Source organism: Cavia porcellus, unplaced genomic scaffold (assembly GCF_034190915.1).
Source record: "Cavia porcellus strain 051 isolate PalLab524CR breed Dunkin Hartley unplaced genomic scaffold, mCavPor4.1 scaffold_6, whole genome shotgun sequence".
NCBI classification, from domain to species: domain Eukaryota; kingdom Metazoa; phylum Chordata; class Mammalia; order Rodentia; family Caviidae; genus Cavia; species Cavia porcellus.
In genome coordinates, this window is record NW_026947489.1 from 92,620,668 (window position 1) to 92,687,849 (window position 67,182).

Below are 67,182 nucleotides of genomic sequence, written 5' to 3' on the forward strand. Positions count from 1 at the left end.
GCCAACCAGACCCTCTGGTGCCCACCAGGCCCAGCTGGGAGCTGCCTAGGCAGGTAGGTGGGATAGTATTTTCCTAGGGAAATCAGTCCACGAGCAGAGGTGTAAGCAGAACCAGTCCAGGTGGATCAAGAGACCTTCTGGATCAGCCTTCAGGGATCCACTGAGCCCTGGAAACTCTACCCAGAGAGCTGTGGGGCAAGAGAGAGCCTCAGGAGCAAGTGCCCATAGGGACTCCACAGAAGGACCCAGGAGGGGAGCGCAGGCAGCAGGGGTGGACACTGGCCCTTCTCATGCCATCGTCTCCCCCTCCAGATCCCATGACCCCCAGGACTATGCCAGTCTGCAGCCATGTTCTTCCCAGCTGCTTACCTACTGTCCCTCCTGCTGGTGATGGGCACAAGGGACACCGTGCTCAGCACGCAGGCTCCTCCCCGAGGCTGCTACATGGCTGAGGAAGCAGGTGAGCGGACCTTCCGCTGCAGCCAGGCGGGCCTGAGTACTGTGCCCCCAGGCATCCCCAACAACACCCGCAAGCTCTACCTGGATGCCAATCAGCTGGCGTCGGTGCCCGCCGGTGCCTTCCGGCACCTGTCCATCCTGGAGGAGCTGGACCTGTCGCACAATGTCCTCGCCCACCTCTCAGGGGCCGCCTTCCAGGGCCTGGCGGGCACACTGCGCCACCTTGACCTCTCTGCCAACCGGCTGGCCTCTGTGCCCGCAGAGGCCTTTGTGGGGCTGCAGATCCAGGTGAACCTGTCCGCCAACCCGTGGCACTGCGACTGTGCCCTGCAGGAAGTCCTCAGGCAGGTGAGGCTGGCGCCAGGCACAGGGACAGGCATTGTGTGTGGCTCCGGAGCCCGACCAGACCTCGTGGGGCAGGAGTTCCTGCTGCTGGCCAGGGAGGAAGAGCTGTGTGGCACGGGGCACGGTGGGGCCCAGCGCAGCACTGATGTGGCCCTGCTGGTCACCATGGGGGGCTGGCTGGCACTGGTGGTAGCCTACCTAGCCCACTACATGTGGCAGAACCGCGACGAGAGCCGACGTCCACTCAAACGGGCACCTGTGCTGCTGCCTGTGCGCTCAGAAGACTCATCCACCCTCAGCACAGTGCTGTAACAGCCGGGGAATCCCAGGACCCCACAGCCCTGAGCCCTTGCCTCCTTTGCCTCCTCCTCTGGCCACCCTAAAAACCCACTCTCTGTCTCTATCTCTCTCTCTCATCTTTGGCATCTGGATTTGGGGGGGCCTCCTCTGTGCCTGGATTGTGCTACACTTGGAGAACATAAAGTGTCCAAGTCCACAGTTGGGGGGAGCAGCTGGTGCAGAAGGGAAGGGCCTGGGACCAAGCTGGAGGTGAGGTTGGAAAGTAGAGGTGCCCCTAGATGGAGAAGCATGCTGCCCCCGCTCCCTGCTCTCTGCCTCTCCTGTGCCCTCTGTGGGGAGCCCTAGCTCAGGCTCCCCTACTTCCTTGGCCTCCACCCCATCCCTCTGCCATTCCCTGTGTACCTTGAGGGGTTTCCCGAGCTCGGTCCTTTGAGGAACAGTGGCCTCCTCTAAGACAGAGCTGGTGATGGGGACAGAGGAGCTGGGACCCCGGAGCACCACCGGGCACCTCAATAAAGTCCGTTTTATGGATGCTCCGATCTCTTTCTTATCTTCCTTCACTTGGACATGTGTGGCCTGGCAGTGGATGTAAACAGTAGGGATGCAGCACTCCCCAGCCTGCACCCAGCTTCCTCTCTTCTGGCCCTGCACCAGACCCTAACTGCTGGGGAAGCCAGGACCCCTGAATTATTGATGGAACTGGAAGATTCGAGCAGAAGGAGCCTGAAGCAGACTCGTGAGAGGTCAGGCCTAGGACCCAGAAGGGGGCTGGTAGTCTTTGGGGGAGCCCACAGGAGCTCAAATTGGAACCCAAGATATGAACCATTGAACCAGGACTACACCCAGCTTGGGGAAAATGGTTGTCACCTCAGGAGGGGCAGAGAGGTCTGCAGGGAGCCACTCATCTGACAGGACACCAACTGGATTCTCAGAGGGCAGAGCAGGGCAGGAAAGATGGCTTTGCTTGGAGCCCAGTTCTGGAGCCCTGGAGCCAAGGACAGATGCTCTGCCAGATCCCAAGGTCAGCAGACACGGTGAAGAGAGTGACTCGGACAGAGGTGGGGGCAGGGGAAGCAGGGCCAACACCTCAGGGACTCACCACCTCTTGACCCACCAGTGGGGACCCAGAGTCAAAACTCAGTGGGAGGAAGATGCCAGAAACTGGATTCCAGCTCAGCTCAGGCCATCACAGGAGACCAGACCAGTCCAGTCCTGGGGCCGCTGGGACCCTCCTGGCTGCCCGTCTTCCCCCACCTCACTGCCAGGAACCGGGTCTTGCAGACTCTGATCCTGAGGTGCCACTGGTCCTGTCAAGTCCGCTGAATGGCCTCCTGGACACTACTTCCTGCTGCCCTTTGGCCTGGCACTGAGGAAGAGGAGTCCCTTGGGGGGAATTCCTGTCAAGACCATCCTTCAGTGGATGCTGTGGAGTTAGGGGCAGGGCTTCCCTTTCCTGTTCTCCCCCTCCATCAGACACCACCATCTGCCTCTAGGGACCCCCTGGCCTGTCTCGCTTAGCAGTAGTCCCTGGTGAAAACGGAGTCCCAGGCCTTCCAACCCTCGCTCAAATGAGAAAGCTTGATGTCTTCCCTCCCTCCGTTTGGGTTCCCCAACACCACCACAACCAGCGGGCGGCCACCTCCCCGGCTGGGACTGTCCCAGCCCCATGCATAGCCCCCTCCGTGTGGCTGCGGGGTAGGGGGGTCCCCGCATCCAGTCCTCGCATGCTGGAAGCCCATGACCTTGCAAGGCCTTAAAAGGTTTAGAGGCATCGGTGCCAGCCAGGACCCCATTTGTGACCTTCCAGGCGCCCCTCCCACTGGGACAGGAAGCTGAAAATGTTCTCTGGGCAAGGGAGGAGACCGAGCAGCCCCCCACACTCCCCTCCTTTCATGCCACGGGACTGGAAGAGCCGGAAGCCCTCCGAAAACGAGAGGAATTCAGGGCTCTTTGTCCTTGACAGGGCCGTGGGGTGACGGTGGGTGGAACGGGGGGGGGGGGACCGAGGCTGAGTGCGTAGCTGCCCGGGCCGCACCGCAAACCGGATCCCAAGGCCCTCGTAAGGACTGGACCCCACACCCGCACCCCCATGCCCGGGCCCGCGCTGCCTCCGGGGGGGCGACTCGGGACACCAAGTGGGCACCCTCCGCATGGAGTCATAACCGGGTGGCGTGGATTGAGTCCTGGTCACCATGGGCCAGTCACCAAGGGCCTGCGGCGGCACCCCGGAAGCAGGTTCCAACCCCGGAGACTGAGGCGGCGGAAGAACTGCGGGGCCGCGGCGTGGGGCCCGGAGCAAAGCAGCCGCGGAGGAGAGGGCGCGGTGGCCGCGGGGCTCCTCGCGTGAGAGGGCGGGCAGAGAGGCGGGGCTATGGGTGGGCGGGGCTGAGGGAGGGCGGGGGCTGCAGAGGGCCCGGCGGAGGGGGTGGGGCGAATAGGCGGGCAGTGGGAGGGGAGAGGGGCGGGGCGGAAGGGCAGAAGGGCGGGGCTTCGGGCGATCCGCGAGGTGCAGACAACAGAGCAGGGCTGGATGATAACTGGCACGGGAGCGTGAGGCGGGGCTTAAAATAGATGGGGCGGGGCAAAGCTACCAAGGGTGGAGTCTTGGTGACTAAAGCAGCGAGAGGCGGAGCTTGGAACGGACGGGTTGTAAATGCCGGTGGTGACGTCAGCGCATGTAGGCGGGGTTTAGTGCAGGTGGGCGGGGTCGTCGTCTGGGGGCGGGAATAAGACCCCTGAGCCTGAAAGGGTGCTGTGTAGGGCTTGCTCCGCCTCGCTCTCACCCTTACTCCCCAGGCTTTAGCCTAGAGACAAAACCGGCCACTGCCCTGAGAAGATGTCCGCTCTTACCCAAGGACGCTTCTGCCCCAGTCTGCACTGTACATAGATAGCTCATCGTGTCCCCTCTCTGCCGGATCACGGGGCCCTGGGTCTTACCCAGCCGCTGATTCTGCTGCTGGTGCGACCTCTAGCCGCCTGCACCGGGCTGGCTGGGACACTCTCCGCCTACCAGGTCGGGTCGGCCTGGCCCAGCGGGTTAGACCCAGTGATACGAAACAGAACCCACCGCATAATTTATGGATCCCGGTGCAAAATGAAAAGCGGAGCTCTTTGTCAAAAAATATTAAACATTATCATTCAAGATACCAGCAGAGGGGACAGAGTCACCCTAAAATCGCGGCTCCTGGAGGGAGACAGCAGCCCCTAGCCTTCAGGTCTCTCTTCACCCTTGCAGAGCTGAGCCAAAAACAGCTGTGGACCTAGGCCCCAGAGATAGGACTGGTGTGGCTTTCGGGGCCACAGGACGGGCCTGGGTGCTAGCAATTCAAACAAAATTTTTTAAAAATTCTAGCAATTTTCATGTATATAATCATTTTATTATCTTTGTGTGTGTGTGTGCGTGTGTGTGTGTGTGTGTGTGTGTGTTTGAGACGGGGTGTCGCTATGCGGTTCAGGCTGCTATGAGGTTCGGGTTGGTCTTAGGCTCACTTTGTAGCCCAGGCTGGTCTCGAACTTGCAACGATCCTCCTGCCTCAGCCTCCTGAGTGCCAGGATTACAGGCGTGCACTATCACGCCTGGTGCAAAACTGCATTTGAACTCATTCAGCCCTCCCTCTCACACATACTCATGAGCCCCTAACATCTTGAGGGATTTCAGGGTCACTCTGCAGGCCCCTAACACAGATCCACAGAACTTACTTTTCCAGATTCTTTTTTTTTTTTTTTTTTTTTTTTTGTCTTTTTCCTTTTTATCGGTACCAGGGATCGAATTCACGACTGCCTGCTTACAAGACAGGTGCTTGTGCTGCTGAGCTAAATCCCCAGCCCTCTTCCAGATTCTTGATCTTTGGCCATTCCTGCTCCACTCTGGCATCAATAGGCCATTAATAGGGTATCACAGATGGAAGCAAGATGATTTTGAAGATTGAACCCAGTGCCCCATGCGTGCTAGGCAAACGCTCTATCATGGAGCTATACGCATGGTCCACTTTTTCTGATATTCTGGGACAGAATTCAGTTCTTGCTAAATTGCCAAACTTGAGATCCTTCCACCTCAGCCTCTCCAGAAGTGGGGATTACAGACATGCCCTATCATACCCAGTTAAAATTTAAATTTTTACTGCACAGGTTGGCAGTTCCCCAAATGCAAAGCATCCTGTGATCATTTTTCCCTACTATGAAGACAGAGGCTGCTGGACCAGAATTCTCCCCAGATGGACAGGCTCTTCTGCCTTCTGTCTAAACCACTCAGTGTTTTTTGGAGCCAGGGGTTGGTGACCCACACCCTGATGGGACTTTGTGGCCCTGATACACAGAAGGATACATCCTGCTGCACCCTGGAACCAAAAACCTTCTCGGGACTCTGTGCACTCTGACCTGTCCACATCTTGGAGTCTTGACCAAGAATCGCTGCCTCTCCTGACATTTTTTCCACCAAGTGTTCCCAGGCCTGGTCCAGCAATGGCTTGGGAAAGCAAGTCTGGGAGAGCAGGTGAAAATAAGAAGGAGCTTTGGCTTCTAGCTTTGCTTAGCTTCGACTGCTGCAGCTGGGATGCAGGCTCGGTATCGAGGATCTAGAGCTGAGTCCCATCGGTCACACGGAGGATAGTTCTATGCCACTGCCCCTGCCAGATCAGCAGGGGTAGGGAAGAGCTGGGTGCAGGAAGACTGGCTGACTGAGGGTCATCCCCGTGTTCCTGCTGGCACTGGCCTTCCTGCCTTGTTGGGAGCCGCGTCTGTGATAGGTCGCCTCACTTGGCGGACGTGCGGCCTGTGGTAAAGAGCAAAGCCTGGGGTAGATTACCCCTCCCATCGAATATGTTAGTTTCCTGCTTACCGCGTAAACAACCCGCTCAACAATATAGTCTGCCTGGCAACTGATGATGTTAGCCAATCAGCTTGCCTTGCTTACTTTAACATGATTGGACACTGTACCCGTATATATACCGGTGCCACCCCTGGGCGGAAGAAGAAGCCCAAAAGGAGCCGCGGAGAGCGGACCGGCAGAGGCTTTGGGGCAGACTGAAGCACAAAAGGAGCCGCGGGGAGCGGACCAGAGGAGGCTTCAGCTGGGAGAACCCAGGGCAGGCTGTACGGAGAAGGAAAATAAAAAGAAAAGGTTGTCCACTACCAGACTTTGTCGTGTGTCCTTCCTGCCGGCCGGGAGCGGACATCGACACTGCCTGGCCTGGCCTCAGGGTTAGGGGGCTGGCATGAGGGACAGTAGCACTTGAGGTCTGAGGCTGAGTTTGGTGCACTTTGAACTGAACCTCGGAGCTTAGGAACAGCTTGGGCTCCAAAGCATGTGAAGAAATTTTTAAGGAAACAACATTTTTAGGGGATTCAAAGAGAGAAAGTACGAGGGCTAGGGGTATAGGTCCATGGTAGGGTACTTGCTTAGCATGTATGAGGGCCTGGGGTTGATTCTCATCACTGGAAAGGAAGGTAGGAAGGAAGGAAAAAGAGTGAGCCAGGCATAATTCCAGCACTCTGGTAGGTGAGACAGGAGGATCTCAAAAGGGTAGTGGGTGCAGCTCAGTGCAAAGATTCTGGCTTTGCTCCTCAGTAACACAAGAAAGAAAGAGCTGAGCATGGTGGCAGACACCTGCAATCCCAGCACTAAGGAGACTGAGGCAGGAGGATCGCTGCCAGTTCAAAGCCAGCTTGGATTACTTATTGAGTTCATGGCCAGCCTGGACTATAAAGTGATGCCCACTCTCAGTAATGATGATGATCAAGGACTGGGGCTATAGCTCAGTGGCATAGCTCCTGCCGGCATGCATGAGGCCCTGAGTCTGATTCCCAGTGCACCCCCAAAAATAATGATGACCACGATGAGGAGGAGGAGGAAAAGAAGGAGCTAATGCTGTGTCCCAGTGTCCGTGTCTGTCTACAGAACAGTGTGTGGGTCAGAGGATCATCAGTGTCCCCAAAGAGCAGGTGGCTGGGCTTCTTCCCCTAATTCAGGTCTCCTCCTGAGCTCTGTCTCCTCGCAACCTGCGCAAAATACAGGCTTGGAGGCCCATCTTGGGTATCTCGTATCACTTACTTTGACTGGCTGCCAGAGGGCGATAGAGAGCAAAATCTACCAGCGCGTCCCCAGCGGGTACCCGACCACTGGCTGTCTCAGGGTTCATTGGCTTGAGTGCTAGCAGATCAGTCAAACGTACAGGTTTCCCGTGCAATCTAAATCCGGTCCCAAACTCCCCTGAACGCAAACCGGCACTCTGGGACCCTGAACCCTCTGAGCCCCGTGCTTAAAGCACCGTCAGGCAGTTTGGGAGCACCGTAAACGGGTTGGAGGCAACTCGTGGCGGCACAGGGAGGCGGACAGGTGCAAAAGTCAGAATGGATGAAGCAAGGAGAGAAAAACAGGAGCAGTTCTTGTCCTGGCCAGCCGTGGTGGCGCACACCTGTGACTCCAGCACTCAGGAGGCTGAGGCAGGAGGATCATAAATTCAAAACCAGCCTGAGAAAAAGAAAAAGTTTCTTTTTTAAAGGGCTGGCGATGTGACCTAATGGTAGAGCACTTGCTCAGATTCCATCCCCACGACCCCAAAAGTAGGTTATGGAATAGGTGGAAAAGAACCCAAGAAAACAGATAAGGGACAGAAACCAAAGAGCAGGGACAAGGTGCTGCCTTTTGTTTTAAAAAAAAATAAGAAAGAGCTACATGGGAAATGTGACCAAGGACAGAAGAGACAGCAGAGACAGTCTGGCTGAGTGGGGCACCGTCTCACCTCCCTGTTCACCGCTGCAGCGTGTGTTCCTCTGCTTTGAATCCCATGCACCCCCGTGCAGGGGCTCACATGTGTCCAGTTCCACATGGTAGCCCCACCCTACCAGGCCTTGCTTGCAAAGCCTTAATTTGTCATGCAGGACCTGCCCCAAGTGTACAAGTCCCCTCTGCCTTTTAAAAAATTTAGTTAGTTATTTAGTTTTTTTTTTGTTTTTTTTTTGTTTTTGTTTTTGTTTTTTTTTGAGACAGGGTCTCACTATGTAGTCAAGGCTGGTCTTGAACTCATCGAGATCCTCCTGCCTCAGCCTCTTGAGTGCTGGGATTACAGATGTGCACCATTGTGCTTAGCAAGCTCCCTTTTACATTCTTTCTAGGAAGAGACTAAAGATGAGCATGGGACCTGTGGGACCTGCAGTGAGACCATGACTTGGATCTTGAGCCCTCTCAAACCTGTCACACTGATCCTCTGCCTCTGTGTCTGGGCATGGGTCCATCCAGTATCCCAGGAAAGGCAGAGGTAGAGGACACTAAACATCAGAAAAAGCTGGGTGTGGTGGCCCACATCTGTAATCTCAGCACTTGGGAGGGTGAGGCAGCAGGATAACCTTGAGTACAAACCCAGTCTAGACTACATAGCAAGGCCCTATCTCGAAAAACCAACAGGCCAAGCATGGTGGCACACACCTGCCATCCCACCACTTGGGAGGCTGAGGCAGGAGGATCACTGTGAATTCAAGGCCAGCCTGGGCTACAAATGAGTCCAAGGCCAGCCTGAACTACATAGTGAGACCTTTTCTCAAAAACAAACCAAGTAAAGGCTGTCTTAGACCCTTAACATGCCCAAGAATCCCAGATGCTTCCTGGTAGATCATGAGGATGTGAGCACACACAAGCACCTGTGTACACGCACCTCAGCTCGAAATGCCTCTCTCTGTATCCCTAAAATACCCACAGGCCGACCTTCAGCCCCATCTCTCTGCGGCCCTGGCTGCTCCCACCCACGCTGCCACCTGCAGCCAGCTCTGCACCCACCCCCTCAGCCAGAAAGAGGCCAGGGCGGGCACAGCACCCTGGAACAGGTTGATGCTGTTCTCCCGGAAGACAGGGGGCAGGGACGGGTCACGGGGATGGGCGGGTCCCTGAAGGCACATCCCTCTCTCCACAGAAGCATAAATAGGCCAGCCAGGCAAAGGACAGTCACTGTGTCAACCTGCAGACAGAGTAAGCCAAGACCCTCATTAGACACCCAGCTGCCAACAGGACCCCGCATCACTCCCTGGTAAGGACTATGAGAGTTGATGAGGCAGGTGGCATTCATGGGGCCTAAGGAGACAGGTGGGGCAGAAAGGTGCGGGCTCCCTAGAATCCAGCAGCAGGCATCCTGGGGGACCCAGGGATAGGGGAAGCAAAACACTGGGCGGTCAGCAGAGCAGGAGGGATCTGTGTCTCTGCCTCCACGGGGCACTCCCGGGCCAGCTGGGGTCATCTTCTGCCCAGGGAGTAACCTGGGTGTGCCCTAGGCACCCAGCTGGAGCATCTCAGCCTGAACTTTTGGAGACAGATCTTGGGTGGTAACCCTGAGCTCCCGAAGAACACAGGACCCTCTCGCCGCACTGTCCCAGGGCTGCCTTTATCCCCTGGGCCCCTTCTGTGCTTATCTGCTGGACTCCACCTGTTTTGGGCACCATGCTTGGTGCTGAGGCTGCAGAGGTGACTAAGCCCCATTTCCTGCCCTCGGGGAAGTCACAGTCGTGGGTGAGAGTCAGGTGCAACAGATCATAGCAATCAGGGATGGCAGGTGGCATCCGGGTGCCGGGAAGAGGCAGGAAGGGTCATCAGAAGTGGCCTGAATTGAGTTGGGTTTTTTTGTTTTTCCTGGTTTTCTGAGATGGGATCTTGATGTGTAGTTTAAGCAGTCTTGGGCTCACCTTGCAGCTCAGGCTGGCCTCAAACTCACAGTGATTCCCCTGCCTCAGCCTCTGAGATTACAGGCCTACATAACCAAGCCCAGTTCATATGAGTTTTTGAGCCCAAGTTTCATCACAAAATGAAGATTTCCCAGCAGCCACTCCGACAGTCTCCATCTCCCTCCCCACAGTGACAATGACCATGTTTGAAAATGTCACCCGGGCCCTGACCAGACAGCTGAACCCCCGAGGGGACCTGACAGCCCTGGACAGCCTCATTGATTTCAAGCGCTTCCACCCGTTCTGCCTGGTGCTGAGGAAGAGGAAGAGCACGCTGTTCTGGGGGGCACGCTATGTGCACACCGACTACACCCTCCTGGACGTGCTGGAGCCCGGCCACTCGCCCTCGGGTCAGCCTGCGTGGGGGCTGGGTTTGGGGCCGGGTGTCATCTGGCCCACTGTGGCCGCCAGGGACTGAGTGGTGAAGGAACCAGGGACACACATGGGTGTGTCCAGCGCCCCAATCTCTTCCTCCTGCAGACCCAACGGACTCGGGCAGCTTCAGCTTTAAGAACATGCTGGACGCACGTGTGGAGGGGGAGGTGGACGTGCCCAGGACGGTAAAGGTCAAGGGCACAGCTGGGCTGTCTCGGAACAGCACACTGGAGGTCCAGACCCTCAGCGTAGCCCCCAAGGCCCTGGAGTCCCTGCACAAGGAGAGGTGAGCTCACACAACACCAAGACCCTGTCCCAAAAAAACACACAAAATCAATCGGTCAAATCCAAGGTGAGAGGTGGTAAGTGGCACAGATACAGTGTGGCTCAGTTGGTGGCAGGTCAGAGGGACTTCGGGCTGAGACAGGGAGGAAAGACCTCACGGGTGGCAGCTGGTGACCTACGCTTGGAGATGAGGAGAAATGGGATGGGAGGGGCTGGGATACAGCTCAGCAGCACAGTGCCTGCCGGCAGGTGCAAATGAGTTCGGTCCCCAGTACCAAAAAAAAAAAAGGCCAAGATCAGAAATGGCACATGGGGAATCAGCGAAGGGCATTAGCAAGGCTCCAAGGAGAGACATGCACCACTGGGCAGTGGGCATTTAACAAGGGGAACCACAGGGTGATGTAGGGCAGGCCTGGTGCACCCTGCAGGGGCCCAGTGCAGGCATAGGGTCACCAATGAGATAACCCTCTGGGACACCTGGGGGAGGTGCACTCAAGGGAAGGGGACCTCAAAACACAGTCCCACACCCTTGGAGATGTACGAAGAGCTGGAAGGACAGCTGGAATAAAAGGGGGACAGATGCAGGGCCCGCTGCCAAGGGCAGCGCAGACTCCATTTAGCTGCTGATGCCTGGAGGGGCGAAGGCTGTGGAAGATGACTTCAGTTTTGACCCAGATGGTGCCACAGGGGAAGGGAAGAGATAGGGTGGTAATGTGAGGGTCAAAGAGAGGCTGGGTCAGGCTCAGGGATGCAAAGAGAGCAAAGAGAAGGAGCCAGTGCTGAGGAACTGGGCAGGAGCAGGGGCAGGGGAGGACCCCCAGAAGAGACAGACATGGAGAGGAGAGGGGAAGCCAGAAGGAAGCAGCTGGGAGGCCCGAGCTGACCAGGGCAGTGCCGGTGATGACCATTTCTCTCCGAGCCCTGGAGGGAGGTGTCTGTGCCCTCGATTTGCCCATGTGGCAACTCAGAAGCTGCCCCCCAGGAAGTCCAGCTCTGGGGAGTGAGGGCCGGGGAGCCAAGGGCCTGGGGGATTCGGGAGCTCTGGACAGCCCCCTGTGGCTCCTATCCCAGGAAGCTGGCCGCAGACCACCCGTTTCTGAAGGAGATGCGGGAGCGCGGCGAGAACCTGTACGTGGTGATGGAGGTGGTGGAGACGGTACAGGAGGTCACGCTGGAGAGAGCGGGCAAGGCAGAGGGCTGCTTCTCCCTACCATTCTTCGCCCCGCTGGGGCTGCAGGTTCGGTTCCCTCGAATCCCCAAGCTACAGCAGAGGGTGCCTGGCTTGCCAAGTTCTCAGGTTCAGAGACTGGACATGGAGGTTAAAGCCCACACCACCAGGCCTTGGAAACTGCTGACTCAGGGTTCCACACCTAAGCCCCGGAAGGGAGGATCTGGAGCCTGGGGAAGGCTGAGTCATGGAGGGCTTCCTGGAGGCGGTGAACTGGGACAGCTGGCCAAGAGAAAGAAGGAGCCTGTCTCTGGGAGATGGGAGCTGGGGCAGAGTGGCCCCAGGCAGGGGAGGAGGAGCAGGTCTGCCCAGTTCTCTTCTCAGGTCCCATGGAGGAAGACCAGTGCCTGAGAGGAGGTCACTGGAAAAGAGTAGCCAGGCTCCAAGCCCAGCAGAAAGTCAATGCAGGGTTTCTCACTTCCTGTTTCCCCAAAGGCACTCAAGCCTGGCCCCTCCCCACCTCTTCCCCCTGAGTCTCATATGAGGGTTTCTACAGATTCGCAAATCCTGGTCATGTCCCCCTAGGGCTCCGTCAACCACTCAGAGGCTGTCACTCTCCCCAAGGGCTGTGTCCTGGCCTTTCGCGTGAGGCAGCTGATGGTCAATGGCAGAGACGAGTGGGGTGAGAGAGACCACTGTGCCCCCCCCCCAATATGGAGGTGTGGAGGGGTGGAGGGGCTACAGGGCACCTGTGGGGGGGGCAGGGCGGGGAGACCAGAGTGGGCAGCCCCAGCCCCTATGGTCAGGTCAGGTGTGGGGTGAGGGGCTTGGCCAGGGCCCCCAGAGGCTGGGCGATGCTAAGTGGGGCTCCTGGTCTCCCTGCCACAGACATCCCGCACCTCTGCAACAGTGACATGCAGACCTTCCAGCCTGGAGGTAAGAGAAGGCCCTTACTGGCTGCCTGGAGTCCCGCCCACTAGCACCAGGGTCTATGGGGACCCCCAAAAAGCCTCTCATTTCTGTTTCCCAAGTCCCTGAGAACGTCTGTCCTCAACTTTAGGAAAGACAGACAGAGATAGAGAAATCCTGCCCGAAAAAGACAGACAGAGAAAGACAGGGACAACGGGAAGCAGAAAGAAGATGAGGGGGCAGGGTGTGTCCCCAAGTCCTGCGGCTGGCCGGGCCAGTGGCAGCCCTGTGTGCCTTTATGATGATCCTCAGGGAAGCTGTCTTAGTCAAAAAGGCAGGGACAACTGGGCATGGGGATGCACCCAGCCCATTATATCAGCACTCAGGAGGCTGAGGCAGGAGGAATGCGCTGATTTCAAGACCAGGCTGAGCTACATAGTGAGACCTTGTCTCCAAAAAAAAACCAAAACTAAACGAAAAGAAAGGGAGCAGAAATCAGTTCCACGCTGACGGATGTGTGTTATTTCTGTCTTCAGAAAAGCTGGGAGAGGAGAAGTTCACGGGTAAGTGTTCCTGTCCTCCCGCTACGACTTTCTCCGCTCCGGTTTAAAACTCCGATCTTCCCTCTCTGGTGTGTGGGACAGACAGGGAAGGTGACAAAGCAGGTCCCTAACGCATGGCTTAGGAGAAAGCAGCTAAGTGGGAGATCCTGGGACAAGATGTCCAGGCGGTCTGACGCCTCAGACCTTTGTCCCCAGGGCCACATCGTCTGCCGCTCTGCCACCCTGCAGCTGGGGTGGGAGCCACTGAATCATGGTGACACCAACTCAGTCTGGGTGCCGCGTTCCCGTCCGATTAGCCCTAACCTCCCTTCATTCCTGCCTCCTGGAAATGGGGCACAAGGAGTGAGATGGCTGTGACCTATCCGGTCCCTGCCCCCAGGATGCCACCACCCTGAAGGCCCTATGCTTATGGTTTCTTCTCTTATTTTCTCAGTTATCCAGGCATCTGAGGTCAGTAAGGAATTTTATGAGTTTCTTCTAAGACTTTGGCACAAAAGTGGCAGAGGTAGAGGAGGTGGAGGGAGGGGACAGAAAGGTCCCAGGCATTGGCATTACTTCTGGGGAGCCAGGAGGATGACCTGGCCTGAGGGCACCACTTCCATAGAAGGCCGCCTCTGGGCCACGCTGACCCTGGGTACAGGCCTGCTGCTCTCGCAGTCACCAAAGTCGTTCTCCTGTGTCAGTGGACTCAGGAAGAGGGACAGAGATCTTCCCTCTCAACCGTCACTGGAGTCTTTGATGTCAAAGCCAGGTGGAGGGGTGCTTGCCTGTCATCTCAGTGCTCGAGAGGCTGCGGCAGTACGATGGGAGGCTGAGGCAGGAGGATCGTAGGGAGTCTGAGACCATGTAATGGAGGCCCTCTCTCAAAAATCAGGAACAACAGAGAAAAGGTCGCGCTCGAAGTGGGCAGGGCATAGGGTTCTGGGGGGCTAAGTAGGGGAGGCTCAGGGGAAGGACTGGCTGCCACATCTCCTGTCCCCATAGGGGAAGTGCATGAGGACTTCATGGCCCTGAAAGAAGAGGTCCAGAGGGAGACCCAGGAGGTGGGCAAGCTGAGCCGGGTGGGCCAGGGCTCCCTGCTCAGTGCCCTCAGCAACCTTCTGGGCAAAAAGAAGGAGCTACAGGACCTGGAGCTCGAGGTGAGTGCCCAAGTCCCCGAGAGAGCCAGAAGGTGGGGGACAAGTGGGGTCCTGCTGGCAGCAGGGCATGGGAGCTGGTGGCCAATGGCCAGGAGAGCAGATAGTGGGCTCCAGCCCAGAGCTGGCCCCACTGTCCCTGTGCCCTGGCAAAGGACATGAAGTACACGTTCCTTGGGGCACCTGCTCCTCTGAAGGGCAGAGGCTGGGTACCCCACCCAGAAGGGGCCTCTGTCAGGAAACAGCTAGAAGGTCTAGCTGTTTGCAGGTCTAAGTGAAGGCCAGGGACCAAGGAACCCAGGAGCCTAAAACTTTCAAAAGAAAGGGGTCGGGCACACTTATAATCCCAGGGCCCGGGAGGCTGAGGCAGAAGGATCACTGGGAGTTTGAGGCCAGCATGGACTCCATAGTGAGTTCGAGGCCAGCCTGAACTTACAGAGTGAGACACTGTCTGAAAAATAAACAAAAGTGAAAGAGTGAAATGGGAAGGAGTCACCACGCGCTAAGGAACTCCGAGGTACCAGGACCATGGCAGCCCTCCACTCAAGGCATTTTAAACACCCACCTTCCTCCACAGCTGGAGGGGGCTCTCGACAAGGGACACAAAGTCACCCTGGAGGCACTCCCGAAAGATGTCCCACTGTCAAAGGAGTCCATGGGCGCCATCCTCTATTTCCTTGGAGCCCTAACAGGTCAGTGGGGCACGGGTCTTTACTCCTCCAGTGATAGGAATGAGTCCCTTGAGTAACTGAGTGGGTGAATGCCAGATAAATTCCACTACAGTGCGGAAGTTTACATTAAAATGCAGGGAGGGCTGCCGCACACCTGTCAGCATGGCGCTCGGGAGGCTGAGGCAGGAGGATCACTGTGGATTCGAGGCCAGCCTAGGCTACATAGGGAGGCCCTGTCTCATAAGGAAAAAATTAAAAATAAAATCTTAGTCGCGCTGGGTGACCTGTGACGCCAGCCTTGCTAAGGGTGGGACAGGACCCTGGATGCAGGGCCACATCTTTGACTCTTCAGCACGCAGCAGAGCTCCTCCGCTCCCCTCGGAGCCCACCTGCCAGCTGTAACGTGGGAGGGCAGCGACTGCTCCCACCCCTGCATCCCCTCCTGCCCTGGTCTGCACGGCCGTTCTCCAACTTGGAACGGTTCATTCCCTGTGAAGGCTGCGCCCCAGGGCCAGGGCGCAGCGCCCCCTCTGCTTTACCCGCTTCACGTCCGGGGCTGTGATTCCATGCAGCTCTCTTCTCCGTCCGGGAGGAGCGCACGGGTTTCACTCAACACTCGGCAGAGCTGCGCGTAGAGCAGGCCTTAAGCCGTGCATGAACGGATGGACGGATGGCAGGACGGATGGACAGACTGATGGATGGATCAGCTGAGTAGCGTGACTAGACTCCGGAAGTGTGCGCTGCTTGGGATCCGGAGTCTCCTCTACACTCGCAACACCCATGTCTTTCTCTGCTTCTTGTCTCCAGTGCTAAGTGAAGCCCAACAGAAGCTTCTGGTAAAATCCATGGAGAAAAAGATCCTCCCGGTGCAGTTGAGGCTGGTGAGAAACACAGCATTTGCCAAGGAGAGTTGGGAGGGAACCAGAAGGTGCCCCTGTGGCCCGGGGACCATGTCCCAGAGCGCCTGTGCCCCATCCAGCTCACAGCCTCTCTCTTTTCTCTCTGTATTTCTTCCTTTACGCTATTTCACAACAGGGGGCGGGAGGGTGGATTTCTGGCTATAATCTGGGTTTATCACCTTGCTCTTGGGAGACAAGACAGAAAACTCTGGCTTTGGGAATCCTTAATGTCTCTGAGTCTGCCTCGATTTATTCCTCGTAATAGAGTTAAAAATAAATGTACTCACATACTATTCCAGCACTTGGGAGGCTGAGGCAGAAGGTTCCCTGCAAGTTCAAGACCAGCTAGGGATACAGAGTGAATTCAAGTCCAGCCTGGACTGTGTAGCAAGACTCTATCTTGATAGATAAATAGATAAGATAGGTAGGTAGATAGATAGATGCCTAACTAGCTGGCTCAATAGCTCTCTTTGTAGGGCAGATGAAATCAAAGCATCAGTAAAACGCCTCTATGAGGGGGCTGTAGCCTGATCTACACCCAGCAGGAAAGAAGAGTCTTTGGAATCTTTTTCATGCTGTCTCGGTTCCTTGCAGGTGGAAAGCACGCTGGAGCAGAATTTCCTGCAGGAGAAAGAGGCTGTTTACCCGCTGTCCCCCGAGCTGCTCTCCTCCCTTGGGGAAGAAGAACTGACCCTCACGGAAGCCCTCGTGGGGCTCAGCGGCCTGGAGGTGCAGAGATGTGGCCCCCAGTACACGTGGGACCCGGACACCCTGCCCCGACTCTGTGCCCTTTATGCCGGCCTCTCCCTCCTTCAGCTCCTGGCCTGTTCCCCTTAGTGTCCCTTTTCTGGCTGCTTCCAGCTTCCCGAGCCAGGACCTTAACATCCCAGGGCGTTTTAGAACCACCAGGTCGAAGACCCCCAAATCCTACCTATCCACCCACCGTAACAACTTCTGCCCCCCCCCCCAGTCCTCCAGCTCCCCACTCCCAAGCCCATGGGCTGAGGTTAAATCCTGTAGAAGTAGAAGTGCTTGGCCTTTATAAATTGTGAGCTCTTTCAGCAAAACTGGAAAAAATGTATTTCCTATCCTAACTCTCTCCACTTACATTTCTAAAACACAAGCATTGGAGGAATTAATGGAAAATATGTCAGTCTTAGAATGCCATGGCTTTGGGTATATTTCTTTGAACAATTTATTATATGGAAATTCTGACTTGGGCCAGAAGAAGAAAGCAACACTCTTAGACCCTATGGATCATCTGAACAGACTGCTACTCTGAAGTCCTCAGACCAGCCAGAAAACACTGAGGAGCTCCCGGGTGTGGGATATGAAGTCCAGATTCTAAAGTGGCAAGATCATCAAAGCCACCACCTTCAAAGAGTCTCTGGCGTCCTCTAGCTCCAGGCTGAAGGCTTGGGGAAGGAAAGATCTAGACAGAGATACAGGGTACAGTCAAAACAAAAAGACTACTTTTAAGAAAACGCAGGTGAGGCTGGGAATTTAGCTCCATGGCACAGTGCCTGCCTGGCAAGAGCGAGGTCTTGAGTTTGATTCCTGGTACAAAATAAAAACAAAATACTGATGAGTCTTTTTTTAAAATGGGATCTAAAGGCTGGGGATATAGCTCAGTGGCATAAGCACTTGCCTGGCAAGTGCAAGGTTGTGAGTTTAATTCCCAGTAACCCCCTCCCCCCCAAAAAAAATCTAAGAATAAGATTAACCCAAAATTTTTTTTTCTTGGAGACAGGGTCTCACTATGCAGCTCAGGCTGCCCTTGATCTCACTATTTATGTAGCCCAGGCTTTCCCAGAACTCACAGCAGTCCTGCTTCAGCCTCCCAAATGCTGAGGTTACAAGCCTGTGCCATCAGGCCTGGTTCCAAAGTTTTTTTGAATTGTCATATTATCTTCTTGTGTTTCTCTGTCTTCTGCCTTCAATTTAGGAAGACAACAGTATCGTGGGCTGCCTGTGAACCTGCTAATCTGTGTGTCGAAAGTCTCCTCAAAGCTCCGTCTGAGTTTGTGGCATACTCTGCCTAGAGCTCAGTTTGAGTATCTTTCTCCAATTTCTTTTAAAGTGTTTTTTTTTTCAAATCCACTTTATTTCAAAGAGATAAAGTGGTTTTCTAGGTAGAAAAATTCTGCAAGTCTTTTGGCTCTGGGCTGCAGCCTCTTCTGAGTCCTGAGGCAGCCCAGACCTGGGCTCACACCCCATGACCACTGCCAAAGGCTTTGGGCTCCATCAGCCTCCTGGAGCCTGGTCACCTTCCAAAGCCTCCCTGCATTGCTGCTGGGCTGCTGACCTGCTTATCCGCCCTTCTGATGTTAAGTTTAAGAGACAATGAGCTAAGCCCCTAAGCATGCAGCCAGATGACTCCAGCCACTGTTAGGTCTGAACAACAAACCTCATCTCACCCGCCTCTGCCACTGCAGACACGGCTGGCAGAGAAGACACTGGAAGTTTATTCCTCGGATGAGTCAAAGGCCTGGGAGCCACCCAGCCCAGGTGGGTGGGCAAGAAGACAGCTGGGGAGGATTTGGTCATGATATGTTCCCCAATGCTGGAGCACACACTCTGCCACTTGGCCCCATTTAAAGCAGGGGATTATTTGCTGCAAGAGGACAAAGAGAAGGGTCTAAAGACACAGGGCACAGCGTGCACCTGTCTCACAGACATACATAAAGGAGAATGCATCAAAACATTTTCTGCCCCTCAAGTCCCTATTCCTTGAAGGTCCAAACCTCAGGACTTCCACCTATGGAAGAATCACATTTCCAAGACAGTGTGAATTTTTGTCTTGTATTTTAAACTTTTAGCTACCTTGTGGAATCACTGGGAAGTTGCTTTTTTTTTTTTTTTTTTTTTTTTTTTGAGACATGGTCGTGCTAAGTTGCCCAGGTTGTACTCAAATTTGCAATCCTCCTGCCTCAGCCTCTCAGACTTGTGTGACAGGCACACTTTCCTATGGCCCAGTTGACAAGTCCTTTGAAAATTGAGCTGGCAGCATTTCTGGTCCCATTTCCTGTCCCTTGTGTAAACTATGTGGTAACCATTACACTGCTCCCCATTTCACAGCGGTTGGTCTGAAGGTATAAAGATTCCCTCAAAGGGTTCCCAGCAGCCTCAGCTAGTAGGGGCTTCCACCCTCTTTCCTTCGACCTCCCACTACCCCGAAGCACTGACTGAATTCAAATGAGTTATGTGGCATCTGTACCCTTGCCAAGAGCTGGCTAGCCCTGGACCATAAATCCCTGGGTTTGTATAGTTGTTTTGTTCTTTTTTTTTATTTTTTGAAACAAGATCTTGCGATGTAGCCCAGGCTGGCCTCAAACTTGTGGCAATCCTCCTGTTTCAGCCTCCAGAGTGCTGGAATTATAGACCTATGCCACACTGGGCCAGAAACCCTTTATTTATTTATTCATTTATTTATTTATTTATTATTTATTTATTTATTTATTTGATTGATTGATTGATTGATTGATTTCAGGTCTTTGAGACCAGAATCTTGCTATGTAGTACAAGCTGATCTGGAACTCACTATGGAGCCCAGGCTGTCCTCAAACTCAGAGCAATCCTCCTGCCTCAACTTCCCCAGTACTGGGATGACAGGCGTGGGACAGCACACCCGGCCCATTTTTATTAAACTGCAGCGATCGTACACAAACGCTGTCTTCCCCATGTTCCCAGCACGGAGAGATACTATGCATTATTCGCGGCACTAAACTCAAACCTAACTTTGAAAGTCCGGGTGGATGCCCCGGGGTTCCTCCCACTGTCCAGCTCCCTTCATTTAAAACCCAATAGCTTGGCTGCACGTCCCTCCTCTTCAGCGCTGTCTTCCCTCGCCCTGGGTGCACCAAGGGGCGAGCCAGGCAGATCTCCAAGGGGACCCAGTCAGGGGCAAATTAGGTACACGTACGTGCAAAAGCTGCCCCACAACTGTTGACGTCAACCTTCCCCGCGCTCCGATAGGTCCTACCCACTCCAAATTCTTTGAGGTGCTGTTACAGTCCGTTGTAGCCCAGGTTGAAGACTAAAGGGACCTCCCGTGCACATTCACAGAAATGTACCCAAGAGAAAGATAAAAGGAAAGCGCCACACTTTTAAGTGCTTCAAAAGAAAGCCCCAGTGGCACAACCAGACTCCTCCCAGCTGAAGATCCGCTTCCATCCTGCATCTCGGCTGTTGATTTGTTTCCCCTTCCCGACTCGGCCGGCGGCCCGCCTGGCCTGGCGTTTCCCAGAAGGCCCCGCGCTGCAAAAGGGTTTGCAGCTGCTCCGTCATCGTGTAGCCCGCCGCGAGCCCGCGCTCGTGTGAAGGCCCGGCTCGGTTTCTGGTCCCCGGTGGGAGGCTTCACGCGAGGCCCCGGCCTCGGTCCGCGGACTAGGCCGCGACTCCGGGCACCATGAAGCAGGAGGGTTCGGCGCGGCGCCGCGGCGCGGACAAGGCGAAGCCGCCGCCCGGCGGAGGAGAACCCGAGCCGCCCCCGCCTCCGGCCCCCCAGGACGTGGAGATGAAAGAGGAGGCGGCGGGCGGTAGCGGGGCCCCCGGGGAGGCCGACGGAAAGGCAGCGGCGACGACAGCTGAGCACTCCCAGCGGGAGCTGGACACCGTCACCTTGGAGGGTACGGGAGCGCAGGGCAGAAGCGCGCCGCGATCTCGGGTGACAGCGACCCCGGGGATGCAGCTTAGCGCGGCCGCACCGGCCCGCTTCCTCGGGCTGGGTCCTAGGCCTGGGTCGCAGGTGTTTGCCCCGTTAGTCCGACACCCGACCCCAGCCCGTGACCGCTCCGACCGCCCCGGCTGGGTTGGACCTTGGGTTCGCTGGGCCCGGGCGCTGCCCCTTCCAAGTCCTCTCCTCCAACCTCGGGCCCATACCTGCGCCTGGCCGGGTCGAGCCTGCGTCTCTTCCTCTGGGCGCCAGTTCCGTTTCCAGGTCCGCTTGTTCCTCTTGGTTTTATTTTTCCCACTTAGAGTAGCCTTCCCCGTGTGGAGTGGGCAAAGCGAGCGCTTTCCGCCCGGGGCTTTGTTCTGGGTTCTCGATCAGTGGGACCAGACTGCGCGCTGGGTTTTCTCCCAGCTGTGAGAAGCCACCCAAACAATATTGAGATAAGCGAAGTTACGCTCCTAGTGGAGCTTTCCAGGCTGCGATAGCTGAGACCAGAGCTGCTACTCTCATGTCGGACGGCAGGAGCGGTGTTAGGGTCCTGTTACCTAAAATAATAATAGTGGCAAAGGTGCATTTCTCGTGTGTGTGTGTGTGTGTGTGTGTGTGTGTGTGTGTGTGCGTGCGTGTGCGTGTGTGTGCACATATATATATTCCCCTTGTCTCTTGGCTATATCTAAAAACCCATGTACAGAAACCATGAATACCGTGCCCCTCTTTTTTGATTCCTTATTCCTTTTCCTTTTATTTCTTTTTTCTTCTGAGATAGAGCTTCATTGTATAGCCCAGGCTGGCCTCAAACCTGGGGCAACCCTCCTGCCTCAGCCTCTTGAGTGCTGGGATTACAGACCAGTGCCACTGCCCCAGCAATAACAGTCTCTCTTCGAACTGCCAGCTAGAAGTGATGAAGGACCAGCAGTGGGAAGTAACAGTGCCTTTTTCCTCTGGGCCCTGCAGACATCAAGGAGCACGTGAAACAGCTGGAGAAAGCCGTTTCCGGCAAGGAGCCGAGATTCGTGCTGCGGGCCCTGCGGATGCTGCCTTCCACGTCACGCCGCCTCAACCACTACGTTCTCTATAAGGCCGTGCATGGCTTCTTCACCTCCAACAACACCACTCGTGACTTCTTGCTGGCCTTCCTAGAAGAGGTGAGTGGCTCCAGTTGCACACTTCAGGGCAGATTGGATTTGTCTAAGTCCTGCTGTCATTTCCCTCCCGTCCCGTGAGTAGAGACACTTGAGCAGTCTGTTCTTTCTCTTGTGCTGTGGCTTGTTTTTGTTTTTTTGAGACAGAGTCTCACTATTTTGTACAGACTAGCCTTGTACTCACTATGTGGCCCAAACTGGCCTTGAACTCTCAGTGATTCTCCTGCCTCAGCCGCCTGATTGCTGGGATAACATGCATGGGCCACCACACCTACCCCTAACAAAGCATTGTAACACCTGGCCAGTAAACGGGACTGGCGGGACCCTCCTGTCCAAGCTCATTTCCCAGTACCCTCACTGCCAGCCTTGTCCTCCAGTTGGTGTAACATTGCCGTTGTCCTAGGAAGAAGCTTCACTATGCAGAAAGATAGAACAGGCTCAGAGTGTGGGTTTTGCAGCTTGAGTTGAACTTCTTGTTTGTTTTCTTTTGTACTAGGAATTGAACTCATAACCTGGTGATTGCCAGGCAGATGCTGTGCCACTGAGCTACATCCCTGCTAGAGCTAAACTTAAATCCACATGCTACCAGGGAGCTCTGTGGGGCCTGGGGAGTGACTTAACTAATGTCCTGTGCTTTGTGTTACTCATTTGTGGGGTGTGGTGAAGGGATGGGAGACGGAGGAGTGTGCCAGCACCCTGGCAGAGTGGGTTGGGTTGCAGTGGTGTCCTTTGTCCTGGGAGATCTCATTCTCCTGCAGTGTGAAACCCGCTCATGCACTGTGTATCTCAGGCCTTGCCTTCCTAGACCACCTTCTGCATGTGCAGGGCAGAGTGGGAAAGCTTGGAAAATCCCGGAGGCCTGACTGGACAGGGAGAGTGGGCCTCCCTGACCTGGCCTTGGATGGTTTCCACCTGCCACATTCCTCAGTTTCCCCCCCAGGCTGCCCTAATGCAGTGTTTGTCCCAGTGTCCTTGAGGAGGTTAAAAAAGTTTAAAAAGGTGTGTGTCCACCTTTTCCCCAGACTTCTTCTGTGTCCATACACACAGAAGTCTCTTTGTCTCCTTCTGGGTTTCATCTTTACAGTGATTTGGTTAAACCTTGTGTGATGGTAATTTACAATGATTCTAGCCAGGCCCAGTGGCACACACCTGTGATTCAAGTGCTTGGGAAGCTGAGGCATGAGGATTGCTGTGAATTTTGGTGTTTTTTTGTTTTGTTTTGTTTTGTTTTGTTTTGTTTGTTTGTTTGGTACCAGGGATGGAACTCACAATTGTGCACTTGCAAGGCAGGCACATATGCCACTGAGCTAAATCCCCAGCCCCTCACTGTGAGTTTGAGGCAAACTGTGTAGCAAGACCCTGTCTTTAAGAAAAAGAAAATGTTGTGGTTTAATCTTGACTTAGGTTATAGACTTCTTGAGAATTTGTTTGGCACCTGGAATTGAACTCAAAACCTTGTACTTGCCCAGGCAGGTGCTGTGTTGCTGAGCTAAATCCTCAGCCTTCTTTGTTGTTTTTAAAATTTTTTTTTGTTTTTTGAGACAAGGTCTCATTACGCATTCAGATAGGCCTTGACCTCACTACGTAGCTCAGGCTGGCCTCCAACCTGTGGCAGTCCTCCTGCCTCAGCTTCCTGAGCAGGGGGAGTGCAGACCAGCACTGTCAAGCCTGTCTGAGGGTCTCTGCTCGAAGTGTTCTGTGAAGGGCCTGTGACACTCCTTTAACCCTGCACTGTGTTTACCTCTTGCCAGCCTCCCTGACTCCTCTGGAAAGAGATCGTCTTTATTTTTTGTATCCCAAGCGCCTGGCACAATTCCAGCACATCAAAGCCCAGAGCAAGTCCAAAGGAAAACCCATGATTTTGGGTCCTCTGTGTGACTTGGTCGCCTGCCCCCGCTCTGCCCTCTCCTAGCCCATGGACACAGAAGCTGACTTGCAATTCCGACCGCGCACGGGCAAAGCCGCGTCGGCCCCATTGCTGCCAGAAGTGGAGGCCTATCTCCAGCTGCTCCTGGTCATCTTCCTGATGAACAGCAAGCGCTACAAAGAGGTACATAGGCACGGCCAAAGCCAGGGGCTCTGGGGTGCGCACATGCCATTGCGGGGGAAGGAGGGGTCCAGTGATGGGCAGGGCAGATGCACTTCTGCCCAAGCAAGAGGTGCAGACCAGGAGGCCCTGATACCTAAAACAGGAACTCAAGGACCCGCACACATGCGCTTTGCGGGGAGTGGGGGGCGGCTTGGGCATCCCTGGACCACATGCCCCCAAACCCAACACTGGACACTGGATCCCTGGCCTGAGCCACAAGGGAGCAGGTCCCACCCACACCGGCCCTGAGGGTGCTGCGTCCAGGACCTGGGGCCCAGTACCCAGGCAGTGTGCAGGGCAGAATTGAATTGGCTTCGGGATGTGAGGCTGTGCGGTGTGTGACTGCTCCAGAATTTAATAAGAAACCCCACCTCTGAGACACTTCTAGTCCTGGTCCCGAGCGTTTCCAGCAAGGGGCAGTTAGCCCCTCCACACTGGGGCAGATCTGTGGTCAACCTGACTCGAGCATGGCTGTGGTGACAGCTATCATGCCTCCATCCCTGTTTTATTTGCTTGGTCTGAGATACAGTTCACCCCTCTGAGGTGCTCCGCCCTGTGGCCTGTGGTTGTGCTGTGATCACAAGGTGCACAGCTGTCACCCCAGAAAGAAAGCACAGCGTCAATGGCGTCCCCATCCCCTGCCGCCTCCTGCTTCTCCCACGCAGGAGGATTTGCTGTCCTTGGGACCTCACGGAAGTGGGCTCGAAGCCTCACCTGCAAGGTGTTTTTCTTGTTCCTTTTTTTTTTTAAATTTTGAGACCTCGTCCCCTGAAGTCACTGAGTTGCCGGGCTGAGCTTGAACTTGAGAGCCTTCTGCCTCCGCCTCACAGAGTGCTGGGATGGCAGGTGTGCTGAAAGGTTTAAAGATTGTTCCATGCCAGAGCATGGCTCAGTCTGGGCTTCCTTCTGTGGCTGAGTAACATTCCAGTGTACGGATGCACCACCTTGGTTTACCCACTTTTCAACTGCCCAGGGTCGCAGCACCCTGGGGCTGGAGAATGAGGTCCAGTCCTGGGTTTCCCTCGGAGGGGCCTTGCTGGCTCATGGGTGGCACCTTGTCCCTAACCCTCTGAGTCACTGCCTCTTGCTCCCTTTTGGCTCCTACCCCAGGCACAGAAAATCTCCGATGACTTGATGCAGCGGATCAGTACCCAGAATCGCCGGGCCCTGGACCTCGTGGCCGCCAAGTGTTACTATTACCATGCCCGTGTCTACGAGTTCCTGGACAAGCTGGACGTGGTGCGCAGGTGTGGGCGGGGCTCAGGGCCCGGCTCTCAGGGCTGCAGGTGCTGCCAGCTGGTGGATGGCAGGTGCTGCAGGGACCATGCAGAGTGTGCAGCTGACCCTGGGGAAGAGGAGGACCTGCTGGGCTATCAGGAACCATCTCTGCAGATCCCCCAGCTCTGCCCTGCTCCACTCCAGGACTGGCTGATGAGCTTGGTGCATCTAGCCCTTGCTCAGAACCTGCAGTGGCCCCCTTTTTTGATTTCTTTTGGGGGGGTGGATACTGGAGATTGAACTCAGGACCTTGTGCTTGCTAAGCAGGCACTTGTGCTGCTGAGCTAAACCCCTGTTCCCTTTTTGATGTTTTGAGACAGGGTCTTACTATATAGTACAAGCTGGCCTTGGACTCACTGTGTAGTCCAGGTTGGCTCTGAATTTGTGGCAATCCTCCTGCCTCAGCCTTCTGACTGCTGGGAACACAGGCATGCATCACCGTGCCCGGCTGCATTTCCATAAGGAAAAACCAGAGTACTAGGCCAGGGATTTAGCTCAGTGGCTCAAGTGCTTGCCTGTTTGAGTTCGAGAGTTTGATCCCCAAAACCAACAAAAAAAAGAAAACAAACCAGAGTGCTCGCCCTGCCTCCGTCTGCTGTGCTTCATGATACTCTTGTCCCTGAGTCCCTCCAGAGCACGATTGTCCTTTTCTGTGCAGCTAGGGTGACACCCCAAAGCTGGGCAAGATAAGAAACATCTGTAAACCCAGCTACCCAGGAAGCTGAGGCGCGAGGGTTGTAAACTCATGACCAGCCTAGGCAGAAAGCAAGACCCATCTCAGAAAAAAACAACATGCGCGCAGTCACCGGTCAGGAGCTGAGTATTCACGTGTGGCCAGCAGAGCGGCTGCCATCCCTATCTCGGGCACTGTGGGATGCAGAGGCCGAGGCAGCTCCACCCGGCCCGGGCCTCTGACGCCTCCTCTCCACCCCAAGCTTCCTGCACGCGCGGCTACGCACAGCCACGCTGCGGCACGACGCAGACGGGCAGGCCACGCTACTGAACCTGCTGTTGCGGAACTACCTGCACTACAGCCTGTACGACCAGGCCGAGAAGCTGGTGTCCAAGTCCGTGTTCCCCGAGCAGGCCAACAACAACGAGTGGGCCCGGTACCTGTACTACACGGGTGAGCAGTGCGGGCCGCGGGAGCCGCTCCCTTGGCCTCACCTGTGGATTTGGGGGCTGCCTCTAGTGTAGGCTGCCTAAATGCCCTGTGGACCTGGCTGGGCTGGAACTCGGGCAACCCTCCTGCCTCAGCCTCGGGCTGGGCCTGCTGGTGACACACCGTCCTGACGTGTTACACTCCCGCAGGGCGAATCAAGGCCATCCAGCTGGAGTACTCGGAGGCCCGGAGGACCATGACCAACACGCTTCGCAAGGCCCCGCAGCATACGGCTGTGGGCTTCAAACAGACGGTGAGCGCCCATTGCTGCCTGCTTTCTGGCTGCTCTGGGAGGCCTGCGAAGACTCCAACCCCCTGCTCCATCTCCCTGGCCCTCCTCAGACTCCCATTCTGTCCTGGGGTCCGGTGCCATCTGTGCCCGAGGAACCCAGAAATTCTGGGTGACAGGCGTGGGAGGTAGGGCTTGGCCAGGGCAGAGCTGTCACATGTCAAGGCACTGCTGCTGCGCGCTGGTCTTGGTCTGGGAACCAGCAAGGACAGAGAAGGGCAGGAAGTGGCATCTCTAGGGTAGAGATGGGGAGTTTGGCCCTGAAAGGGCTTTGGGCCTCGTGAAGTCCCTGAGGCTCGCAGGAGCTGGGGTCAGGACTAAGTCCCTGGACTCCCGTTTCTGCTGGAGACCGGGGTGGCCGATGAGGCTTGGGCCGGCAACTGAGTGGCAGCCTCACACTGGAACTGGTGCTAGAAGCCAGGTGGGCTTTTCACAGGAAGCGGCTTTGCACACAGGGGACACACGTGCAGACCACTTGATCCTTGCAGTAGGTGTCATGCTAAAGTGTTTCTAAAGTGTCTCAGAAATCACTAAAAATACAGCTGAATGAGCGGGGACACAGCTCAGCAGCACAAGTGCCTATCTGGCATGCACAAGGTCCTGAGTTTGATTCCCAGTACCAAAAAAGTAAAATAAAATACAGCTACATATAGTGGCCACACCCTTAGTGCCAGCACCCTGGGAAGCTGAGGCAGGAGGGTCAAAAGTCCCAACCTTGCAAGGTGTATGGTAGCCTGTCCTGGTTTTGATCCCAGTACCAACAGGATCAGAAAAGTTACTTGTCCCCGTTCTGAAGGTTGAAGCCCAGAGTGACCGCACCAGTGTTTTTAAGATCCAGCGAGATCCCTCTGCCCAGCTGCCGGCTTCCGGCGCCATATACCACAGGTGGCTCTTCAGCCATTCTGTCCCTGTTTTTACTGGGGGCCAGCTGTGCTAAGCGGGGGTTCCTGCTGCTGCTGCCCTCAGCAGCCTCCCGTCTCCCAGTCCCCATCGAACCCACCTCTGTCCTGGGCTGTGCAGTTGCAGCCTGGACCCCTGCCCTCCAGGTGGCCTCTGCACATCTGTCCTCACCCTGCCCCGCCCACCAGGCCTGCCCCAAAGTGTTGGGGACTAGGTGTCTTCAGCCACAGGAGTGGTGTCACAGCTCTAAGGGCGCAAGGTGACAGCATCCACAGGGTTCACATGACCCTCGCAAGGTACCTTCCCTCTGGGAGGACGCCAGTCTCTCTGGCCTGCAGTCTGCCCTTGTGTGTCACTTGGCCAAGGCCTTATCCCTAGACATGGTCACGTGCTGAGACCCCAGGGTTTGTCCTCGCCATGTGATTGTGGCTTTGGGGGACTATTGGTCTTGTTTGGCATCTTTGTAGGTGTTTGTGGGTGAGGATTAGCTGAGCATGGAGCCTGGGGCCTTTGCCCTGGGCTGCAGCCTCTGCCCTTTTGTATTTTGTTATTTGGAAATAAGGCTGCATTGAAGTTTCCCGGGCTGGCCTTGAATTTGAAATCCTCTTGCCTCAGCCTTCCAAGTAACTGGGTAACAGGTGTGTACCCCACAGCCAGCTTGGCCGGGTGATGGTCCCCTGTCTGGGGCACCAGCTCCGTAGAGCCAGCTGCTCTGCTCCCTGCGTCTCTGGAGGCCCCAGATACGTGGTCCCTAGTTGGACCCTTACAAACCCCTCAGCCCCGAGCCTTTCACTCTGCATATGCAGTGGGATGCCAGGGCTCTCTCTGATGTTCCCATTTCCTAGTGACTCAGTCCCCTCCTGTGTTGTCTCTGTATCCTCCCAAGTTGCCAGCCCCTTTGTTTGAGCCACTTCTGCTGACTAAGCAGAGCTTCGGGCCAGGCCCCATGAGTCCCTGTCCCCCAACGTGTCCCAACCAGCTGAGGGTTACTGCTGCGCCATTTCTATGTCTCCCCTCACCCATGGATCACTGCGAGGGTGATTCCATGGTGGAAGAAAGGCCCAACAGGCACCTGTAATCCAAGTACTCCAAGAGGCCCGAGGCAGGAGGATTGCAGGTTCGAGCCCACCTGGGCAGTGTAGCAACCTAGCAGACCCTGGCTCAGAATTGAAAGTTCAGAACTGCTGAGGCCAAAGTTCAGGACCAACCTGGGTCCAAGTCCCGGTGCCCCCAGGAATAAACAGGTGCCGGCTTGTCCATATACAGCCTCTGCTCAGTCCCTGGTCCTGCCAGGCCTTCCCTGTCCTCCCCACCAGGGCCAGCCATCCTGTCACCTCCCCAGGCGAAGGCCTTTCGGGGCCTGGGTTGGGCATCCCTGCCCTGGCCCACACACCAAGCTGCGTCCTCCTCCGTGTCTTCAGGTGCACAAGCTGCTGATTGTAGTGGAGCTGCTGCTGGGCGAGATCCCCGACCGCCTGCAGTTCCGCCAGCCCTCGCTCAAGCGCTCACTCATGCCCTACTTCCTGCTCACGCAAGGTAAGGCCACCCGGGCGCCCCACTCGCCCCACGAGTGCCCACACTGACCCCTCCCCCTCGGTCTCCTCTGTGCCGCAGCCGTCAGGACCGGGAACCTGGCCAAGTTCAACCAAGTCCTGGATCAGTTCGGGGAGAAGTTTCAGGCAGATGGGACCTACACCCTCATCATCCGGCTGCGGCACAACGTGATCAAGACAGGTGTGCATGGCCATGGGGCGGGTGGGGACATAGGACATGGGATGGGTGGCTGGGGACTGGGGTTGACCCACACCCACCGGCCCTTCCCCTGCAGGCGTGCGCATGATCAGCCTTTCCTACTCGCGCATCTCGCTGGCCGATATCGCGCAGAAGCTGCAGCTAGACAGCCCTGAGGACGCCGAGTTCATTGTGGCTAAGGTAGGGCTGGGCTGCTGCTGTTACCGAGGGCTGGGGTGGGGCAAGGCGCAGCTGCAGTCTCCTGGGACGCGGTCAGTTGGGGACACAGTGGCCGTGAAGCCCAGAGGTCACCTTGAGCAGGGACGGGGAGGGACGGAGGGGCTGGCATTGTGGTCATGCCACCTGGCTGCAGGCCATCCGCGACGGCGTCATCGAGGCAAGCATCAACCACGAGAAGGGCTACGTGCAGTCCAAGGAGATGATCGACATCTACTCCACACGCGAGCCGCAACTGGCCTTCCACCAGCGCATCTCCTTCTGCCTGGACATCCACAACATGTCGGTGAAGGTGCGCCACCCCACCCTGCCTCACCCCGGTCCCCCTGGGCTGCCTGGCCACCTAGCCAAGCTAGCAGGGCCTGCTGAGTAACTGCCTTTCCCGCTGTGCCCAGGCTATGCGGTTTCCTCCCAAATCCTACAACAAGGACCTGGAGTCCGCAGAGGTGAGTGACCGACGGCCACCCTGCACACAGAAGGGGTGGGGAGGGACCTGCCACAGCTAGATACCCCTGCCTCCGTCCCCAGGAGCGGCGAGAACGGGAGCAGCAGGACCTGGAGTTTGCCAAGGAGATGGCCGAAGATGATGACGACAGCTTCCCCTGAGTGGGCTGCGGGGCTGGGGCGCCGGCCTGGTCTCACCCCTCGGGCCCCCTGCATGGGGGCCAGCCCTGCCCAAGCGTGGCTCACAGACTGCGTAGTTCGGGGTGCGGGTGCTGGGAGCCCCCGCCACCTCGCTTGGCCTCTGCCTTGGGGACAGTGCTGGGGCAACGCATACCCCTGCCCAGGGGCCTGGCCCACACTGGGGGCACTGCTGGGGGAGCCCTGGGGCCCGGGTGTTCATTGGGTGGAATGGTTTTTGAAGCTTCAGTTAAGATTTTTAAACAATAAAGAGTTCTCCAAAGCCCTGCATCCTTCCATCCGTCCATCTGTTCCCCCACTCTTTCAAGCTTTGTCCCTGGGCTGGGACTGGTCCTTCTGACCTCAGGGCTCTCCATCACCTGCAGAGCCAGGCCTGGGCATCCCTGTGCCAGGAACCTGGGCCTCAGGAGGCCTCTGAGCCGGGGGCGGGGTGCAACACCTGGGGTGGACACCAGGGCTCCTGGGCAGCAGGGTGTCTGCCCACCCAGGGGGCCACAGGGAGAATGGAGGGCTGGGCTCTCGAGCTGAGCCTGGTGGGCTGCTAGTGGTCCTCCCAGGTCCTGCTCCTCCTGTGCTGGGGACCCCCCGTGCAGCGCCCCAGCCTACCTCTGGGCTTTTGTGAATGGGCAGGAACCCTGGCCACATCCACCCAGGCTGCCCCACCTGCCTGGTGCTGGGTTCTATAGCACTTGCTTGTCACTTGTCCAGGGGAAAACTGCGTCCTGTAACCAAGAATTCTGCTTCCCACACCCAAAATCCTTCACTCGGCTGGCTGAAGCTGAGGTAGAAGGATCACTGAGTTCAAGGCCAGCCTGAGCTATGAAACAGAACCTGTCTCCAAAGTGACAAAAGCCAGTGATACAGCTCAGCGGCACAAATGCCTTCATGGAAAACACAAGGTCTAGAATTTGATTCCTAATGTAAAAGAAAAAAATACCAGATTATAAATATATTTTAACAAGGTATCAATTTATTGAAAAAGTGACAAAAGTAGAATTCTACCTCTCAGTTAAGCCTTCAAGCAGGATTGACCAAGCCTTCGGGTTGAGGCACAGTGCCCAGAGTGAGGAACAGCTTACGTATTTTTAAATGATTAAGGAAAAAAAGTGTTTTATAACATGTAAAAACATTTGACATTCAAATCCCAAATATTTATTTACCTTGGGTGCGGACTGAACCCAGGGCCTCTGTGCTGAGCTACATCATTTTTTATTTTGTAACAGTGTCTTGCTAAGTTGCTAAATTATTTTGGTGCCAGGAATCAAACTCAGGACCTTGTGTTTGCCAGGCCAGCTCTTGTGCCGCTAAGCTATATCCCCGGCCCTACATCACTAAATTACCCAAGCTGGGCTCAAACTTGCCATCTTCCTGCCTCAGCCTCCCAGAGTGCTGAGATTGCAGAACCTCACTCGTGCATGTTTTTTAACAGCTGCTTTTGCTCTCTGGCCCCTGAGTTGGCAAACTGTCCAGTCCTGGCTACACACCTGTGAGACCTCAAATTGAAAATGTCTGAACGTGTCTATCCTGAATGTGTGCAGGTGTGGACTGCTCTCTTCAGCACCCCCAGCACCTGGATTACTGCTTTCCTGGGGTTCTATGGCTGGGGGGAGGGGGTGCCATGGAAATGCCACTCGGTCCACACGGTGGATCACCTTGCTGATGAGGGTCATGGAGCCGACAGCCCCACACACGGAAGGGCAGATGTACGGAGAGATCCACAGATTGGTTTTAGCACCATGACAGTAAATGAGTTTGCAAACTCAAAGCAACACGTGGCAGATGGGACAGACAGGCCAGTGACACCTCCACCATGCATGGCCACCAGAGGGCGCCCCTGCCCCAGTGACGTCCACCCAGTCTCCAGCCTCTATGCCCAGATAACTCTCAAGGTTTAGACCCAAGGGTGGCAGGTTAGTGAATTCACAGAGTGACCACTGGCCATGGCCAGTGCCACCGGGAAGACTCGTGGCCTGAAGAATATGGAGCTGAAGCAGAGTCTATGCCGAGATACCACCTCTGTGCCATGACCATGGGCAGGGCCCTCACAGGGCTGCACTGGACTCTAGGCTGCTTCCAGTGCTCAGGCTGCAGGGTTTCGGCACTAGGGGCCCAGTCAGGAGCCCCGTTCTCACCCCATGCCCAGTCCACCTCGGGGCAGTGGCTACTGCAGCTGATGGCCTCTTCCCTGGGCCAGGGGAACATTGTGTCCTGGTCCCCCGATTCCAAAGCCTGAGGGACAGTGCCAGGAGGTGGAAGGGCAGGGTCAGGTGAGCCAGATTCATTCTCGACAGACATCCGGTTTCCTCTGGCTTCTGCCTGGATTCCGGGGGCTTAAGGGCTGAGTCATGGGGGTTGTTGGGGAGTTCCCAGCTAATCAGCTAGGACGGGATGGCCTGGACAGAGCCCCAAGCCTCTCCAAGTGTGGGAAGCAAGGGCCCAGGTCCTGTCTTGGGGCCCTGGCCCACAGGAGGCCAAGAGCCTCCTGGGAGTTTCGGGGTCAGAGTATGGGGCAGCTAGCTTCTTCCTCATCCATAGAATTTGACCTAGGATTCAGGTGGCTTGGAAATCCCAAGGACAGGGGCAGAGGGGCTGCCTGGGGTACCCACCGGAGGATGGAGGCGTGTTCTGAGCCAGGACCTATGCCCACCCTCAGTCCCAGCCTCTCCTCGGGCCTCCAGGACACTGCTGCTTTGCTTTGTCAGTTTCTGGTCAAAGCCTCGGGTGGGGCTGAAGTGGAGGAAGAGAGTTTGAGGGGGACCCTACGTCAAAGAAGGATCAGAGATTCCACAATTTCACAAAACTTTCGCAAACAGCTCTGTGTCCCAACCCCCTGCATTGTCCTAAGCACTGACAAATTTGCATAAACCCTGGGAAGTTATTACTAAGCCTTAGTGGTCACAGGTAATTTCCTCCCAGGGGCCTGCATGGGCTCTGTATAAAGGCCCTTGGAGTGGACCTGAGCCCCAGCCGGGAGCCAGCCCTCCTTGAAGCCCTATGGCCCACACTGCCTGGAGCCCCGCGAACCTGATGGGTATGGCAATCAGCTTCATGCTCTGGGGTGGGGGTGCCAGGGCCTGGGCCCCTACAGGATGCTCAGCCGCTCTGTACTGCCAGGAAGGGACCTGGTACCAGTGGCAGCAGCATCTGTCTGCTTCCAGCTCTGCTGCTGCCACTGCTGCTGTGGCCCAGCACGCTCTGGACAGGATGTGGGGCTGCACCGCTGGACCCAGCTAGACCCCCGTCGGTGTCACTGCCCCACAGCTTCATGCTCAAGAGCTCAGAGCAGGCGCGGAGGGTCCAGGCTGAGGCTATGGTGATGCAGGAGAAGCTGGTGAGCATGGGGAGGTTACCAGGGATGGGTGCAGAGGACAGGATCCATGACACCACACAGGGTGTGGGAGGGGAGTGGGCAGGGGCCCTGTAGTGGCTGCAGTGGCTGTTGGAGACAAGGATGGGGCTGAGGGAAGGAAGCTCCGAGGATCCACAGTGACACATCACATCCTTCCACCCCAGTGTGCCACCCACCGGCTGTGCCACCCTGAGGAGCTGGCGCTGCTGGGCCACTCTTTGGGCATCCCGTGGGCTTCCCTGAGGAGCTGCTCCAGCCGGGACCTGCAGCTGGTAAGTGGCAGGGATGCGGTAGAGGAGGGGGCCACACTGCACCCCGGTGCCCGCCCCAGCAGGGCGCTTCACTCTCTGCCCCTTCCCCAGCTCGGCTGCCTGCGCCAGCTTCAGGCTGGGCTCATGCTGTACCAGGGCCTCCTGCAGGCGCTGGCGGGAATCTCCCCTGCACTGTCATCCTCTGTGGACCTGCTGAGGCTGGATGTCGCTGACTTTGCCACCACCGTGTGGCAGCAGGTGAGCCTTTGGGGGACAGGGAAGTGGTCACACTGGAATGTAGCCCGCAGCACACTAGGGTTCTCCGGGGATCTCCTGCCTCCCCACTGGACCACTTCCTCCTGCTGCTGGCCCAGGGTGCGGAGTGGCCTCTGATCCAGTCTTCCCCAACAGATGGAGGACCTGGGGGTGGCCCCAGCCGCACAGCCCACCCTGGGCACCGTGCCCGCCTTCACCTCTGCCTTCCAGCGCCAGGCCGGTGGGGTGCTGGTGGCCTCGCACCTGCAAGACTTCCTGGAGCTGGCCCTCCGGGCTCTGCGCTACCTCAGCCGGCCCTGAGCCCCACCCACCTATTTATCTCTATTTAATATTTATGCTTATTTAACTCTCTTATTTAAACCCAGGGAAGAGAGCCTAGCCCCCGCCTCTGGCTCCGGGGCCCTTCCCTGGGTCTCAAGTTCCCCTCCTGCCTGTAGCACGAGGTGGAGCTCAGTTCCCTGCCCCTTCTGGGCGCTGGATAGGTAAATACCAAGTATTAATTCCCAGGTCTGTGCCCTGCAGGGCCAGGAGCATCAGGGTCTCCCGCGTGGGGGACGACATCCCTGTTTAATATTTAAACAGCAGTGTTCCCACCTCCTGACTGGGTCCCCTCCATTCCCCAACTCCCACCCCTCCCCAGCTCTGGAGGATGGGGGGGGGGGGGCTGGCAGGCTCCACCCTGCCGAATCCAGTTTTTCTTTCTGTGGTTTTTGGGCGGGCTTTGACTCCAGGGTGCCTGCCCCAGCCCTCACCAAGGTGGGGTTCTCTGAGGCCCAGAAGGGGATGGAGAGAAAGACAAAGGGTCCAAGGAGGCCCTGCCCTGCTTTCTCACTGTGACCAAGTTTGAGAACAATAAAGTTGCTGGTTCCTGAGTGTCCGTCTGGCTCCTCTCTGAGTCCAGGGATGAGGTGGAGGTGGGACGGGCTGGGGAGGGAGATCCTGGTCCCCCACATTCCTTCCTGGCACCTGACCCAGGTGCTGGGCCACCACGGGGAAAGGCGTACACAGCCCTGCCCACCTGAGTTTGGGCCCTGGGTGGTCAGCGAGCCAGTGCAGGCCCCAGGCCTCCCCAAAGCTGCTCGGGGTATCAGGACTTGGGCCCTGCCTAGCTGAGGCGGCACCAACTGCCCAATCTTATGTCTCTGTCTCCCCTCTGCGGCCACTGTCCTCCAGAGGTTGAGGCTATGGCCATCACTATCAGAGGGACCCCAACAGGCCCCAGCCCTACTGGTTCCTGGGAGCACAGGGCCAGAACCACACTGCGGGGACAGGGTGGAGTGACACAGAGCAGGGCACCCTGCCCCTGCATGGCACTGTAGCACCACAGGGCACCAGCCAGGTCTTCGGAGAGGAGACTGCTTCCCCTGCTGCTCCACGCTCCTCCCCCTTCTCCTCAGTCCAGCATAAGCAGACCCCAAGGAGACTGCAGACCCAGACACCCACAGCACTTCTGGTGACTAAGGAGCCCAAGGGCCTTTATTTAGAAGACATCGAGGTGACATCCCGGCCTTTCAAGGCCGAGCTTGCCCTGTGCACACAGGAAACATCTGCACATCCCTGTGGCAGTTTCCCCCTCCCCAGGGCAGAGGTGGGGAAGGTCCAGCGAAGGGAGCTCCCAAGTCCGGCCCTGGCGCCCAGCACCGAGGGCTCACTCTGACAGTCCCATGCCTCAGAGGGCGGCGATGGCTTTGGCGGCCACCTGGCGGCCCAGAGGCAGGCTGAGGTCTGTAATGGCCAGGACCACCTTCGGGCTGGACATGGCTGACACCTTCACCAGTTCTGATACCTGCCACACAGCCAGGGAGAGTGGAGGCTTGGGGCTGGGGTCCCCACAGCCTCAGGGTGCCCTGCCCCAGCCAGGGCCCACCCTGCACTCACAGTGGTAAAGGGCATGAACTGCAGGATGCTGCCGCGGCCACCCTGCTCCAGGCAGTCCACGCACTCCTCCATGAACCACTGCACGAACTGCGTGTGTGGGCCAGCTGTGCGCGAGCCCAGGATGGAGGAGATGAGCAGGAACAGGTTGGCTGCGCAGGGGAGTGTGAGGGGGGCTACATGAGGGACCAGGTAGGGGCAGATGGGGTACCCAGTGGGCTCAAGAGGAGAAAAGAAGCTGAGCATGGGGCGCATCCCTGTAATCCCAGCTCTCAGGAGGATGAGGCAGGCAGATCGCCACAAGTTCAGAGCGACTACAAACATGAGCCAAAGGCCAGCCTGAACCAGTGAGGCCCTGTCTCAAAACCCAAGAGCCAGCCAGGGGTTTAGCTTAGTGGTGTAAGTGCCTGCATGGCAAACGTGAGGTCATGATTCAATACCTGGTACCAAAAAAAAAAAAAACAAAAAAAAACAAAAACAAGAGACAGTGGGAAAGGCAAACAGTAGCCCCAAGCAGTCCAGAGAGCCAGTAGCTGGGGGAAACGGGGGCAGGGATGCTCACCCAGCACTCGGTTCAGGGGGTCCCGCATGTTGACCGTGTGCAGCTGTGAGGCGGACAGGGAGCTGTTCATGGAGCGATCAGCTGTGGGCAGGAGGGGACACAGCTCCAACCTGCTCGCTGGCCTGCAGGGTACATACAGTGCCCAGGGAGACCCCAGGGCAGTTCTCATGGCAGCGGGGCTAGGACCAACACCCAGGACACTTCCAGCAGATGATGCCACCAAGTACTCAGCGCCCATCCCGCCAGGGAACCTGCAGGCTTGGGAGGCCCTGGGCACTGGGGACTCAAAGACCCCCACGGGGCTGGGGTGGAAGTGTGGGGGGATCCAGCACCCCCCACCCTGCCCAGAAGGGAGGGAGCAGGAGGCCGGACTGTGGCCGTGGGGCCCACATCCCCCATCTGCCTGAGCGGGAGCTGCCTGGGCCCAGAAGCCTCCACCCCTTGGGTTGGCAACAGCAGCCCTACACCAGGGTGGCCGCAGGGCAGCTGCCGGCCCTTGATGGGGCTGAGCAGGGTGTGGGGTGTGGGGCGTGGGGCTCACTGGGGCTGGCCAGGGTGTTGGCGTCCTCCTCGTTGGAGCTCAGCAGCCGCATGAGCTTGGACGGCTGTGCGTCATCCAGCGGGAAGAGACTGATATAATCCTGGTGGGAAGCAGAGGTGCTGGCTGGCACCCATGCGCCATGTCCCAAGAACTCTGAGAGGACCAGGATGTGGGCAGGGTTTAGTGCATGCTGGGTGGTGCTCAGCCACTCGGCTCTGGCCCCAGCCTGCGTTTTATACTGTGACTTGCTATGTAGCCCAGGCTGGCCCAGGACTGCATATACTCCTGCCTCAGCCTCCCAAGTCGCTGGGATGACAGGTGCATACCACCACGCCCAGCCAGTGCTCAGCTTCCTGAGAGCCCTGCTGCATCCCTAGGGGGCAAGTTCCCCTCAGCCTTCCCACACCAGAGGGAGGAGAAAGATGGGGCTCAGGCGGCCAGAGTCCCCCACCTCAATGTCCTCCCGGTGTCGCTTCTTCTGGCGGGAGGATGCCTGTCCCTTGTGGGAGGAGTAGGAACTCAGGGCGCACCACACGGCCAGCCTACAAAGGGTGGGGGGGGGGGAGGTGGGTCACAGTTATGGCTTGCTGGGCACCCGGGGCCCGGCTTCGTGGCTGCCAGCAGGCACAGGGCAGGGCCTTGGGAGCGGGGCCCAGAAGAGACCCCTACTTGGCCAGCGCGGTGCCGGGTGGGTCCATGAGGCTGGGCCACTTGGAGGAGTCGGTGAGCAGGCCCGGCAGGATGTGGCCCAGCAGCACCAGCGCGGCCTGCTGCATGTCCAGGCAGAAGACTGAGTAGAGCAGCTCCACAGCCCGCAGCGCGTGCTCCTTTCGAGTCTCCTTTAGCAGCTCCTGCGGGAGGCGGGGCGGGGTGCTGAGAGGTACTGGGCGGAGCCCGGGGGTCCTGGGGGCCCCAGGTGCCCCCACCACTGCCACACACCTTGAGCAGGTTGTTACAGAACCAGTAGACGCCACCCATGTGCAGCAGGGTGTCAAAGATGTGAATGGAGCGGCTGTCCACCCAGCCCTTCTCCAGCACCTTGGCAAACACGCCCGTCAGCACCTCCTTGATGGGGCGCTTGGGGGGCAGCAGGTTCCAATAGGGCATGGTGTCCACGCCCGTGGACGGGAACTTGATCTGTGTGGCCGTCTGCTGCAGCACGTCGGCGCACATGTGCTCCAGGATGGAGTTCATGATCACCACCCTGTGGGAACACGTGGCCGCCCCCGTTTCGGGTTACAGAAGCCCCGGCACAGCGAGCCCCGCAGAGGTGGCAAGACTCCCCGTTCCAGGCAGGACTGGCACCTGCTGGACATGGCCGCGGAGGCTGGGCCTTCACTGCCCGCCCGACTGGACGGTCATTGACCCTCTGCCTCTCCTCCCCCCAGCGGGCTCTGCCAAGCTGATGACAGAAATAAATAAATCTGATCGCTCCCTTCCCCGAGTGCTGGGGGTCCCCGCCCAGCCCTGGCCTCTTCCCAGAGTAAACTGTGGCTTCCAGGAGAGGCCCAGCTGCCCCGCAGCGCTCTTCCCGGCTGTGGGTGCCGGGCAGGCGCCGCTGTGAGGACGTCCAGGAATCCCTGCCTCTCCTGGGCCTTCCAGGGCTCTGACCCCGCAGAGGGCCTGGCCACTCTGCACCTGCGCTGAGGGAGCCCCGGCTCTCAGTGCCCTGCACCCCAGGACGGAGTTGCTCAAGAGGGACTAGGGCAGAGCAAGGCTTCTGGAAGGGGGGCACCAAGGAAACAAAGGGAAAAAGAAAGCAAAGCAGGCCGGGCAAGCAAGGGCCTGGAATCACAGATGCGGCCGAGGCAGGGGCACCCGGAGTTCACTGGCTGCAGAGTGAGTTCCGGCCTGAACGCACAGTGAGGCTGCGTCTCAAAGGTCAGAAAGTCAGCCAGGCAAAGATAGCAAAGGGCAAACAGACATGGCCTCCCACTCCTCACTGGAGCTGATACCCCTAGACGCCACCTTGTGAGAGGCCCCACCCACTCTGCTGACTCACCCCTTGTGGGCGGAGCCCGAGCATACACCAGGGCACACAGATAACGGGGGTGTGGCCTTCCCTGGATGGGGTACAGCTCACCCTCAGGAAGGAATTCCTGTCACATGCTAGCGCCCGGCTGGATGCTAAGGAAATTATGCCCAGTGAAATGATTTAGTCACAAGGAACGAGGATTGCCTAACTCTGGTGACCCGTGTGGGCTCCAGGACAGGAAGCAGAAGAGAGGTTATGGGGCGGCAGGGCGGGAAAGGCCTTCCAGATGGGCAGGCAAATGTTCAAGGTGAGAGGGCTGTGATCCTGCCGCCCAGTAGGGGTGACCCCAACCCTCCAGCAGCACTATGGCTGCTTAGGGTGCTGTGAGGCTGGAAAACCCACCGGACATGGGGCTGCACGCCTGTCTTCCCAGCACTTGGGAGGCTGAGGCAGGAGGATCACGATGAGTTCCATGTAAGCCTGAGCTACACCTTGAGTGAGTTCAAGCCCAGCCTTGAGCAAGACCCTTTCTCAAAAAGCAAAACAGAGCACAGAAAAACCAGCAGTGCAGAGGTCACAGGGGTGCCCAGCCAGCCAAACAGCCAGCAAGGGAAGTGGTCATAGGACAGCAAGGCCAGTAAGGGCCGTGTGCGCTACAGATGGGTCCAAACCCCACACCAGGGTTGGGATGGCGCAGGTGGGTTCCTCTGCTCCTTGCCTCAGTAGTTCTCTCCAAATGGAGCCCTCTGGGGATGGGAAGCACCCTTCGCTTTTCCAGCACACAGAAGATGCCAGAGGAAGGCTGAGGCAGGAGGATGCAAAGTTCAAGTTGCACCCAGCCTGTGCAACTTAGCAACTTAACCAGCCGCACCTTCAAAGTAGAATAAAAGAGGCCTGGAGACAGAGCTGGACTCCAGGGCCCTGCTGGCTGGGGTGGGGTGAGGTAGGGGGTTCGGCAGTGGGGTGGGGCTGGCCGACCTCTCATTATAGAACTGCAGCGTGTTCTCGCTGTACAGCGGCCCCGCCAGCTGACGGATCATCTGCAGCGACTTCTCGCGCTCGTCCAGGCCCAGCATCCGGACATGGGCCACCAGCCAGGCCACGGCGCACACAGCCAGGCTGCACACCTTCCCCTTGATGTTGTCGGTGATCTTCTGCAAGGGGAAGGTGGCCGGGTCACCTTCTCCCTTCCTGGCCCAAGGGCAGCCGGTGGAGTCGGGGCCCTGTCCCCCCTCTGAGCCTCAAGTCTGATTTACGCAGGGCCGCCCGGGTGGGAGGAGGGTGAGCCTTTGAGTCTACGGAAGACTGGCCCCGAACCTGAGGGACCTGAGCTCCTGAGGGGCTTCCTGTCCATTAGTGTTGGGCATTTTATTTATTCACTTTTCGGAGACAGCGTCTTCCTCGCAGTTCAAGTGGCCTTGGATTCACTGTGGAGCCCAGGCTGTCCTTGAATTCCCAGCAACTCTCCTGCCTCAGCCTCCAGAGTACTGGGAGGGCAGGGTGCTTCATCATGGCCCCACACCTGCCCTGCCCCGGGGCTACTGCTCCCTACCTGGATGGACTCGAAGGCCAGCACCCCGTTCTCCCAGGCGTTGAGGATCTCCAGGATGGCCGCTGAGATGCTGAGGCAGGCTTCATGCCACTTCATCTGCCTAGGGGCAGGCGGGGCCGTCACCAGGGAGTGCACACAGGGGGTGCAGGGGGGCTCACTCTCCCCACCGTGCCCCTCACTGACACCAGCTTCATCTCGGAGGAGTTGTTCAGCAGGGCCACCAGGGACTCCACTTTGGTGGAATCGGGCCGGAAGCAGGGGTGGTCGGGGTTCAGGATTTTGCCCTCCTCCGGCATACAGGTCTGCATCCAGGTCTCAAAGAAGGGCACCTCCGAGCCTGAGCTGGCCTCGGATAGGATCACCTGCATGGGGAAGGTGCGGAGGTGGCGCCCATCCCTTCCTGACTGCAGGCAGGGAGAGCCAGCTCCAGGGCAGCCAGTGGCGTGCTGCTGCCACCTTGTGGCCGGTGTGGGGCAGGCACCAGCAGACTGGGCCGTGCAAGGGACCTCAGGGACTCCCAAAAGTGGCACCAATGCCCAGCCCAGCAGAATCAACAGGCCTGGGGGTTGTTGGGCCGTGGGCATCCCCAGCCACCTCCAGCCTCTACCCTCCCCAGGGAATCCCGAGGCCACCGCATGCCCGCCTCACCTCTGAGCCATAGGTCTGGGCCACGTGGCACAGCATCAGGAAGGAGATGTCAAAGAGCAGGGCCCGCACCGAGGCCGTCTTGGCTGCAGGAAGGGGACAGGGTGACCCTCAGCAGGGGCAGCCAGGCCTGCCAGGCAGGACACATGGAGCTTGGGTGAGGAAGGTCAGGGACCAGAGGGCTCCTTCAAAGCCCGAGGCTCAGAATCCTTTTCTTGAGTCTTAAGTAGAACATCATCCCTTCCTGGGGTCCTAGACTTCTAGAACCTTCCCTTCTCACTGACACACCAGGGTGGAGGGGGCCGGTAGGAGGAGGGCAAAGGGTCCCTTCTCAGCGCTGTCCACTCTTGAGGCTCCCAGAGCCTCTGTCAGTCAGGGCTGGGGAGACCCAGAACCCGGAAAGAACCCAGGGACCCCACCCCGGTACCAGGCGACAGTGGGCCCATGCCAACTCACTGCTCTCTCCAGGACCGTGTGTTGTGAACTCATTCAGGCTGCGGACAGAATGGAAATGTTAAGTCACAGCTTAACTGTAAGAGGAGCGGGGTTGCTACAGGAGAGACAGCCATCTCTACAAGTCCAGGGTTTCTAGGGCCCAGAGAATGGCTCATGGAGGGACAACGTCCCGTATGTCAAATTCCAGGTCCACTGCCAAGCATGGTGGCACACACATCATGCTGGCACTCAGGAGGCTGAGGCAGGAGGACTGCCATGAGTGCCAGGCCAGCCTGGGTGACATAGCAAGACCTCGTCTCAAAACAACAAGCAGAAAATGGCTGGAGGATGCAGCTCAGTGTAAAGGTACTGGGTCCCATATCCAGTATAAAGGAAAAAGGAAAAAATGCAGGTTAATCTACAGTGGCATTGGAACTGGGCTGGTGCTGACCCTTCCACGGCCTCTACTTAAGAGCCCCGCCATGCCAGCATCTCAGGGCCATCACGGGGAGAAGGCAGAGCTGCTGGGGCCCAGGGAAGCAGGGAGCATGGAAGCCTCAGGCAGGAGGCACCTCCCAGCTCAGGGCGATGCTATCTCACTTGATGAACTTCCGGGCGAAGGACTTCAGCTTCCCGGTGGCGGCGGCAGCGGCCAGCAGCAGGTCTAGACTCTTCCCGGACAGCATGTGTCCCAGGACACCCAGCAGCCCCTCTGGGGACTTGGAGTGGTCTGCATCCATAGTCTGGGGACAGGACAGGAAGTCAAGTCCTCTCTCAAGGGCATGGGAGACCTCATGCAAGCCAGCCACACCTCCCCGCTACGTGTCTCTGTGCCCAGCGCACACACTCTGCAGGGTCTTCAGCTCTTTCCGATTCCTGTCTGCAGAATCACCCCTACATCTTCCCATGCCCTGAGATCTGCCCCTGCCAAACAGGCTGTCACAATCGCCCCCCACCCCCGTCCTAGGTGTGCTCGGGACACAGGGACACACAGGGCACTCAGCCTGCAGGGGCACTAGCCCTGGCCTCACCCCTCTGCCTTCAAAGCACCCGCTTGGAGGAGCAGGACAGGAGAGGGGGCTGCAGTCACTTCTTCATCTGCACACGGAGGACGGGACAGAAACAATGGGTGACCGTAGCAGGGAGCCAGGGCCAGCGCTCACCTTGAGGATGTTGGTGACAGTGGGCTCCGCCCGCAGGATGAGTCCGGGGTTGGGCTGGATATTGGCATTCTCGGCCGACTTCAGCTGTGGCGCCTGCTCCCGGTCTGCCTTGCTATGGCCAGGGGAAGGGACAGAGGCAGCGAGTCGCTGATGCTCTAGTGGCAGGGACGCAGAACGGAGGGGGAACTGGGGAGGCGGGGGATACAGCTGGGCCTGCGTATGAGCACCTGCCTCACATGCATGAGACCCCAGACTCAGGCCCCAGACCCACAAACTATGGAAATTAATGAAAAGAGACTTTGAGGCTGGCTGAAGTTTATGAAAGGGCTTTTAATACTGCACTGTGGTCACTGCTACTTGCCATCAGGTTTTACATCTATTTTGCAAATTCCTTTAAAATTAATGGAAGGGGTTGGGGATTTAGCTCAGCGGCATAAGTGCCTGCCTTGCAAGCAGGCAGTCGTGAGTTCAATCCCCGGTACTGATAAAAAGGAAAAAGACAAAAAAAAATTAATGGAAGAAGCCGGGGGTAGTGGTACATGCCTGTAATCCTAGCACGCAGGAGGCTGAGACAGGAGAATCACTGACAGTATGAGCCCAGCCTGGGATACAGCAAGTGTAAGGCCAGCCTGAACTGCACAGTGAGACTCTCTCAAAAACAACCAAGTGGTGGGGCTGGGGCTGCAGCTCCACAGTAGAGCACTCACCCAGTACACCAAGGGCCCTGGGTTCAATTCCTCAGCAGTCAAAAAACAATTTTTTTTTTAAAAACAAAAATCGGGGCTGAGGATTTAGCTCAGCGGCATAAGTGCCTGCCTTGCAAGCAGGCAGTCGTCAGTTCTATCCCTGGTACCGATAAAAAGGAAAAAGACAATAAAATAAAATAAAATTAAATTAAATTAAATTAAAAAAAAATAAAAACAAAAATCTAGCCTGATGAGGTCAGTGTCTCCTTTTAGCTGCTGTTCCCTGCACTCCACGACACAGTCCCAGGCACCTGCAACCCAGGCTACAGACAGGTCAGGTCACCAGGCCCAGGGCGGCCCAGTGCCAACTCACCACTTGGCCATGAGGTTGGCAAAGTTGGCCTCGGACAGCAGCCCCTGCTTGTTGCACTCCTGGAGCAGGAAGTTGGTACAGTCACAGCTGTGGGGAGAGTGAAGAGAGGGAGGCAGGCTCAGTGCCCAGCGGCCAGCGAGGAGTGAGGAGAGGGGCGGCCAGCCAGGCACCACAGTGCCCCTGGGCATCCATACTTGCAGCGCTGGTCGGCTTTGTCTAGCAAGGGCGTGAGCTTGAGCAGAAACTCAAAGGCGCAGTTGACGTCCTCAGTGAAGTCCTACAAGAGTCCGAGAGTCCCCCTGGGCTCAGGTCCTCCCTGCCTCCCCGTGGGCAGCGCACTGTCCATGCTCACAGGATGCCCCGCTGACAACCGGAGCAGCGGGAGCCCCCTGCACCAGCTGGAGGCTGGGGAGATGCTCCAGCTATGCCTGCGTCCACGGGGCCTCCTAGCCCTGTCATCAGGGACAAGCCTGCACCCCGGAGAGCCCATACCTAGCAGCCTCCACTGGAGCCCAGTGTGTGTGAACACAAGCAGTTCCGGTTCCAGTGCACACACAACACGCTTCCCGCCTTTTCCCCGCCAGGACTGCGTGACACCCACGACAGCTGAGCCTCCCTAGCCTGTCTCTCTGGGTGGAGACAGCCTCACCCACCCCTCACCTGTCCTTCTCTGTTCTTCCCTGACTCACCCTGTCCCCGTGAGAGTATTTCTTCAGCTTCACCAGCACCTGTGGAATCTAGGGAGGCAGGCAAATGGGAGCAGTGTTTCCCTACCCCCATCCTTGGTCCCCTTGCCCTACCCAAGGCGCCGAGAACTGAGGACACTCCTGCCCTTAGAGTGACACAGCTCCCAGGCCCTATTGGAAGCCTGTGGTGGAGCTGGGCATGGTGGTGGGTGCCTGCACACCTAGCACTTGGGAGGCTGAGGCAGGAGGCTCTCAGCAAGTCCGAGGTCAGCCTGAGCAAGCTGGTGGCATCCAGGTGCCCAGTGCCCCTTTGGCTGTGGGACACAGGGACCTCTCACTGCTGGGGATGGGAAATGGCACAGCACAAGTGTGCACCAGCTGCCAGGTGCTGCCCAGTGCCAGCCTGCAGAGGGGACTGAAAACAGCCTGGGACATCAGGGCAACAGGTGATTTTACCCTGTGGCAAGGGCTGGGCAGCTGGGCCCTGGGTCAGCTGAGGACAGGAGGCAAAGGCACCTTGAGATAGGTGAACGCCGTCCACTTGAGCTCCTCGGTGCCTTCAGGGGACTCGATGAGCCCCACAAAGCAGGCCTTCCAGATCTCCAGCACGAAGAGCGGGGTGGGGATGTGCTGTGGGCAAAGCAGGGTGAGCAAGGAGGAGGAGGAGGAGGAGGCGGAGGCGCATCCCAGGGCTGGGTTCCCGCGTGGCCCAGGCCCCACCTGCATGCGCTTCACCATCATCAGCTGTTCCACCAGTGGCTGTATCTCGCCCGTCAGGTTCATAGTGCCCTCCAGCAGCACCACCGCGTGCACCGTGGGGAAGCCGGTCTCATGCAGCTGCTCGGAGCGTACGGAGAGCATGCTGGGAATGCTGGGAACAGAGGGCCAGGTGGGGTGAAGGTGGGCTGGGCCCCACCCCCTCGGCCAAGCCCCAGATGCCTCCTCTCCCTGCTGGTACCTCCTGATGAGTGCCCCACACTGCTCGGCCTGGCTTCGGAGCTGGGGGTTGCTGAGCTTGGCCAAGGTCTCCCCAAGCTTAAGCAAGCATTGCTCGATGGCCGCCCAGCAGGCTGCAGAGGGGAGGACAGGAAGCGTGATGGGGCGGGGGGGAGGAGGACCTGGGCACCGACACTGAACTGCAGGGGCGGATCCTAGGCGCAGGGCATGGCTAGAGTGTCATCCCAGCCAGGGCATTGGCACTAAGGCATTGGCCAGAGCCCCCTCCTAACTGCCACCACATCCAGGCCTGGCCATGCTGTCCCTGCTAAGATGGTCCTGGCCCAAGTGGGCCCTGGGGTCTGTTCTGCTAGCACTGCCTGCAAGGCTGACCCACGCTTTCCACTGCATGTGAGCACTGAATTACATACAGGGCCCCCCCTGCAACTCCAGGGGGCCACAGGGTGAGTCATGGTGACAGCTGCCTCAGAGCCTCCCACAGCACCGAAATGAAGTATTCTCACAGCTTCCTAATGGGAGGGAGAAGGGACAGTGGGGAATTGGGGAGAAAAAGATGTTATATCGTGCACAGGTACAACTCTCTGCCATGAATGTGATCATTAGGTATATCTAAAATAAAACAAAATCTGATCAGAACAGAAAAAAATTAACTATTCTTCCAGGCATAGCAGCACCTGCCTATAATGCCTGCAGTCTGGGAGGGTGAGGCAGGAGAACCATAAATTCAATTGCTGAGCAATTTAGTGACATACTGAGGCTCTATCTCAAAATAAAAAAAAAGAAGGAAAAAGGAATTGGGGAAGCTAGGCGTGATGGCGCCCACCTGCAATCCTAGCACTCAGGAGGCTGAGGCAGAAGGATGGCTGCAAATTCAAGGCCAGCCTGGACTACATAGAGAGTTCAACGCTAATCTGAACACATCGTAAGACCCTGACTCAAAAACAAAAAAGGTCACCCTGGAATCCGGGAGTCTGTGCATCCACAGAAGAGACAGAGGGGCAAGCAGTGGCTGGCCCGCCCGCTAACCTGCAGCCGGGATGTGCCGGCTGGCACCCGCAGGCAGGGACCCTACTGCACGCTCTTTGACGGCCACCTGCTGTGGGTCCTCCTGAACCAGGCTCCTTAAGATGCCTGCCCTCCGACCTCTGATCTCCAACCTTCGGGGCAGCAGTGGAAGACGTCTTCCCCTCCTGTCCCCCCAGGCCTGGCGGGGCACCTCGAGGCTTACAGGCCTCCTCCAGCTTGGCGATGTGCAGCAGGGCGCGGTTCTTGGTGCTGCCCAGTGTCTTCTCCAGGCGCTGCAGGCACAGGGCGAGCTGCTTCTCCGCGGAGGACTGGCCGCTGGCCTCGGGGGCTTCCTGCAGCCACTCGGCCGAGGCCACCGTGCAGCGCAGCAGCCAGTGGAGGGTGCTGAGCAGGGCTCGGCACAGCGCGATGCACTCCTCAGCCTTGCCGTGGCAGCTGCAGAGGGACAGGAGGGGCGGCATCCAGTGTCTGAACCCAACCCTCACGACGTCCCCGGACCCCGGCTCCCCTGCCAGAGGAGAGCTAGAAAACCAGCCAAGTCCCAGGAAAACACCTAACCTGGCTGCCTTCCAGCAGGCCACATTTCAGGGAGCCGGTCCAATTGGGGAGCCGGCATTTCACGTGGAGGGAGTTGGTAGAAAAGGAGGGGCGGGCAGGGCAGGTAGTGCAGAAACGTGGGAGCCCAGGCCTGCTGTCCCCTCCGTGCTGGGGGCTGCTTCTCACCCCAGAAGCACACAGGAAGGGTGAGCCCTCTCCCAGCCCTTACCTCAGCCGGTCACAAAACATGTCCATGACGTCCAGCAAGGCCTGCACACACAGCTCCCGGGAAAAGTCGTCGAACTATGACGAGAACAGAGTCCCCCATCAGCCCAGTCTCCCTCAAAGTGTGTGTGCAGGACTCCCCTTCTTTCCTCCAACCTCAGGGCTCAGCCCAGCATCCTTGGAATTCTGGACCCAGGCTCCCACCTACCAGCCCTGCCTCCAGGGCCAGCTCCGCACAGAGGAAGCCAGCCTCAGAGCACAGCGAGGCGGCCTGGGGCATGCCAACACAGCTCTGTCCTCACCCCACCCCACCCTGGTGCTCATACCTTACTGATGGCTGTAAGGACCGAGGAGTAGGACACCATCTAGACGGGAGGAGGCAGGAGAGAGGACGAGGGTCAGAAGGCTAATCCCCAGCTTAGGAAGGATAAACATGATGGTGGCCTGAGTTGTCGCAGCTCCAAGACCTTGACCCTTTCTCACAAGAGGTCACCTCAAGCCAGCGAGAGAACCACACACAGTGCTGGGCGTGGCAGCGCATAGCTGGGATCCCCAGATGCACTCAGAGGCTAAGGCAGGATCAGCACAAGTTCAAGGCCAGCCTGAACTGATCAGGCAGAACGTCTCAGAAAAAAAGGTCTGCAGGGCTCAGGCTGCCGTGAGGCTCAGGGCTGTCTGTGCACGGCCACCCTACTCGGTGTCCACAGCAAGCAAGGCTGCAGGGGCTGCTGGGGGGGAGAAGGTCCAGAGGGATAGGGAGCTAGGCTCATTTCCGAGCCTTCTCTTCAGCACTGGGGAGGGGGCCTGGGGGCTGCTCTGGGCTGCATCCCCGCCCCAACCAAGACCAGCAGGAGACACAGTGGCGGCCGGCCATGCAGCTAGGCAGTGGACCGTCTGCCTGCTACGCACACAGCCTTGGGTTCAAACTAGCACTGCCGAAAAAAAGAAGGGGGACCTCGGGGTACGTGAAGACACACACCTGTCTCCCAGCGTGATCCCCTCTACCAAAGGGTGCTCTCGGGGGCCCAAACTAGAGACAGACAACTACCCCCAAGGAGGGACCGCGCTCTGGAATCAGGACATCTGCTGCACACATTCCTGCCCACTGGAGGGGCCTCAGCCTCCAGGACCGATCCCCACCCCTTCCCCAAATAGCCCCGAGCTCCTGCCAGAGCTGAAAGCCTCCCTCTGCGTGGTCACTCAGTGACCAGTGACTGTTTGCACAATGAATACATAAAAACCAACTTGGATTATGGCTTCCCAAAGCTGCACTGTCCAGCAGGGAAGCCAGCAGCCACATACTGCAGTGGAAGTTTAAATAAAATTACCTAAAACCAAAAACTCTGACTGGGCACAACAGTGCCCACCTGTAATCTCAGCAACAAGAGAGGTTAAGACACAATTCGAATCCTGCCTGAGCAACTAACAGTACCGTGTCTCAAAATTAAAAATAGTAATTTCAGAAAAGGGTGGCGGCTAGGCGCGGTGACCCATGCCTGTAATCACTGTACTTGGGAAGCTGAGGCAGGAGAGTTGCTACAAGTTCAAGGCTAATGCAGGCCACTTGTCCCCTGGGCTTCTTTGCTCAAAGAGAAACCCCCAAAGATTTGGGAAGAAAGCTCGCGTGGCCTCAGTGCCCTAAGTAGGGCGAGTTTTCCTTCTCTCTACAAACTCCACCACCCGCACTGATTGCTCTCAGATGCTGGGAGCGCACACCAGGGTAGGGTGTGTGTGAGCTCGATCCACACGCAGGAGCCCAGCAGGACACACCGAGAAGCCACAGCCAGGTCAGAGGTGCTCAAGGGCTGGCGCCTAGCTAGGCACAATAACCCTGTGGCTGTGCTTATTTATAACCCAGGTCCTCGGAGCCAGAGCTCAAAAAACTGAACCTCCCAAGTACGGCCTGCAGGGGGAGCTGAATGGTGCCCTAAAAACCAGGCCCCCACATCGCCAGGGCAGGAACCTCCAGTTCTGTAGGTGCTGAGTGGGGCTGTTGATCAAAATGAATTTTCAGTTATCAGATTGGGAACCACAGCTATTCTGTAAGGTTTTGCTGTGTGGAGACCTAAACACACTTCCCCCGAGAGCCCAGGCCCAGGGTGAGCCCCGAGGCCAGAGCCCGAGGCCTGCCTGCCCGGCCTAGCCTGACCCTGCAGCTGCTGCCTCCTCTCCTCCCCTTCATGTCCAACACCCTGGTGACTCCTAAGTGGCCTCTCCAGTCTGACACCTGGGCCAAAGAGCCTCTTGAAGGAAAGGAAGAATCAGTTTCTAAATCTGCATAGCTCGTGATGGGCCTAGCCGCTCTCTGAGGACATTTATCTCTCACTCTTGTCTCTCTGTCTCTCTTCAGCTTCTCACCAGTGCTTAAAAATCTCAAGATTCTCTTTTTTTTTCTATTTATATATTTTTCAGTGCTGAGGAATAGAACTAAACCAAGACCTTGGCCCGGAGCTACACTCTGGTTTTGAGCCGGGGTCTCACTAGGTTACCCAGGTTGGGCTATATTAGTAATCTCCTGCCTCAGCCTCCCAGAGCACTGGGATTTCAGGTGTGCATCGCCAGGCCAGCCTGAAGGTCTGTTTTTAAAAGAGCTTCCTGCTGACTCCACCTTTTCTTTCTTGGTACCAAGAATTGAACTCAGGACCTCCTGCTGGCCAGGCAGGGGCTGTGCCACTGAGCTACATCCCTGGCTTGACCCCACATTGTCATTTCGCTACTACCCTCCCTGCTGCTCCTCACAGCCCTAAGTTTTTTAGTTTTTTTTTTTTTTCTGGTACTGAGATTTGAACTCAGCACCTTGCACTTGCCAGCTATATCCCTGGCCCATCCCTAAAAGTTTAATACGTGAGTTATCGCCACCTCCCACCTTCCTTGGTTTCTAACCCACACCCCACTGGACACCTCAATCCTGACCACACCCTGACTTTCTCACTAAGGCCATCAATAAACTTCTGTTAAACATCTTGGGTCTCGGTTCTGATCTCACCCTGGCAGCGCCCACACCAGGAAGCGCTTGTTTTTAAGCCTCTTTTCCCTTGCCTTATTTTTTTTTAAGCAGATCTCTAACTCACAGAGATCTTCCACCTCATCCTGCTGAGTGCTGAGATTACAGGCCCTGCTGAGTGCTGAGATTATAGGCCACCCCGCCTGGCTGTTTTCTGTTATCTTCTGTTTATGGTAGTATAGCCTCTCACCTGAATTACTGCAACAGCCTACATCAGGAGCTGGGAAAAGATAACTTGCAAAACAAGTATGGTTTGCCTTTTTTTTCTTTTTTCTTTTGATTAATAGTTACAATGCAATCCAGATGTGCCAGCTTATTTACCTATTGTGTTTCTCTGCTTTCAAATTATAATGACAAGACAATGACCACAGAGACTATAGAGCCTATGAGACTAAAAATATTTACTATCTGATCTTTTACAGAAGGAATAAAAACAAGGCAGACAGGGCTGGGATTTAGCTCAGTGGCATAAGTGCCTGCCCAGCAAGGACGAGGTTGTGAATTCAATCCCCAGTACCAAAAAAATAAACAGTAAAAAATGTCCCTGCCTTTAACTCCCTTGTACTCATTCATCAAATGCGGACAACCAGAGTGAGTCTCCTAAAATTACTCTATAAATTCCCTAAATTCATTCACAAAATCCAGAAAGTCTCAATTAAAACACAGTAAGGCGTTTATAGTAACTTGGCAAGTTGATCCTAAACTGTATCTGCCATGACATGCCTAAAAGCCCCAGAGAAGTATCCACTCCTTCCTTCCTTCCTGTATGGATGAATGGATGAATATATGGATACGGTCTCAGGGACTGAGCCCAGGGACTTGTGTGTGCTAGGCAAGTGCTGTGCCATTGGGCTGACCCCAGCCCATCCAAGAACACGCACTGTTTTGTTTTTTAAGACAGGTCTCACTGCCTTGAGTACAATGTGGTCTTGCTTCAGCCTCCCTAGTGCTGTGATTACAGGTCTGTGCCACCACACTTGACCAAGAAATTTCTGAAAAGTAAAACCACCAAGGGAAGACTTTGTCTAACTTGCTAGGAAAATACACTATAAAGCTATAGTGAGCAAAACAGTAAAGCACAAAAATGAAAAATACATAAATGAAATGTTCGGAAGTGATAAGAAAGAGGCTGTCCATAACACTACTTAAGATATGAAAAGCCCTTATGGCCAGGCATGGTACTGTACACCTATAATCCAAGCACTTAGGAGCTGAGGCAGGAGGATCTCCATGAGTTTAAGGCCAGCCTGGTGAGTTCAAGGCCAGTCTAGATTCCACTGCAAGACCCTGTGTAAAAAGAACCAAAACAACAAAACAAAATAAAAGACAAGACAGAACCACGTGTGGGGATAAACCCTGCACTTAGAAGGCTGAGGCCAGATGACTGGAATTTAAGGCTACCCTGGGTAACACAGAGTGACCTCTCTCAAAAAAACAAAACTGTACCCAGGGATGATGGGACACCTCATAATGTTAGCACTCAGGAGGCTGAAGCAGGACTACCATGAGGTCAAGGCCAGCCTGAACTGCACAGTGAGACCCATCTCAAACAAAAACAGAGGCTGAGGCAGGAAGATCACTGCGTGTCTGAGGCCAGCCTGGGATACAAAGTGAGCTCAAGACCAGCCTGAACTGCACAGTGAGATCCTGTCTCCTATGGAAATTTAAAAAAAAAAAAGTTAAAAAAAAATGACAAAGAATGGCCCATCCAGTAAGGGTTGTTGAGCCAATTGCGAATGTATTTTGCAAAAATAAATATTTGAATCCCCCATACAATAAACTCTAAATAGATTAAACAAATTAAGGAAAGAAAACAATGCAAAAAATAAAGTCAAGAGTTAGCAGAAATTAGAGCCTATACTTATACCCTTAGGGCAGACAAATCCCTAGCAAGGCAAAAGCTATGTTGCAAAAAAGGTTAAAGGTTAATGGAGACCTTAAGAATTCCCTGTGGGGAGACTGGGGGAAAGGGCTCACCTGAAGCCTGAAGCGCTGCCTCACACCACAAAAAAGAGAAAAGATCACAAAAACTTCTGCATGCTAGGAAAAAAATTACAAAGCTAAAAAAGTGACAGAAAAGTTAAAACACATAAGGATCACAAGACAGATTGTATTTGGACATTTAAGGCCCGAGGTGTCGCTCAGAGCTTTCCTAGCGTGTGTGAGATTATGAATCTGCTTCCCTACAATGCAAAAAACAAAAAAACAGGACATTTAAAAGCCAGGTAACAGCACTCAGGAGGCTAAGGCAGAAGGACTGCTGTGACTTTGAGCTACAAAGTGAGTTCAAGGCCACCTGAACTGCATTAGTGAGACCCTGCCTCAAAAAGATTGAAAAAAAAAAAAAGCCAGGTAAGTGAGAGGTAGCTCGGTGGCATAGCACCTGCCTGGCAAGCGGAAGTCATGAGTTTGACTCCTGATACAAAAAGAGGGGCTGGGAATTTAGCTCAGCGGCAAAAGCGCCTGCTTGGCAAGCGCAAGGTTGTGAGTTCAATACCTGGTTCCACCAAAAAAAAAAAAAGGAAAGAAACAAAACAAAAAGCAATTTTTTTGAGACAGGGTCTTGTTACATGGTCCAAGCTTTTGTCTAGCCTTTAAACTCACAGCAATCCTCCTGCCATAGGCTCCTCAGTGCTGGAATTATGGGAGTGCACCATAATGCATATGGGAATGGTTCCCAAGACCTTTTTAAGAGGCTCAGAATCCCAGCACTTGGGAGGCTGAGGCAGGAGGATCTGGGCTGGGCTATATAGTGAATTCAAAACCAGCCTAAACTACATAGTGAGTCTCTTTCTCAAACAAGAGGTCTGGAGGGTCGGGGACTCAGCTCAGCGGCATAAATGCCTGTCTGGCAAGCGCTAGGTTGTGAGTTTGATCCCTGGACCAAAAGGGAAAAAAGAGAGGTCTGGGAAGTCACAAGTATTTTTCATATGCTACTCAGAGGTTATTTGCCTTTTCACTCTTTCACAATGTACGGTGGGGTGCCCCAGGGGCTCCCCAGTGTTCGTGCAGATATTACGTGTATCCAGAACTGGATTATCTGTAGAACTCAGTCATGGACCTTTTCCAAATGGCCACTTTGTGACTTTACAAAAGTCATCCATGACCAGAAGATCCATTTAAAGTGCAACAGAGAGACCACTGGATTTTAACCCAACAAAGTATAAAATGTTCACTGGTAAGACTGTAAAAAATTTTAATATAGTATTGAAGAATATCTGCTATCTAGAAAGTTTATTAAAGCCTTTCTGCCCTTTCAATTTAAACAGCTGATATCCAAGGCCACACGTTCTTCACATACTAAGCAGAAGAGGCCCTGTAACGACTTGAGTTAGAAGCACATGTGAGAAGCCAGCTGCCTCCTATTAAGCCACACAGTAAAGATTTGCAAAGTATAAAACAATGCCATTTTCCTGGCATTCTTTGTTTTGGAAAATATGGTTATTTTGAACTATAATGTTACTTGTGTTTCCACATAATAAGGGTTTTGGGGTTTTTTTTACCCTGTATTACATTCAGTCCTTTTTTTATTTTCATTGTTTTGTTCTTATTGGTTCCATTCTGTTCTGTTTTGTTTGACTTTACTATATCTGAAGATATGGGAAGCAAAATAATAAAGTTTTTAAAAATAACTTTTAGGTGAATTTATAAATATTTAATTTGTTTTAATTTCTCAAACGGCTGAGCATTGTACTGTATGCCATAACCCCAGCGTTTGGAAGCTGAAACAGCAGAGGCCCAAGTCTGAGACCAGCCTATCCCCCCCCCCAAAAAAAAACTCTATCTCAGAAAAAAAGAAAGAAATTAAAAGTTCAAAGAGATCCTCACTGGGTTGGCGGCACACACCTACAATCCTGGCACTTGGGAGGCTGAGGTAGGAGGATTATGTGAGTTTGAGGCCAGCACAGGCTACTTAGTGAGTTCAAGGACAGCCTGAACTATACAGTGAGACCTGGTCTCACAAACAAACACAAAACAAAACAAAAGGATTCTCAAAGCCACAATTTCTATTTTTTAAATGTCATGTGCTGGTTCCCTCCAACCTTTTTACGCTTTGCCTCGTTGTACTTAACATTCAGATCCTGGTTTAAATAGCACTTCTTCTAGAAAGCCTTCCCTGCTAGGTCAGACCAGCCAGGTGCCCCCACCATGTACTTTTATGGAACCTACACTCAGTTCTAAACTTTATCATAAACTCTGCGACTGATTAAACACCTGTAGGACCCGAGACATCCTTGCGCTAGGATCCACTCATATTCAGTTACATCCCTAGGGTCTACCACTGTCTTATACATGCAAGCACAGGTATAAAGTTATGGTTAGAGTATGTGAATGTAACATTCATCAAAAAAATTATTCCTATTTTACAAGAAGATCAAAATCTGGGTCAGGGATTTAGCTCAGTGGCATAAGTGCCTGCCTGGCAAGGGCAAGGTCATGAGTTCAATTCCTGGTACCAAAAAAAACAAAAAAAGAAAAAGAGAGAGAAAATTCAAATTCATTGATGTAAACCTGTGATTCCAGCACTCAGAAGGCTGAGGCAGGGGGATCACCAAGTCTAAGGTCAGCATAGGTTACATAGAGTTCCAGAGTAATTTAAACTCCATAGTGAGACCCAGTCTCAAAAAATAAAACAAGCCAGGCATGATGGCACTTGTACTCTGTAATCTCAGCACTTGGGAGAATAATGCAAGAGCACTGCTGATAGTCTGAGGCTGGTCTGGATTACACAGTGAGTTCAAGGCCAGCCCAAACTACACAGTAAGGCCTGTCTCAGACAAAAAAAGAAAGAAAGAAAACTGAAACTCAGAGGTGATCTGTTGAAATTCATCTCGAATATGTGAGCTAACATGATTCCAAGCGATTTGACTCCCAAAGCCTCGCTCCTGGGAAGGGGGCCGTTTACCTGGGAGCTAATGGCGTACTTCAGGTAAGACAGAATGAGTGGGTTGGGGGATGGTCCGACCATGGCCTGCTCCAGCAGTGCTTCTGCAGTGGGAAAACAAATGAGACCAAATGGTACCTGTCTCAGGGTACCACTCCGTCCTGCCTCCCCACTTCCCTTGAGACCTGCCAGGTTGAGAATGTCCCAGGTGGCTCCTCTGGGAAAGAATTTCTTCATGTTGATGGCCCATTGGTAGTCACTCCAGCGCTCCTTCCAGGCTTGCAAAATGGCTTGCTTCAGGTTCACCACCTTCATGATTGCACTCTGATGTGGGGCCGGAGGCCGTCAGCTTCGACTTGTGAGAAATGGAACTAGAAATGGGGTCCTGAAGAAAAGATAGCGAAGGCAGAGTTACACAGGATGGAGGCTTGGGAGGATTTAAGCAAGGTAGAGGAACGATGCACAAAAAGCAGGAGGAAGGCAAAACTGAAATCCTGTCAGGACGTCCCCGGCTGAGCCATCCTTCCTTGAACTAGGGCAATGAGAAGAGGGTGTCAAAGAAGCTAATAGGGCTGAGCTCCGCCACATTCCTAATCCCAGTACACGGGAGGCTGGAGCAGGAGGATCGTCGCGAGTTCGAGGTCAGCCTGGGATACAGATTGAGTTCAAGACCAACCCGAATTACATAGCGAGACCTGTCTCATCTCATTTGGCTTTAGCCAAACAATAAGAAATAAAACTGTAAAAGAAGCTACTACAAAGATTAAAGAGAGCAAGAAGGGGATAAACCAGTCCCAGTTGCTTATTTTCTTGGCTCTGGCTGCACCCCTCAGCCACTACTACCCCTAAGTCTAGATCCCTCTACCACCCACCCGCCTTATGGTCTTCTAAAACTATAATTCCCTATTTCCTTTTCATCCACCACTTCCCCAACTTTGAGCCTACCGGACAATTGTGCTCTACCTCCCAGGCAGCGCCATGTTGGCACCAATCAAGGAACTCATTTTTTACTGGCTGGGAGTTAGTGGCAGAAGCCAATAGAAATGGAGTAAGAGAAAAGCCCTGCCACAGTGCCTTCTGGGAATAGTAGTCTTTACTAAGGACCTGCATTTGTCTAAACTGGACAGAAAGCTCAGGGCTGAACTACTCAGACTGCCTGGCTTCTGTCCTTTAAGGCAAACCTCCAAGGAACTGGGGCACTACAGAGACCCTGGGGTCGAGGAACAACTGGGCATTGCCCAGTGATGTCATTGCGGGGCTTTTGGTGCTATTCCAATACCCTCTGGTTACCCTCCAGTTTTGTTAGTAGGCCAGCAAGGACTTAGCAATTATGTTCTCTCTCAGCTTTTAAAATTTTTTTCCTCTAACACCCCTAATGCCGCTGGAATTCACATTTTCCACACCTATATTCCACAAGGACAGTTTGCCCAGAATCTCCTGATCCTGAAAACTGCAAGTCGGCCACTTGGCAAGACCCTGTAATCCCAGCACTCAAAAGGCTGAAGCAGGAGGATTGTCATGAGTTTGAAGCCCATCTGGGTTATGTAGTGAATTGAAGTCTAGGCTGAACTACACAGTAAAGCCATGTCTTGGGCTGGGGATATAGCTCAGTGTCGAAACGCCTGTCTGCAAGCATAAGGTCGTGAGTTTGATCCCTGGTACCTAAAAACAAAAATCCAAAAGAAAAAAATTATTGCTTTTAATGTTTACTTTTTAAAATATTTATATCTGACATCTGGACATGGTGCTATACACCTGCAATCCCAGTAGTCAAAAGGCTGGAGCAGGAGAATTACCAGCCTGAGCTACACAGGGAGTTCAAGGCTAGCCTGAACTACATAGACTCTGTTTCAAGAGAGAGAAAAAAAGCAAAAGTAAAAACATATTGGAGATTATTATGTTCATAGTTTTTAGTGTTTGCTGGTTTCCCTCCTGTGGGAAGCTTGAATTTGGATGTTTTCCACCTTAGGCTGGGCTCCCCCAGCCTCCCTGTGCCCAGCCCTCAGGCCAGCTCTGTCCACAGATAGGTTTTGCTAATCATTTACACGGAGGGACAGGAGGAAACTGCGAAACCCCCAGCACCTGTGCTCCTACTCCTTCTTCCAGCTCCCCCGGGTCCCAGATCCTGAGGCAGCTGATACCCAGCCCAAGCATCCTAGCTCCATCTGTTATTTCCTTTCATCTATCCCTAGGCCGCCTTGTGAGTGACAATCAGGATGAACCCAGGAGAGCAGCACCTCAGGCCCCAGAAATGACATGTGGCAGTTAGGACAGCGCATGCCAGGACCCTGGGTGTCTGCTGCTTGGGTCAAAAGGCCAACAAGGACTCCTGTCCAAAGGAGTGTAGCTGGAGGAGCCCCAGCTTGTACGCCTCAAGACTGTTACTACCTATGGCCTTCTGCCTTCTCCCCAGCCCACCCATAGGCCCTGCAGTGTCTCCCTTTGTGTTTGCCCAAGTGACTCCACTGGAGAATATTATTTATGCAAAACAACTGCGGGGTGTGGTGACTCGTACCTGTAATCCCAGTACTTTGGGAGATTGAATCGGGAGGATCAGAATGGTACATTCAAACTCAACCTGGTCAGTTTAGCAATTTAGTGAGGCCCCGTCTCAAAATTTAGAAAAAAAAAAAAAAGAGAAAGTGTAGCTCAGTATGAAGGACCTGGGTTTAATCCCCAGTAGGAAAACAATAAGAATTAAAAAATCAGACGCCAAATATGTGCAGGGAAACACCCAACGCAAAAAGCAAGGAGAACCTAGACCCCTCACTGAGCGCAGGTTCTTAGCCACCTGGCTTCTCTCTTTCCTAGATTCCACTCTCGAGTTTTGCCTGCTCCCACCTCCTATTCCTTTCCTGTTACAGCAGCCTGCGGCCCCCACTGCACCCCATCGCTGGATCCTGCAGCTATTTTCTCACTACTCACTGCCCACACTGCTCTTCCCACTTTTTGAGACAGGGTGTCATCATTACAGCCCAGCCTGGCCTCAAACTCTTGGCAGTCCTGCCTCAGCCTCCTCAGTGCTGGGATTGCAGGTGTGCACTTCCAGATGCCCCTTCAGGAGGGAAGTGGTCAACTTTGCAGCAGCTACTCCCCGTGTAGGTGGATGCCTGGTCCTTACCACTTGGGAAAGAGTATTCAAGTCTTGAGGATGGTGCTGCTTGGAGCTCACACCACCCGCTCTGGCAGGAAATCAGGCCAATTTCCAGGGAGATGCCTTGCATTCATAGTGACAGCAGGCAGCGCCTGGAGCCAGGCCATCTGCCTTCCCTGTACCCTGCACCTCATCTCTGCTCAGCAGCTGTTTCTCTAGGCTTGGCTCAGTTTCCCCAAAACTGGACATGTACACCCAGGGAGTCCCTCGGCCCAGGGCAAAACCATTTTCAGTTTCTCTACATTGACCTTCCCGCCCGTCATGGAGAATATCAGAAGTGGCCATTCCCTACACCACCCCTTCCTCCTGGCTTTATCTTCTGGGGACGCCCTTGAGCTCTCGGGCTTGACCATGGCAAGGACAAGACACTGAGATAATTGTCAGAGGGCAAGAGAAGAGATTCTATACCAGGAAATATCCCTGGCCCCTCTCAGAGTCCCCTCCTCTTACTCTACTGTCCCAGGCTGTCCCTCCTCACTGACCAAGGCTGGGCTGCCACTTCTGCTACCCTACATAGTCATCTTGCTGGCTGGAAGAGGGGACAGGGGAACAGCAGGCAGAGGACCCAGCAACATCTGGAGCAGGGGCCAAAAACCACCACCACCACCAATTACAACTAAATCAGGCCAGAGTAGGGTAAGAGACTGCAAGCAGCAGGATTTGGGGACTCCATGGGAGGGAACAGTCCTTATGTAGGCTGGTGGAGAATGGATATGGCAAGGATCTGGACCCAAAAATCCAGAAACACTTAGCCAGTCAGTAAGCAAGAAGGCCCAGAGTGCCTCAGGTTCTCATCTCTCTGGAGGGAAACTGAGTCAGACCCTACCCTCAGTAGAGTGACTTCCTTCAGGAGCTCACCTGAGTCCCCTGATTCTGCGCAGCAGGTGGCTGGGAAAAACAGAGTCATTCTAAGGCATTGGGACTCAGCTGGCACCAAACCAGTTCCCAAATCAAGTCCCTGCTTCCTATTTATCTGGAGTGACGGATGGGGAAGAGGCCTCTGGGGTGGCCCTGGCTCTGACTTCCTCCTGCCCCCGCAAGGGGCCAGGAGAACGTGAACCAGCCTTGCCTGCAGCTTCTACTGTTGACCTCCGGCCTCTCATTCCCAGCGCCTAGGGAAGAGGCGTGCTGTGATCCCAGGGCCCCCACAGTGGCTGGGAAGCCAGACCAGCCCGCCATCTTCTTTGTACCACTGCTCCCTCCAGCCTGACAGCTGGTGTTTTCCTTTTCGTGTGTTTTTGTTGTTTTGTTTTCCTGCAGTACTGGGGATTGAGACCTCCCTTTTTTATTTATAGACAGGCTCTTACTAAATTGCCCAAGCTGGACTTGAACTTTCAATCCTCCTGTCTCAGCCTTCCAGAATACTTAGATTATGGGTATGGGTGACCACCCTGGGGTCAGATGCTTTATTTTACACTCTACACCACACTGGACCGTCCAGCCTCTTTTCTAACTGGAGGAGGAAGGCCGAGGGATGGTGAGGCCCAAATTCTGATGGTAGAAGTGACACCCACCTCCTCCTCCTCCTCTGCTTTCTCTGCTGACAAATAGCAATGTGAAACTAGAAGCTATGAACATTTGAAGGATCCAATACCTAGTACATACTAAACACGAAAACAAAACAAAACTTGATGTGTGATGGAGCCTGTGATCTCAGAGCTTGGGAGGCTGAGGCAGGATCACCAGTTGAGAGTGAGGCTGAGCTGGAAAGGGAGACTCTTGTCAACACAAGACAAAACAGCTGCTGTGGAGCCACGCACTTGTAATCCCAGCATTTGGGAGGCTGAGGCAGGAGGATTGCCATGAGTTTGCAGCCACCCTGGGCTACACAGTGAGTTCCAGGGCAGTTTGAAATATAAATCAAGATCCTGTCTTCAAAAGAAAAAGTGGGGGTGGGCAAAGGATTGAAGAAGGGTAAGAGAGGGGGAAAAACAAAAGGTAGCAAAAATCCTGAAATACAGACCGGAAGTACCTGCTTCTTTTTCCACGCTTGCCTTCACTACCAGAAGCATGACTCACTCAGACCCATTCCCTACTCTTTGCTAACCCATAGCCAGGGTACTGGAAGGGGCTAAGGTGATTGATGGGCAGAAGTGGCTGCTTTACTCGTGTTGGGGTAATTCTTTCCTAACTTCCCAGTCTTCATTTCCACCAAACACTTGATCCCCAACTTCCACCTACTGCTCCCCAACTTGCTTTGCTCCATTTCATAGAGAATGACCTTAGGGCCTTTGCACTGAGCTACATGCCTAGCTTTTTCCAAAAATGTATTTATTTGTTAGCTTATGTGTGGTGCTAGGGATTGAACCAGAGGTACTTGACCACTCAGCTACTGCCACCACCCTTATTAATTTTTTTTTGCTATGGGGATAGAACTCAGGACCTCGCACTTGCCAGGCAGGCCGCCTATGCCACCAAGCCAAAGCCCCAGCCCCTACCTTTATTAATATTTATTATTGTTATTTTGGTTTCTTTGAGTTAGAGTCTTGCTGTGTAGCTCAGGCTGGCATTGACTCACAGAGATCCTCCAGACTCAGCATCTTGAGTTTTTCTTTTATTTTTGAGATAGGGTCTCACTAAATTGTCCAGGCTGGCTTTGAACTTGCAATCCTCTTGCCATAGCCTTTGGAATCACTAGATTACAGGCATGTGCCACCATAGTAGATCACTAGATTATGGCCATGTGCCACCAAAATAAACTTTTTTTTTTGAGAACTAATCTTGCTAAGTCTCTCAATTGCCCAGGCTGGCGTGACACTTGCAGGCCTCCTGCCTCAGCCTCCCAGAGTGCTGAGATTACAGAGTGTGCCACCATGGCTGGCTTCCATTTCTGCTTGATTTAGAGAACACAAATGGGAGAAACATCCGGCTTTTCAGTTCTCTTAGCTGGTGGCCCCTTGGTTTCTTCAGCTGTCTTTTCAGAGCACCCCAGTAAGTGGGGTGGATGCAGGGCAGCCTGCTGCATCTCATCACTTGCTGACATCACCAAAATCCCAGGTCCAGAGGAAGTGGGGGCCGGAGGCGTGGCTCTGTGGCAGGGCACACGCTTAATGTGCTTGAGGCCCTCACTTCAGTGCCCAGCACCACAGACAGACACGGATGAGACAGGGAGGGGTGTTACTGAGCCCCAGGCCCAGGCCTGTGCCGTGTCCAATGCTACCAGGCACAAGTGGAGGCAATGTGTCAGGTCATGGGGGCCAGGTTTTGGGGGGTGGAAGCTCTGTGGAAAATCAGCTGGACCTCCTGGCTCCTAGGAGGTGAGATCCTCGAGAAATCTTGGGGTGCCTCCTAGCAACAGCCTGGGAGGAGGCAAGGGAGGGGCCTGGCATGGCTGCTCAACAGGAACCCAGAGAACAGGCTGTTCCTGCTGCCTCCTTGGCAACCAAAATCGAAGCGGAGGGGAGGGGGCCGCCAGACAGCTCCTCTCAGAGGGTCCCTGGCAGTGCTGCTCCCATGCCAGCCTCTGCTCTCTCATAGGCGCGGGGTGGGGGAGGGCAGGAACAGCCTGGGTCGGGGGTTTCCTGGCCAGGAGGGAACAGGAACTGGGATGAAATGGATCGAAGGAGAGCTAAGGCCTTTCCATGAACTTTCCTGGCAGGCTGAGTGGGCTGGGAAGGGGCTGATGGCACGAGAGGACAGGGACCATCACCAGCCCAGCCCTGTGATGCCTGCTCCAGAGGCCGAGTACCCTTCACTTTGCCCGTGCCCAGGGCTGTCAGCAGTCTACACTGGGAGCCCAGGAGTGAGGAAGAGATAAGCAGAAGATGGTCATGGCGAATGCTGTCTTTGAATCCAAGATGCCTCTCTCTGCCCCTGCCAGGGATCAGGAAGAGCTGCATTTTCCAGCTCTGCATTTAGGATTTCTTTTTGGATGTCTCTCAGAAATCTCCCCCATCCTAATACCCAGTGCCTTGCATCAGAGACAGATGTGGTTCCTGCAGAGTGGAGGGAGAAGAAACAATACCATCTTCATCTTCCACTTCTGGGTGCCATCAGCCCTGCCCCATCCAGGCTCCTGATGGACCACCTCCCCCTGGCTACCCAGCTCCTTGGTGGCCCGGGGTGAAGGAGAATATAAATGTGCATCCTGAGCACCCAGATAGCTCCCAATGCCTCACGAAGCCCAACCCCAAGGGATGATTTCCATGCAGGGAATAGCATGGACCCGAGCAAGTGCATCACACCACAGCCTTGCTCCCTGGAGTTGCTGCCAAACCCAATCAGGGATGAGATGGCATCCACTGGCAGGCAGCGAGGCTCCGTGCACCTCCCACGGCACACACTGCCCTGGCTGCAGCTGCAGGCCCCTGCCCCGTGCACACGCACAGCAGCTGTTGCGTGTCCGCTGCAGGCAGGCCCCGGCGGAAGTCAGATTCCCTGGCTGTGTGCTGACTCTGCACTCTGCAGGCTCCCCCAGCACCATGGTGTTGCCGTCACTGCTGCTGCACACCCTGTGCATGTGTTCACCTCGGCCGCTCCTCTCATCCTAGTGGTGCTGGGGGCTCCTGAGAAGAGGTATCTGCAGCTCCCCTGGGCGGGCATGACACAGCTCTGCAAGGGGCTCACCCAAAGGAGGGCACAAGGGCTGCCCAGCTGGGAGAGAATGATGGTTGGGGCCTCACTCCACTGGGCAAGAGACTGTGCCAGGTGTTCACAGAGTGGCTCACTTGTATATACACACACACACACACACACACACACACACACACACACTTCCCCAGGAGCAGGCTGGAAGCTGGGCCCCACCCTGGCAGCCCGTGGGAAGGCTGTGGCCCCCGCTGGTAAAACTGGGCTAATGACAGCAGGGGAACCGGCGGGGCCAGAGGGGGGTGCTAGGGTAATTAGACCTCTTCCTGGCGCTAGGAGATCCCAAGATGAAAGGGGCCCAGGCGTCACTGACATGTTTTATGTCCACGAGTGCAGGTGTGTGCGTGCGCGTGTGTGCGTGCAAAGGGGTGAAGCTTGAGAGGACTCCTTTCCTTTGGGAGAAGTGCTTCTTTTTGGTTTTTTCAAGACTGAGTTTCACTATGTATGTAGTTCAGGCTGGTCTTGAACTCACCATGCCTCCCTATTCTCAAACTCAAGGTGATCCTCCTGCCTCAGCCTCCCGAGGTTACAGGCATGTGCCACCACCACACAGGGCTTGAATTCAGTCCTTCTGTGTGCAGCCCCTTTCTCCTTAGCTTGGCTCTAGTATCTTCTGGATTTTAGTGGGGCCCAGGTGAGAGGAAATGCATGCTACTGAAGCTGGCAGGTGAGGGGTATGGCAAGTCCCCTCCCCGAGCTCACAGAGCGGGTAGAGTGTGGGAAATGGCTGGTGGCAGCCAGCAGAGCAGGAAGAGTATGTAAGGAGGGGGTGAAGTTTGAAAGGGAGACAGTGGACGGGGCGTGGATGCTGAGCAGGGAGCAGGTAACAGGGAAGGAACCCCACAAGGATTAAAAGCACAAAACCGCCAAAGTCAAGCAGACCTCCCGGAATCCCTTGCTGGCCCTGGCCGTGTAGCCCAGCAAGCTCTACCCTGGGAAGAGTGCGGTGAGGATACGTTCAAGGTCACACCACGAGTTCCTGGCACAAAAGGGACCTGAACTCGGAAACAAACTCCACACCTCTGAATGCTCGGAATTTGGCTTTGCTGCCCAATCCGGAAGGTGCAGAGGGCTCCCCGATCCTTTTCCCTCGCCATCCCAGGGTGCACCCAACCCAGCACGCCGCCTTGCTCCCTGCAAGCCCACGCTGGCTCTGAAGCCACACTCTCCGAGCACGCTCCCCGCCCCGTGCACGCCGCACGCCGTGGGCGCGGGGTGGCGAGGCCGGGGTCCCGGGCGCGGCGGGGCGGCGGCGCGGCCTGCAGGGAGCAGCCGCGAGCCGGCCGGGCGCGCGGAGCCGGCCGAGCCCACGGCGCGGCGCGGGGCGGGGAGGGCGGAGCCTGCGGGCCGCCGCCTGTGCGAGGAGCCGCGGGGCCGCCGCACTCGCCCCCCGCCCCCCGCGCGCTCGCACTCGCACCGGGCGCTGAGGCGGGCGGCCCGGGCCCCTCCGGCCCCAGATGGACGCCCCGGGCGTGGGGCGCTGAGACCCCGCGTCGCCGCCCGGCCGGGCCCCGCGCGCCAAGCCGAGGTGAGAAGGAGGAGGAGGGAGCGGGGCATTAATATGCAAATGTCGCGATGGATTATGCAAAGCCGCGGGTCCCGGGCCGGCTCGCGGGAGGGGGTTAGGGCACCCGAGATTTGGGGGGATCCCCTGCTGCCAGTCGCAGCCTTCGTTGGTGTCCGGGTGACCCTGTCACGGCCTCGGAGCTTGCAACTTACGCCGGTGGGGGAGGGAGGTACCGCGGGCAGGGCGGTGGGCCCCGGGGTGCGCCCCGAGGCGGCGGTGGCGTCCCCACTCCTCCGCCGAGGCCGCCGCGGCCTCTGTCCCGCCGGGGCTGCTGTACATTCCCGGGCCGGAGCTCCCCCGCCCGCCGGCCCGCCGCGGTTTGTTTACGGTGCGCCGGAGGCCTGCCCCCCCAGCCCCCACTCCAGCCGCCGGTCTGAGTGGTCTTTGCAAAGCTGCCCGGTGCTGCGGGGACGAGGAGGGGCCGTGCGGGCTTCCTGGGTCCCGGGGACGGGGGTGGGGAAGGAAAACCCTCTCCCCTCCCCAGTAAAGCACGGCTGTCTGGTTGCAACACTCCTAATTGCAAAAACGCGGCTGGTGGGGTGGGGGAGTGCGTGTGCGCGCGTGTGTGCTCGCGTGTGCATGTGGGGGGGGTTGGGTAGGAGGCCGTGCTCCGTGGGCTCTAGATTAGCAGAGTTGCCGGGTGGCTTGACTGGGCAAGGAAGGAAGACCTGGACCTGTGTTGTGTGTGCCCCCACCCTTCGCAGCACTGTCTGTGCCCTTCTGTGTTGGACCCTCCTTGTCCAGCATGGGAAGGGGGCCTGGACAGTGACAGGCAGTGGAGAGAGCCCCCCACTGGAGGGAGACGCACAGAGGGGAAGCCAGCCAGCGGGGAGCCTGCCCCTCAACACTGGCACAGGCCCCAAGAGGGGGAAGGGATGAGGGGGGCAGCCACATACACACCCAGGGACAGCCGGCAAGGCAGACTCAAGGACAGGAGCTGCTGGACACACCCACATGGGGACAAGGGAATAGCAGGTTGTGCTGCACTGTGGAGCTCAGAGGGGCAGGGGCAGGACACCCACGGAGACACTGCCATGCCCAGGGTCACCCAGAGATGCTGTCACACACAGAGGCAAAGAGGACTCACTATCACCCACACAGAAGGAGTTACTGTCGCATGCATGCGTGCACACAGCCCCACCATTACAAAAGATCCTGTCACTCACGGGCACACACGTGCTCACATGTGCTCCACCACGCAGTCATCGTCTCCTGGCCCCCCGCCGTGACAGTTGCTGTCACTCAGTTGAACACAGAGGCAGCGACACACATCAACCCGTGTGTACACAACCCAGCAACAAGTATTTCCTTGGGCTCCTGCTGTGGAAGGCTGGAGGTTTTTGTACGCGGCAAAACCCCTGCCCCAGGAGGAAATCACATTCCTCTGTATAATACTTTCCCGAATCCTGGTGCAAGGCACACATTCTCCAACAACAGTCTCCTACACCATCACTTTTCCTGCCTCCCGCTTTCCAGGCCCTCTGCCTGCTCCCTGGGCCCTGGAGAGGTCTGGATCCCACCCAGAGCCTAGCACAGGGTGTACTCTGTAAACACTCGTTAATTGATTGGCTGTGGGAACTCCAGACACAGGTGCACGCATTGATGCCCAGTCCCACGGACTCAGGTGCAGGATACCTGCACAAGGCAGTGGGCACAATGGTGGGTGGTATCCACCCAACCCTGGTGCATGCTATGCCCTCCCCCCTAGTCAGGCCTTGGCTTCCTCTGTCCTCTTCCTTGGGCTCAGCCACAGTGTGGCAGTGGGCTTTTTTTTTCTTTTGAAGGGAGAGAGACAAAGCGGGTGCAGGGGGGTTCCAGAGGGCCGAGCAGTGGGCCCGAAGCAGTGTCCAGTGGCTTCTAGCAGCTGGGATTGTCCTCATTGCTGGGGGAGGGGGTGTCTTGGGGAGAGCTGGCTCCTAGCAAGTCTGTCGTCTCTTGTTGCTGCCCTAAAAGGCAACAGGACCTAGCTGCCCCTGGCAGGGTTGATGTACCTGGGCCTGTTCTTTTGGGGACCCTTAGCCACCCCCCTTGGGAGCCTCTGCCCCACTGCCATGAGCCTGCCCTTTCTCCCACCTAGGCTATCCTGTCCAAACTTGGCTGCCTTCCTTAGAGGCAGCAGTGTCTGCGTGAGGGCTGAGTATTTTTGACTTAGAGTTTCTCTCTCTGTCCTTCTGTTCCTGGGGTATCTTGGGGGTGTCTGCTTCTACCTCTTCCTCTGTTTCTCTGCCAGTCTGTGGCTCCCTCTCACCCTGTCTGTTTCTGCTACAGCCTCTTTTCTCAGAGCTGGGAACTGGCAGCGACCTCCTTCATACTTTTCCAGTTGTTAATACTCAAGCCGGCCCTCTGCCCCGCCCGCCACCCACCGACGCCTGCCGCAGCCTCTGGGGTCAGCTGGAGGTTGGGCTGGGGGGGGTGCAGGGGGCTCAGCTGGCTGCAGGACATCCTGCACTTCCTTAAGCTGCAGCTGCAGCTGCCTGGCAGGTTTTGGGGGCTGGGAATAGGGAAAGAAAAGGGGGTTCATTCTCACCCTGGGATACCCCAGCTGACAGCTCAGCAGGGGGGGTGGGCAGCAGCTCTGGGGAAGCCTTTGGTGTGTTCGTCCCCCCAAGGCAGACCCAGGCACCCAAGCACGGGAAAGAATAGTGCTCACAGGCAGTGGCAGGAGTTGGCAGGGCCCACAGTGTCCTTCTTTCACACCCCTGGCAGCTGAGACCCACCTCAGAGCTGTCTGACAGCTGTGCCCATCTTGCCCAGCCTGGCCAGGGTCTATGGGTACAGCTGCTCATCTGTTTGGGGCACCCAGAAGTGCCAGCTGTGGCCCAGAGAAGGCAGGAAGCATAGGAGACCTGGAGCCCAAGGGACACAGGGTGTCTGGCCAATGCCCCCTTTCTGCCCATTTGATCAGGAGGACTT

The 67,182-nt window shown here is 55.9% G+C and overlaps 5 protein-coding genes and 1 non-coding gene across 11 annotated transcripts; 4 read left to right on the forward strand and 2 right to left on the reverse strand.

Moving 5' to 3' along the window:
- The first annotated feature begins 348 nt into the window (after positions 1-348).
- Positions 349-1,116, forward strand: Lrrc3c (leucine rich repeat containing 3C). The gene has a single exon (XM_003467081.4). It carries the CDS (start codon positions 349-351, stop codon positions 1,114-1,116), a length of 768 nt encoding a protein of 255 aa, XP_003467129.1.
- A 7,887-nt stretch (positions 1,117-9,003) lies between these two features.
- On the forward strand, positions 9,004-17,423 carry Gsdma (gasdermin A). Its single transcript, XM_013149611.2, has 11 exons — positions 9,004-9,122; positions 9,942-10,160; positions 10,291-10,471; positions 11,542-11,707; positions 12,224-12,320; positions 12,527-12,574; positions 13,084-13,110; positions 14,095-14,249; positions 14,824-14,938; positions 15,725-15,798; positions 16,411-17,423. The coding sequence occupies exons 2-11, from the start codon at positions 9,947-9,949 to the stop codon at positions 16,651-16,653; spliced, it is 1,320 nt and encodes a 439-aa protein (XP_013005065.1). The 5' UTR covers positions 9,004-9,122; positions 9,942-9,946; the 3' UTR covers positions 16,654-17,423.
- Positions 17,424-20,052: 2,629 nt separating this feature from the next.
- On the forward strand, positions 20,053-30,220 carry Psmd3 (proteasome 26S subunit, non-ATPase 3). The gene is made up of 12 exons (XM_003466929.5): positions 20,053-20,444; positions 21,443-21,633; positions 23,543-23,680; positions 24,830-24,966; positions 25,933-26,123; positions 26,309-26,412; positions 28,770-28,884; positions 28,963-29,082; positions 29,177-29,280; positions 29,453-29,608; positions 29,712-29,762; positions 29,845-30,220. Exons 1-12 carry the CDS (start codon positions 20,225-20,227, stop codon positions 29,920-29,922), a joined length of 1,605 nt encoding a protein of 534 aa, XP_003466977.1. The 5' UTR covers positions 20,053-20,224; the 3' UTR covers positions 29,923-30,220.
- Positions 30,221-31,898: 1,678 nt separating this feature from the next.
- Csf3 (colony stimulating factor 3) lies at positions 31,899-34,706 on the forward strand. Its single transcript, XM_063249769.1, has 5 exons — positions 31,899-31,953; positions 33,030-33,289; positions 33,472-33,579; positions 33,670-33,816; positions 33,970-34,706. The coding sequence occupies exons 1-5, from the start codon at positions 31,899-31,901 to the stop codon at positions 34,132-34,134; spliced, it is 735 nt and encodes a 244-aa protein (XP_063105839.1). The 3' UTR covers positions 34,135-34,706.
- Positions 34,707-35,282: 576 nt separating this feature from the next.
- On the reverse strand, positions 35,283-55,973 carry Med24 (mediator complex subunit 24). Of its 6 annotated transcripts, none has more exons than XM_003466930.4 (26): positions 55,907-55,973; positions 55,147-55,346; positions 54,983-55,065; positions 47,399-47,437; positions 47,077-47,150; positions 46,513-46,745; positions 45,286-45,397; positions 45,048-45,198; positions 44,844-44,957; positions 44,331-44,378; positions 43,836-43,918; positions 43,642-43,728; positions 42,583-42,694; positions 42,020-42,162; positions 41,441-41,478; positions 40,988-41,070; positions 40,523-40,701; positions 40,340-40,439; positions 39,766-39,941; positions 37,752-38,016; positions 37,482-37,663; positions 37,264-37,354; positions 36,813-36,912; positions 36,272-36,352; positions 35,713-35,861; positions 35,283-35,620 (listed from the first exon to the last, which is right to left on the reverse strand). In XM_003466930.4, exons 2-26 carry the CDS (start codon positions 55,274-55,276, stop codon positions 35,504-35,506), a joined length of 2,970 nt encoding a protein of 989 aa, XP_003466978.1. In that variant the 5' UTR covers positions 55,277-55,346; positions 55,907-55,973; the 3' UTR covers positions 35,283-35,503. The 6 variants fall into 6 exon arrangements, 3 of the variants coding, with proteins under 3 accessions (XP_003466978.1, XP_063107565.1, XP_063107566.1); XM_063251495.1 differs by lacking the exon at positions 55,907-55,973 and adding an exon at positions 55,834-55,853; XM_063251496.1 differs by lacking the exons at positions 44,331-44,378; positions 55,907-55,973.
- Positions 41,137-41,238, reverse strand: LOC111755973 (small nucleolar RNA SNORD124). Its single transcript, XR_002790503.1, has one exon. It is a non-coding gene; the product is annotated as a small nucleolar RNA SNORD124 (small nucleolar RNA).
- Positions 55,974-67,182: the final 11,209 nt, after the last annotated feature.

Coding starts and splice junctions, on each gene's coding strand:
- Lrrc3c (XM_003467081.4), top strand. CDS start 349: ATGTTCTTCCCAGCTGCTTACCTACTGTCCCTCCTGCTGGTGATGGGC.
- Gsdma (XM_013149611.2), top strand. CDS start 9,947: ATGACCATGTTTGAAAATGTCACCCGGGCCCTGACCAGACAGCTGAAC. Junction 11,708..12,223: donor TCGCCCCGCTGGGGCTGCAG/GTTCGGTTCCCT, acceptor ATGTCCCCCTAG/GGCTCCGTCAACCACTCAGA. Junction 14,939..15,724: donor TTTCCTTGGAGCCCTAACAG/GTCAGTGGGGCA, acceptor TCTTGTCTCCAG/TGCTAAGTGAAGCCCAACAG.
- Psmd3 (XM_003466929.5), top strand. CDS start 20,225: ATGAAGCAGGAGGGTTCGGCGCGGCGCCGCGGCGCGGACAAGGCGAAG. Junction 21,634..23,542: donor TGCTGGCCTTCCTAGAAGAG/GTGAGTGGCTCC, acceptor GCCCTCTCCTAG/CCCATGGACACAGAAGCTGA. Junction 29,763..29,844: donor AGGACCTGGAGTCCGCAGAG/GTGAGTGACCGA, acceptor CTCCGTCCCCAG/GAGCGGCGAGAACGGGAGCA.
- Csf3 (XM_063249769.1), top strand. CDS start 31,899: ATGGCCAGTGCCACCGGGAAGACTCGTGGCCTGAAGAATATGGAGCTG. Junction 31,954..33,029: donor GAATATGGAGCTGAAGCAGA/GTCTATGCCGAG, acceptor TGGGGGTGCCAG/GGCCTGGGCCCCTACAGGAT. Junction 33,580..33,669: donor CCAGCCGGGACCTGCAGCTG/GTAAGTGGCAGG, acceptor CCCCTTCCCCAG/CTCGGCTGCCTGCGCCAGCT.
- Med24 (XM_003466930.4), bottom strand. CDS start 55,276: ATGAAGGTGGTGAACCTGAAGCAAGCCATTTTGCAAGCCTGGAAGGAG. Junction 46,746..47,076: donor ATGTTTTGTGACCGGCTGAG/GTAAGGGCTGGG, acceptor GTCCCTCTGCAG/CTGCCACGGCAAGGCTGAGG. Junction 39,942..40,339: donor TGGCCTTCGAGTCCATCCAG/GTAGGGAGCAGT, acceptor TTCCCCTTGCAG/AAGATCACCGACAACATCAA.